Below are 71,927 nucleotides of genomic sequence, written 5' to 3'. Positions count from 1 at the left end.
CAACCAGGGGGAAGAGCTGGACCAGGAATTCTCAGGTCAGCTTGCGGAGGCAGTTAAGTCAAGGCACATGGTCATCATGGGTGACCTAAACTATCCAGACATCTGCTGGGAAGAGCAGTCAGCCAGGTCTGACCACTCACGTAGGTTCCTAGCTGAGTTACAGGACCTCCATCTAACCCAGGAGGTGCACAGTCCCACCAGGGGAAATGGCTTGTTGGACCTGGTCCTGGCCACGGGCGATGACCTGTGAGTGGACTGCGGGTTTTCAACCACCTGGGCAATAGCGATCATCGCCTACTGGAATTCATCATCCAGCACAGGGTGTCAAAGGCCTGCAGCAAGGAAACTGCCCTAGACTTCAGGAGGGCAGATTTCAATGATGTGAAGAGACTAGTCGGGGTGGCACTGATGTCCCGGAGGGGAGGGGAGTTGGGAGGCCAGGAAGAGTAGTCTTTCCTTAAGGAGACAATCCTCCAAGCCCAAAGGATATCAATCCCCACATGGATGAAAGGGGGCAAGAGTGCTCAAAAGCCCCCATGGCTCACGAAAAGCATTCATGAACATCTCAAAGCTAAAAAGGAGGTGTACACCCAATGGAAGGGAGGGGCCATCACCAAGGAGGATTATACCTCCATTGCCCAAGATTGTAGGGGGTCTGTTAGGATGGCTAAGGTGGAGCTGGAACTGGGACTAGCGATCCGGATCAAGGACAATAAGAAGTCCTTTTTTTAAATACATAGGGGCTAAAAAGAAGGTACTGGGTAACGTGGGGCATCTGCAAGATACACTAGGAAATCTTGTGGTCACACCAGATGACAAAGCTAACCTCTTTAACAATTTCTTTGTCTCCATCTTCTTGAGCAGGGACCGGGGCATCTGCCACACTGGGATCCCCAACGGACCAAGGGGAGGCACTGTTAGGCCCAGGGTCAGTGAAGACCTAGCCAGGGAACTTCTGGAGGGGCTGGACGTGTTCAAATCAGGAGGTCCTGACAATCTCCACCCCAGAGTGCTGAGGGAATTAGCAGAGGTCATTGTGGGACCCCTGGCACAGCTTTATGAGCACTCATGGTGCTCTGGCAAGGTGCCGGAGGACTGGAAAAGCGCCAATGTGGTCCACATTTTCAAAAAAGGGAGAAAGGAGGACCCAGGAAACTACAGACCTGTTAGTCTTACCTCAGACCTCGGGAAACTCTTTGAGAAAATTATCCAGGAGCACATCTACGACGGACCAGCAGGGGAGATCATGCTTAGGGGCAATCAACATGGGTTCATTTGAGGCAGGTCCTGTCAGACCAACCTGGTTCCCTTCTATGACCAGGTCACAAGAGCCCTGGATGCAGGTGTTGCTGTGGATGTAGTCTTTCTGGACTTTAGGAAGACCTTTGGCACTATCTCTCACTCCATCCTCTTTAAAAAATTAGGCGACTGTGGTGTTGACGCCTACACAGTTAGATGGGTCGCAAATTGGCTGGAGGGCCGCACCCAGAGAGTGGTGGTGGACAGGTCATTTTCCACCTGGAAGGATGTGGGCAGTGGGGTTCCCCAGGGCTCCGTCCTCAGGCCCCCACTGTTCAATATCTTCATCGGTGACTTGGATGAGGGGGTGAAAAGCACCTTGTTCAAATTCGCGGATGAAACTAAGATGTGAGGAGAAGTAGGCATGCTGGAGGAAAGGGACAGGCTGCAACTAGATCTGGACAGGTTACAGGGGTGGGCAGATGAGAATAGGATGGATTTCAACACTGACAAGTGCAGGGTACTGCACCTGGGGGGGAAGAACCAACAGCATACCTACAGGCTGAGGAACTCCCTTTTCATCAGTGCAGAGACAGAAAAGGATCTTGGTGTCACTATTGATTCCAAAATGAACATGGGCCGACAGTGTGGGGACGTGGTCAGGAAGGCCAACCGCACCTTGTCATCCATCCACAGATGCATCATGAGCAGGTCCAAGGAGGTGATCCTCCCCCTCTATGCGACACTGGTCAGGCCGCAGTTGGAGTACTGTGTCCAGTTCTAGGCGCTGCACTTCAGGAGGGATGTGGACAGCATCGAGAGGGTCCAGAGGAGGGCCACTCGCATGGTCAGGGGACAGCAAGGTAGGCCCTATGAGCAGAGGCTATGGGACCTGAACCTGTTCAGCCTCCACAAGAGAAGGCTGAGAGGGGATCTGGTGGCCATCTACAAACTGGCCAAGGGGGACCTGCAGGCTATGGGAGAGTCCCTGTTCCCCTGAGCACTACCAGCAGTAATAAGGAATAATGGCCATAAATTGACCGAGAGTAGATTCAGACTAGATATCAGGAGGGGCTACTTCACAGTCAGGGCAGCTAGGATCTGGAATCAACTTCCAAGGGAAGCGGTGCTCGCTCCTACCCTGGGGGTCTTCAGAAGCAGGCTAGACAATCACCTAGCCGGGGTCGTTTGACCCCAGCATCCTTTCCTGCCCATGGCAGGGCATTGGACTTGATGACCTGCTTAGGTCCCTTCTGACCCTACCAGCTATGAAACTATGAAACTATGAAGCATATAGGAAATAGATAGTTGAGAAGGTGTTACAGGAAAGAATCAGAAAGAATGATGTGTTGTGCACATTTTTCAGAGACTGCTAGCGGCATATCTAAAAGCTGTGCCCAGAAACTCAGCCTTGAATTTACATCCTACATGTCATTGCCTGGTTGTTCCTTGATCCCATAGATATTCCTGCAGGGTTTAGCATGGCCCACAGTTGCCACTGAGGTAACTGGCACAACTGCCAGCCCCCAGAGCCCTCTAATCCTCCATAGCCTAAAAAGCCCCTGGGTCCAGAGAGGCCCCTGGACTCAAAGGCACCCCCAAAACCAGCTCCACGGTCAGCACCAGAGGATCCCAGGATGCTAAGGGAAGGAGCTGAGGATGGATCCGGGGAAGGTCACAACAGATGATGGTGTCTGGATCACCACTCTGGAGTCAGGACACTTCCTGATGCAGGGCTCATTGGAGCTGTTACCAACTGGCTGTGGGACAGCCACCCCACAGGGGCTGGAGCAGATGCCAGAGCTCAGAGCTGGAGAGACATCTTTGTGTGATGGAGGCAAACCTGAAACACACAGCAAGGTCTAAGTTAAGCATAAGACACGCATGCTAGTAGACGAAGAGTTTCAATGTCAGATGCTATAGCAGTAGGCAGAAAGGAGAGGGAGAGACGAATGACATTTGCACTTGACATTACAAATATCATATCTGTTAAAGTGAAAGCAACCATTTGGAGTGTTCAAAAGGAAAAAGGTTTTTTTGTATTCTCCATTTCTCTGAGCAGCTGGAGAGACTTGGAAAGGCATTTCACTGCAAAATGAATTGTAATACAGCTTCCAAATCCCACTGAAAATCCCAGCTACAACTCCTCAACCACAGCCTGCAACTGAAAAAATACAAAGGCTTCTTTTATAGTAAGAAAACCATTGGATAAGAATTACAGATATTTATGCAAACACAGCTACATCACTCTTACGCTACAAAATATTCATGCACACACCAACTGCAGATGCTTCCTCAGCTTGATGAAGGGTTATACCCTAAAGCTTGCAAAGAAGAATATTTCCAACTATTTGAGTTGGTCTAATAAAAGATATCAGATTTACCCAAAGAATCTTGTCTGCCTATGTCCTTAGATCAACACAGCCACAGCCTATATCTCTGCAAGATATTCATCCAGAATTCAGCCCTAAATTTAAGGTTTTAATAAAATCCATTTGGATAGATATAAAGAGATACAGACAAATCAGACTTACACTGTTCACAGATGAAAACAGGTCAAGAGAAGCTGTTGGAAAAGCTACAAGTTGAGGGAGCTTTTATACCTGCTCCTAGATTGCCTGAGACAAGTGCTGCATGTGACACATGAATGAGTTAATGAATAAAATTTATTAGCTGGGTAACTCATCTAATTGATGTTATAGCTTTACTCATTGCTTGTGATCAATAGTCCATACTCAGCCTTCTGTAGCATTGGATGCATTTCACAATCTGCATCTTCATAGATTTAATAGATTTCATAGACTTCATAGACATTAGGGCTGGAAGGGACTTGGAAAATCATCGAGTCCAGCCCGCTGCCCAAAGGGCAGGAAGTCAGCAAGGGTCACAGGATCCCAGCAAGATAAACATCCAAATGTCTCCTGAAGGCGTTCAAAGTAGGTGCTTGAACCACCTCCGGCGGCAGTCTATTCCAGACCTTGGGGGCTCAGACAGTTAAGAAGTTCTTCCTTATGTCCAGCCTGAAATGGTCACAGAGGAGTTTGTGACCATTTGATCTTGTCATCCCTTGGGGTGCTCTGGTGAACAGATCCTGGTAAGCACCCCAATAAACTTATAGGTGGCTACCAGATCACCACTGAGTCTACGCTTTTCCAGGCTGAAGAATCCCATGGCTCTCAGCCTCTCATCATAAGATCTGTTTTCCTGACCTCTTATCATGCATATAACTCTCCTCTGCACCCTCTCAAGCTTCTCCACATCCTTTTTGAATTGTGGAGCCCAAAACTAAATGCAGCACTCAAGCTGCGGCCTCACCAAGGCCGAGTACAAGGGGAGAATGTCATCCTGGGATTTGCTTGAGAAGCATCTATGGATGCAAGCCAGTGTTTTGCTCGCTTTACTAGCTGCAGCATCACATTGAAGGCTCATGTTCATCTTGTGGTCAATCATGACCCCCAAGTCCCTTTCAACTGAAATGCTAGCCAGCGTAGCACTGCTGAGTCTATAAGCATGCTGTGGGTTTTTCCTCCCAAGGTGGAGAACCTGGCATTTTTCAGTGTTAAACACCATCAGGTTCTCATCCGCTCATTTCCTGAGCCTGTCAAGGTCTGCCTGGATCGCCCTCCTGTCCTCAGGTGTGGACGCTTTACCCCAGAGTTTGGTGTCATCGGCGAACTTGGCCAGTCCGCTTCTGACACCAATGTCTACATCATTAATGAAGATGTTGAATAGTGTTGGCCCTAGGACAGAGCCTTGAGGGACCCCACTGGTCACAGCACACCAGGACAATTGACTTCCATCAACCACCACCCTCCGGGTCCTACCACGGAGCCAATTCCCCAACCAGCAGATCATGGTGAGGCCAGGCCACAGTTGGCCAGTTTTGCCAAGAGGTGATCATGGGATACCAGATCAAAGGCTTTTTTAAAGTCAAGATATATGACATCAATCTTTTCCTCCTTGTCCAGACAATAGGTCACCTGGTCATAAAAGGAAATAAGATTGGTCAAGCAAGACATACGTGCAACAAACCCATGCTGGCTATCCCTCAGGATTTTGCCATCAGCCAGTCTATTGAGAGTGTTCTCTTTGATAATCTTTTCTAGGACCTTCCCCGGGATAGAGGTCAGGCTGATGGGCCTGTAGCTCGCTGGATCCACTTTCCTCCCTTTCTTGAAGACAGGCACCACACTGGCCTTCTTCCAATCTTTGGGCACTTCACCAGAGCACCAGGAGCTCTCAAAGATCCATGCCGGGGGCTGGGCTATGATGCTCACCAGCTCCTTGAGTACCCTGGGGTGTAAGCTGTCAGGACCGGCTGACTTGGAGGCATCCCGCCTCTCAAGGTGTTCCTTCACAAGGTCAGCATTGATGGAGAATAAGGATTCTCCCTCACCCTGGCCTTCCTGTCCTGCAAAGGGCAGGGGTGTCCCTTGGGACTGGTGAAAAACCAATGCAAAGTACCCATTTAGCAAGTTTCATAGACATTAGGGGCTGGAAGGGACCACATGGGATCATCAAGTCCAGCCTCCCTGCCAGAGGCAGGAAGTCTGCAGGGATCAAATGATCCCAGCAAGATAAACATCCAAATGCCTTTTGAATGAGCCCAGAGTAGGTGCTTGCACCACCTCTGGGAGTGTCTGTCCCAGACCTTGGACACTTGGACTGTAAAGAAGTTTTTCCTTATAGAGAGTCTGAATCGTCCTTCTAGAAATGTGTGGCTATTAGACCTACTTATCCCTTGTGGAGCCCTGGTGAACAAGTGTTCTCCCAAATCCTGATGCACCCCCTCTTATAGACTTATAGGGATCCACCAAGTCCCCCCAAGGCTTCTCTCCACCAGGCTGAAGAGTCCCATGTCCCTCAGCCTCTCCTCGTAAGGCTTGCTCTCTTGCCCTTTGTTCATGCAGGTGGCTCTCCTCTGGACTCTCTCAAACTATCCACATCCCTCCTGCAGTTGGGGGCCCAAAACTGGATCCAGTACTCCAGCTTCCAATCACTTCAAACTTTCAAAGGCCACATTTGGGCCTTTTATCATGGTACTGACTTCAGTCAAACTACAACAGGAATGAAGGGTCTTTCTAAACTTGTAGCTTTTCCCTAACAGGTCAACTAAGGAAAGCTGACTCAGTTGTGTGCAGATAGAGACAACTTCTCTCATGCAGAATACTCCATCTTTGTCCTTTAAATCCATAATAGTATTAGGGGAAGGGCAGAGTGCACACAGAAGGAGAGCTAACCTTGTTCTGCTATGCTATAATCCTTTGTCCAATCTGCACTGAAATCAGTAAGTGTCATTTCCTTGGGAGAAAAAGGAACTGGTGAAGCCAAGGAGCAGGAATGAAAGGAGGGAGACAGCTCTGCAAAGAGAAGAGATTTGCTCAAAGCCTAACTAGCTTTGTACTACACTGCAGGACCCTACTCCTGACAAAGCAGGAATGATCTTTGAAGTGGACAATGCACAACAAATAAATCAATAGAGCCTTTGCAAATATGCCAGCTGAGGATCTGGGACATCATCATGCAAATGGATATCTTTTTTAAAATATTGGGAAAGAAAAAACTTTCTTTTCAGCACTTGTAAAATCCCCTTGTGTTCTGAGGCTAGAAATCATGATCTAATTAAGGCAAGAAGAAGATAAACCTTGATCTAGTCTCACTCTGTGTTTGCATACAGAGGTATCTAATTCTACAAATGAACTGTTATTATGTTCGTGGTTTTAAGATAATAAGCATGTCAGTGCTTGCAGTGCGTCACTGCGATGCCTGAATTTATTAATCTGTGAACAAGCTTCAGAGCACCTGGCTGGGGTGTTATTATCTTGCTTTTACATACCAGGAGGGAAAGGCACCTTGAGATAAAAGTTTTTTGGAATCATGATGAGAGCTTCACATACAACCCACTGGTAATGATTATGTGTTTCACCTAAAACCACTCTATTAATATATTGTGTTGAAAGGCAGCACTGGCCCTGTAAAAAACAAACAACCAAAAACCAGTTCCTAGTCTTGACTCCCAGCTGTGTCATTAACTGGAGAAAAATACAGAAAGTCCTTCTGGCGTTGGTCTTTTTAGATTAACTGCATGAATCATCTTTTGGTCTCAGCAAAAATAATGGCACTAGACAATATTGCAATCACTTTGCTTTCTTTGCACAGGAAAATGATCATTCCCAGAAGAATGGCTGGTGTGTAAAATGGCCCCATATGCTGAGGCTTCAAATCATAACCTGGTTAGAGAAATGACACTAGTAGGTATTTCTAAGATCTGTCTATTTTGCAGTATAGGAGTTTCTAATTCCAGCAGCAAACTATTAATATGATGCACAGTGCGGACCTATAAAGCAGTTATGAGCATTTTGCAAGATGCTTTGTTATCCTGAAGGTTGTCATTATTTTTGTGTTATGAGTAAATAAGTAAAGGCTCACACATTTTAATGAAGGGTGGCAGAAGGATGGATGGCGCCAGTGGCTAAGACATAGATGCAACCTAATAACAATTGTACTAATAATATAACAGCCATGTATAGTTCTTTTCATCAGTTGCCTTTAAGCAATACTACTGCCTCTCCATACTACATGAGGACAACCATGCCTGTTCCCTATTACATTTTCTGTTTCCAAATAACTAACTACTAGTTACAAAGATTGGTACAAGCTTGAGAGAATTCGGTAAGCATCTAATTGAATTGTCTTCTGATTTATGTGTAAAAAAAAATGAGCAACTAGATCATGTTGTAACCCACGCTACAAGGCAATGATGAGTGAAGTAAACTTAAATTCACACACTCAGCACAAACTTCAAACACGTTCAAATTCCTGGCACTGATTGAAATGCTACACCCACAATTTAAGCTTTCCTAAGATCAGGCACATTGAAGCGTTTCCACTTAAAGAGTTACCTACCCATTGTACTTGGCACATTCATCACTGTGGTGATAATACATGTTGTTTTAGCACATGTGACTCATGTAGAAGAGTTTGGAGCTGCAGGAAGAGATAAGAAAATATTCAGAGGGAAATGCAGTCTCAATTAGTGGTTGTGTAAAGGAAAAAAGACGTGGGATTAAAGGGGAAAGAAACTGAGGATGCCAAAAAAGTGGATTCTTCACAGGATGAGAATCCAAGAGGGGTATACAAGGAAAGTAGGCATTGGGAAAGGAGCTCAACACAGCAGAGGAGGTCTGGGTAGCCTGGGGAGAAAGATGTGAGCCATGTCTCTGTTGAGGGAAAGTTCAGTTGCCAGGTGCCCCTAGGACAGGAGATGCCAAGGAGTACTGAGATGAGGAGGAGGGTTCATGCTGGAGACAAGACTTGAGCCAAGAAGATTGGTTCTGGACATCCCAGAATTGGGGGAGCTCTGGGTTTGTCAGGAGAAAGGAAGTTTGGGGAGCCATGGACTTGGACTCTAGAGATTGGGGGGGATTAGGGGCAGTGGAAGTGGTGGGTGGGGTGAACAGTGGAGATGGGAAGGAGAATAGGAGTAGGAGATTTGTGAGGAAGGGTGGGAGGATGTGGGCCAACAACCTGCCATCACATCTCCCAGGAAAAAATCATCATGCAGAGGCAGAATGGTAACATTTGTGGAAACTCAAAATATGTAAAGCCTATTTATTAGGCCTGTGCGAGTAGGCAGCTGTTCGATCCAGCTTTGGATCCATCTGCTTCAGATGCCAGGGATCCGATCGGGAGCTCCAGATCAGTTTCCCACTTCGATCCGGACGACGCGGCTCCAAAGCTTCAGAGCTGCCTCAGAGATCCGGCCATAGGGTAAAAGGGGGAATTAATGAAATATCTATAACTTTGTTGTTTTTTGTCTGATATGGATGAAGCTTGCAGGGATGGTAGCTTCTGCTAAGAGCATAAATCCTGCCAAGTTTCAAGAAGATCAGTGCAGGTGTTTGGGAGAAACTGCATCCCAAATTTCTGAAAGCAAAACTCATGTCACGTGTGTGTTACACCACAGGGGAGTGAAAACTGCAGGGGTGGTGGCCCCTGCTGAGGCCACAAAGCCTGCCAAGTCTCAGGGAGATAAGTGCAGGGGTCTGAGGGAAACTGCACCTCCAGCTGTGGACAAGCAAAACTCATGCCATGGGTGACACTGTGTGTTTTAAGGCGCAGCGGGGTGACAGCTGCAGGGATGGTGGCCCCTCTTGCATCCATGAAGTCTGCCAGCTGTTGAGGAGATCAGTGCAGGGCTTCTGGGTTCTGAGGCCCTGCACCTCTATCTGCTGACAGGCAAAACTCGTGACATGGGTGCTTGTGCAACTGTCTGTCTTGGGGCACGGGGGGGGGGGGGGAGGGGATGGGGGGACTACTGCAGGCCTGGCTGCCAAGCTACTGTGTTACCAGTTACCAATTAATCATGATTCACTCAGGGACCAGCTCAATGCACAGCACCTAGCTACTACATAATGAGTTAATGAGCGCGGATGAACACCTACAAAACCACAGAATAAGCAGAGGAAATAGTTAACACAGGCAATCAACTGCCCCAAGACACAGTCAGTTGCACAAGCACCCATGTCACAAGTTTTGCCTGTCAGCAGCTAGGGGTACAGGGCCCCAAAAACCCTGCACCAATCTCCTTGACAGCTGGCAGGCTTTGTGGCCTCAGCAGGGGCCACCATCCCTGCAGTTTTCAGCCTACTGCACCTTGACACACTCAGGGTCATCTATGTCACAAGTTTTGCCTGTCAGCAGCTTGAGGTGCAGTTCCCCCCAAACCCCTGCACCTATCACCTTGAAACTTGGCAGGCTTTGTGGCCTCAGCAGGGGCTACCACCCCTGCAGTTTTCACCCCACTATGGTGTAACACATACACGTGACATGAGTTTTGCTTTCAAGAGTTTGGGGTGCAGTTCAGTTCCCCCTGAACCCCTGTACTGATCTTCTTGAAACTTGGCAGACTTCATGCTCTCAGCAGAGGCTACCGCTCCTGCAAGTTTCAACTAGATCAGACAAAAAACAACAAAGTTATAGATATTTCATTGATATTTCAAAGTTATAGATATTTCATTGAGACAAAGGAATGGGCAAATCAGGATGTGTCAGAAATATCTTTATTACTGATGACATGCAATAGAAACAGGGATAAACTATAAGACTGTCAGTCATACTAGAACAGAATCACAGAACATAGGGATGGAAGAGGCCTCATCATGTCATCTGTCCAGCCTCCTGCTCCAAGGAAAGACCAAGTTTACCAAACTGATCCTGACAGATATTTCTCTTGACTGCTCTTACAAATCTCCAAAGAAAAGCATTTCATGACTTCTCCAGGGTATCTATTCCAAGGCATGACTATCCTCACACTTACATTTTCCTAACGTCTAACTTAAATCTCCTGTGTTGCAATTTAAGCCCATTATTTCATGTGCTGTTCCCAGTGGGCATGGAGAACAGTTCATACCCTCCTTTGCAGTAAGCTTTTTGTATTTGAAGGATATTATGTTTTCCCATAGTGTTCTTTTCCTCTAACAACAAGCCCCCACTTTTAATTATTCCTCACCGGTGATGTTTAACTAAACTTCTACACATCTGTGTTGCTCTCCTCTGGATTTTCTCCAAGAGGTCTATGTCTTTCTTGGAGCATGGTGTGCAAAACTGGATATGCTCCAGCTGAGACCCAGGGCTGGAGGGAAGGCCTACTTCTTAGGTCTTATATGAGACACTGTTGTTTATACATGCCAGTATCAGGATTGTGGGGGTTTTGGCAACAGTTTGACATTGTTGATGCCTATTCAGTTAGCAATCCACTAAAACCCCTAGATCCTTTTCTGAAAAATTGCTCTCTAGCCAGCTACTCCCAATTTTGTATTGAGGGACTTTTGTACTTGCACTTGTCCTTACTGCATTTTGTGCTATTTCTTTCAGACCATTTTTCTGTTTTGTCCACCTAATTGTGAGTGTGGCACTGTGGTGTAATGATAGGAAGACTGGGTCGGGGAATGTTTTAATTCATTCTTTAAATAATGGTATTGGCATGATGAAGGACATGAGAAGTGGGACAAGGAAAGAAAAACCAGAAAGCCCATATTATGATGCAACATTTTTTAATGAGAAAGAAAAATGGATTATACAATGACAGAATAAAATGATGCAGGGCTGCACTCTGTCGTCTGATCCAAGGTGACGGATTTCCCAGCTGATGTTCTTCTTTCTGTGGCAGCTGTCAGTTCTGATAGTCACATATCTTGTTTGCAGCCAGAAATAAGTGTTGAACGTGCATGAAAAGGCCCAATTCTTCTTGACCCTAAGGTTCCTCTACAGCTCTTGGACAAGAGAAAGAAGCCTAATTTGAGTCCTGTTTTTCCTTTTTCATGAAGAATTAGGCCCACCATGCTAGTCAGAGAAGAAGCAGATAGCTGACAGAATTAGAGGGGAAAAAACAAAGATAGGAAAGACATACATTAGGCTTATTTTTCAAAGTGCTGAGCATTTACAACCATCAGTGAGCCTGGTGGGAGCCATCTCAGCACTTCCAAATGCCAGGCCCCTAAGCTCAGCCATGAATCCATATCCTCTTTTCTGTTTCCTGGTTACTCTATAGCTATTCCTGCTGGGTTTAACATGGCCCACAGCTTCCATTGCTGTACCTACTTCCACATCGGGAACCTCCATAAGGGTAACCAGCACCATAGGAGCCCCCCAAGCTGCTTCCAAGGACAGGTGACGCTGAGGAGCCCACAACACTTTCCTGAGGGAAGCAGCTGAGAATGGGTCCTGGGAACGTCAAAACCACAGGTGGAGGGTAAATCACCACTGTGGAATCAGGGCACTGCCTAACACAGGGCTCATTGCAGCTATCAGCAATCGGCTGTGGGGCTGCAACCCCGCAGGAAACGGAGGAATTGTTGCACACATTTGTAGAGCAAGCCATCTTTCGGTGATGGAGTTAAATCTGGAATAGAAAACACAGGGTAGAACACATCGATGGCACAAGTGCCGGTTGTATTAGACATTCAAGGTTCTGATACGGCAGAAACAGGGGCAATGCAACAACAAGATCAAGCTTGCTCTGTTTTCAGAAAACAGTGCCCATACATCAAAAAAATCAGCAATGTCTCATTTCACTTGTTATAAATAAAAGCCAATATCAACCATAGATATCTATGATATCTACCATGTCAGGGAGTTACACCCTATCCCTCAGCTCAAATGAAGTATTCAAACTGGCTGGGGGTTTGGCATAGGAATGTTTTAAAACAACTCTAGTTCAAAGATGTCCTATACCAAAATGTTTTTAGAATGCCATTTCCAAAGCTCCAGAAAAAAGCTCACTTCTAGAAAAAAAAAGGAATGGGAAAACATCCACAAAAATTCCAATGAAAATCTTAACCCTAACCAGTGAAGCCTGCATTTAGCAAGGCTTGCAACTGAACAGCAAACATGGAGGATTCTTATATGGAGGGCACCCTTCGATTGTTAAGGATTTATGTTTTTGAAGGATCAGAAGTATCAGCAGTTCACATTTCATTAGTCCTAAAGAGAGGAACCAAAATCAGACTTACCCAGTTCACGGAGAAGTCAAGAGAAGTGGTTAGAAAAGTCTCTGGTTGCAAGAGCCTTTATATACACTCTTAGCCTTTGAGACACCCCTGGTGTTAGAAGTGTTAATTAGTTTCTAAACAAAATTTGCTGGAGATGTAACTCCTCTAATTATCGTAACTCTTGTAAATCATGGGTTGCGATTGTTAGTCTGTTCCCTGCCCCATAAAATGCAACATGCCCATTACATTCTGCAGCTCCCTTCATTTCAAGACATTATAGTTGTTATTCATTATTTGTATCATGCCTATGACCTCAGTGGGGTTACAAGAAGAATACATTTGTCTCACTATGTTTAGCTCTGTTTTCATAGGGAGGTTGCTCTGAAGTGTGTAGATAGAACAGTCTGCTTTTGGGATTAGGATGTCGAGCTTTGTCCTTTAAATCCATGCCCCTGCCAGGTGGGGTGATGGCAGTGCTTATCTTTGCAAAAACTAGGAAGGGGGGATGCCTTTTCATTTTTACATCATCCTCCAACAGTAGCTGGATCCGATGCATGTTGGAGCCAATGGGACTCATTTTCATGTGAGAAATGCGGCTAACAAAGCCCTGAGGATGCAGAAATTTAACAATTATTGTGATCTTGTCCATAAGGGAGATGGCTGAGGGATGACTTTAGCCTATTTCAAATGAATATCAGGACAAGCTACAAGGACGTCTTCGAAACATAGGACTGAAAAGGGCTCCCAAGCCATTAACTCCCGTCCCTTGCATGTGTAGGCAACCATTTATCCTTTGTATTCAAAACACTGCTTCCTATTTAGAAGCACATCAGCTTCCTGCAGTCCCTTCATAGCATTTGATAATGTAAGCTGTTGCTTACAAAAGCTTATGCATTTCTGATTTAGCTTGTCTGTAAGGTGCAAATCTACCCTGCCTTCTGCCTAATCATTTATCCAAACAGTCCTAGGCACTGCTATCTGATCCCTGTCACAAACCACAGCTGGTAGGCACCTTATGACATTAAACCCAAAGACCCACTAACATCCTGCCATAGTACAAGGAGATGGATAATAGGCCTGTGCAAAGCAGCTAGTGTTTGCTTTAGATTCGGCTGATTCGGGCAACAGTGATTCAAATCACTGTCCCGAATTAATTTGGCTGAATCTGATTCAGAGATTCAGCTGCTGCCGAATCAGCCAAATCTCCAAATCACACAGGCCCCATCCCCTGCCTGCTCTCCCAGCCCCACCCAGCCCCAGCTCCCAGCTCTTTGGGGAAAAAAAGCCCACACTCACCAGCTGCTGCTGGGCTGGGGGGCGATCCCCACTGCCCCACACTGCATGGTGGGGCTTTTTCAAGAGCCCCCTGACCCCTCCCCATTCTTCCAGCCCCACCACACCTCCATAGCTGCTCTGCCTGCCCCAGCTCCTGGCCCTTTAAAAAAAAAAAGCCCCAAACTCATTGGCTTCTGCCAGGTGGGGGGAGATCCCCACTGTCCTGCACTGTGTGGGGGGCTCTGTCATGAGCCCCCAGAAGCCTCAAAGCCAGTGCAGCAGCTGGTGAGTTCAGGGTTGGGGGTGGGGTTTGGGAGGGGGTTTTTAAAGGGCCAGAGCTGGGGCAGGTAGGGCAGCCATGGAGGGGGCTGGGAGAGTAAGTGGGGTTGGGGGGCTTGTGGCAGAGCCCTTCTTGCAGCTTGGGGCAATGGGGGGCAGGAGGGACCCCCCCCCCGCATGGCAGCAGCAGGTGAGTGGGGGCTTTTTTTTTAGAGTCAGGAGCTGGGACCGGGCTGGGCAGCCATGGGGAGGGTGGGCTGGGGGAGTGGGCAGGGGTCAGGGGTGCTCGGGGTGGCTGGGGGAACAAGCAGGGGATGGGGCCTGGTGGGGGTCCCCCCCATGGTCCCCTCCCCCCTCCTCCAGCCCCCTATTTATCAGCTCAGAGTCTGGGTTTAGCTCCTTGCTGCAGTGAGCAGGGACTGCCCGAATTACTAAAGCTCTCCGATTCGGAGAGCTTCGAATCAATCCGGACCTTTTAATTGGTTTCTTAATTCAATTTGGATTCAGAGATTTGGCCACCGAATCGGGACAAATCTCCTCCAAATCAAATCCATACCCGAAGCTTCACACAGCCCTAAAGGATAACCATCCTACAGCATCCAGATATTTTTATAGTACCAGCTATATGCCCCCAAAGTCAATTAGCCATTCCCTGAATGTCAAATGTTTAGCTCATGGGCCTTTAAAAAAAATGGGAAAAGCTACAAAGCTATTTTTTAAGCAAAAGAAAAGACTGTGAGGCCCAAATAATGTCTTCTTTTGTATGACAAAAGCAGTGTCCATATCTTTATGCACTTTGGCATTTTTGTCAGTTCGGGAGCTCTTGGCCATCAGAGACATTCCCAAGGATCACTATGTGGAAATGGCTCTCGTCGATCCCCCCAAATAACTTAATTAGGAGAACAACATGGGAGACACTTTCTGGAATCACATACCTCTATATTAAATGAGTTGTTTATAAATACATGACAATCTATTAACATGATCGTGATAAAGTATTTGACCTGTAAAAGCATTAATAAATGTTTGAAATGTACTTGGATATCCTAGTTACTGAGGAAGCCTCACAACCTTCAGCATGACTGCTATTATTATTATTTTACAAGCCAACAGATACAGGCATGTGGAAGTAAAGGTCACCCTGGAAGCTTATGGCAGAGTCAGAAATAGGGTCCAAGAGTCCTGACAGCTTGTACATATGAAAGACCTTGGCCTCATCCTGTTCTGGGTTTCATTACAAGACAGCAGCATTGCATCTTAACTTCCTTGCCTTTCAAACATGTCATTTACACAAGAGTAGCTTTGAAAGAGTTTTATGATGTGTTAGGAGAGACATCTCAAGGCTTTTAACAATGCTTGTTGTCATATAGAAAAGAAAGAGCTTTCAAATTGGCAAAGGTTAATACAAAAGTTTCCATAACTGATCTAGTGCGATACAAGGGGAGTAGATGGATGGATATTCTTGTTTATGAAAAACTGAACCCTGATTTAAACCCTGATTTGTTACTTTGGTGAGGAATACGCTAACTGCATCCTTAAGGGTAAGCATGTGAAAAAGCAACTTGCAAGAACAAAATCATTCAGATTAGGGATGTGTAATGGACAATAAATAAAACTGAATGTCATAAACCATGACTTAGAAGCTGGGTATTTGGGCGGGGGGGGGGGGTAACTGTGAAATTAGAAAGATTCAGATCCATGACCCAGTTGGAAATGTACACACTTACTACTCTTTTGGAGAATTCTTCTCATGTGTAAGAGTGACATGTGGAATATGAAACGGGGATAACAATACTCATGCCAAGCATTCAGAGGTAACCTCACAACTAAGGTTTCCAAAGCACTTCAGAAGCACTCATAATGTTTTATATATCTGGGACACTGAGTTAGCACAACATTATTAGTTTTCCCAGGAGACTCCCAATTTAGCCAATACTTTAGAAGGCAGAAAATTACCAGAAGTGAGTCAATTTGCAGACCTCAGCAAGAACATGTAAGCTAATGGAGATATTCAGAAGGAAATCATATCACAAGCAGCAAAGCAATCGCTTCCTTGACCAGTGGACCCAAGATCTGTTACTCAAAAAACCCAGCAACTTAAAAGCCAAACTACAACTTGTAAATGTAACTGGTACCTTAAACGATAGATGCAAGTGCTGGAAATCCACCCAAGGTACAGAGAGAAGTTCAAGTGCCTTATGAAATTACCAAGTATTAAATGGAATTAATTTTAAACAAATACTGAGATGTTCAGAGGTCAGCCTATCATGTGAAAGACTATAAATTGCTGCCCTATTTCCCTTCGCCCATGCCATCCAACACTGTAGGTCTCTGCCAAGAGGTTTTGTCTGGCTCACCCTTAACCCAAAAAGCTTTTCTTTCTCACCACAGGATGAAATTAATTCCCAGCCAAAGATCTCTGCACCATTTATAGCCATGGATAAACTGTATTTTGAAAGTTTAAGTCAGATTATTTTTATAGAAAAATCCAGTGAAGTCAATGAAGCTTCCATTGATTTCAAAGTACTTGCATACAACCTGTTTGGGATGCTGGGCCTAAGCACACAAAAATGTCTTTCTCCTTCCTAAGAGGTGCAAAGAGAAGCCGAGGAGGTCCCCAATTACATATTACTTGGTCATTATTTGTTTGCCTGAGGCTCTGAATCACCTTAAAAGAACTAATCATAGAGTCAGCTTCTTCTCTGGCATAATCCACTGACATCAAATTCATTTCTGGGACCATCCCACTAGTCTATAAAGTTTAAGAATTAAACAATGCAATCTACACGCCACACTGCGTGAGGCTGAAAATATACTAACAACAACATGAGCTACATATCTAATAAATGTGATTTAGCAACTAATTAGGACCTGGCACATACATGGCTTCTCAGATCCTCCAGGCAGTCTAAAAACTGTATAAAAGCACTCACAACTCACAACTCTTCCAACTGCTGCTCTTCACTTCATCTCTTTGCTGCCTCTGGTAAATCCACTTCAGCTCCATCCCTTTGTAAGTATTGAATTCATTTCATTTGAACTTGCAGGGGAAGACAAAGCAAATATTTTCTCATTCTTGATACTATCTATTCCATTCCATAAAGACTCTTCTTATAATTAACCATAGGATGGGATTTTCAAAGCTATTTGGACACCACAGTTTGGTTAATTCTGGGGGAGAATTGATTTCTTATACTCAGAGTATACAAGAGATGGAGAGAAGGGGGTAAAAGGCTGGGTAGGAGTGGGTTTAAGGGTGATGGGTGCCAGAGGAATGAAAGGCTGATGCGATACAAGAAGGAGAAGCAAAAATTAAGGGTCTGATACACAATGTCGAGTATTCTAGCACTTCATTTGCAAGCTACTGGAGTAGCCAGCCAAGAGGCAGGCCCCAGGTCTCCCTCTCTCAAGCAAACCTAGCTTTTAAACCTCTTATTCAACCAATAGTTTTGCCTGATCTTTATCATTTTCTCTGGCATTTATTTCAGATTTCTTTCCCCAAAACAAAGAAAATGACTTGCTCTCCAGCTCTGAGCTCTGGCATCTGCGCCAGCCCCTGCGGGGTGGCTGTCCCACAGCCCATCACTGACAGCTGGAATGAGCCGTGCGTCCGGCAGTGCCCCGACTCCACAGTGGTGATCCAGCCGCCCCCGTCTGTTGTGACCATCCCTGGAGCCATCCTCAGCTCCTTCCCTCAGGAAGGCATTGTGGGATCCACTGGAGCGCCTCACGTTGCAGCTGGTTTTGGGGGCGGCTTTGGGTCCCAGGGCTTCTATGGCTCCCGGGCCTACATGGGTGCTGGGGGTCCCTATGGCTATGGTGGAATCTGGGGTTATGGGGGCCTTTGTGGTTCTGGGGGCTGGCGATCGGGCCACAGGTACCTCAATGGCAACTGTGCGCCATGCTAAACCTTGAAGGAAGGGCCTTTGAACAAGGAATAACCAGGCAATGACATGCAAGATACAGATTCATGGCTGATCTCTGGGACATAGCCTTCAGAAATGCTTAGCTCCTACAACTCTCACTGAAGTCAATGAGAGCTGTCAGTGCTCAGCATCTTAGATAAAAATAACCCTTCCTCTTTCATGTCTTTCCCATTTCTACTTTATCTTAGAATTTATTTCCTGTAATAGTGTCTAGCTAAGTATTTCTTCAAGTAACGACACTGTGAGCTGTGGCACGAAGGATATTCACATCACTCTACTGATGTGGATTGCATTAGGACACCAACATCTTTTACATTCTTTTACCTGCCTTCACCTCAATGCCATTTTCTATCATGTGAAGCAAGTGCAGGGATTTTGGTGGCTATGCAAATTAGTCTCTGTGTGTTACATCTATTGTTTCTGGCTTTGTAGAATGTATAATAGAAAAACTGTTTAGCCCTCTGCTTTGGCCTTAAATCAGGGTAAAGCAACTTACAGGGGTTCAACGGGGTCTTGATGGTCAACCTCCACATCAACAAAAATGAGTGAACGGGTGAACAAATGATCTCATGTAAAATGCATCTCTTTGAAGCAAGTAATTAATGGAAATACATAATACATCATTCTGTTTACTCTGCATTGGTTCAGACTGCAATTGTCTATTCAGTTTTCTTCACAATAAAAATTATGTTGCATCTTATTATTGGCCATCTGGATTTTTTTTCTTTTTCTTTTTCCCCCTCTCCAGTATTTTTTTCAGCTTTACATATTGCCAAGGCTTATCTGCTACATGCTTACAAATTTTGGGTTCCTCTAGTGTTCAGTGTCTAAGGTAATGCATGCTGGAAGCCAATTTCCAAACCAATTTATAGTGTTCGTGGGCCTCACTGAGTGTGCTTTAATGCTCATTCGAATATTTTTATACACATTAAAGCATCACCGAAAAACATGCTCCTTAGTTAATGCGCATTAAGACAAGCTAATGTGCATTTTCCTAGTACCTCACAATGGAGGACTCCTACACACATGCAGCAGCCTGCTCTAATGCACTGGAAATCCAGCATGTTGAAGCTGCCTCAATGAATCGGGTCTGCTGGAGCACAGAAATTGACTCACTCCAGAAGCTTCACGCATCGCGTGTATCAGCATTACCATGCGTCTCTGCACTGACAAAATGGCAATGGTATGCTATGAAATAAAACATGTCTGATGACCTTTGGTTCAAAGCACCCCGCCACCATTTTTTCAGCACGGGGATACACAGCACCACTGATACACTTGACACACAGGCGCTTTAAATTAGTGCAGCTTGCTAGTTAAAGTGCCTAGCGCTGCATCAGAAACGCATGTATACATGGCCAGAGTGACTAGATTTAATGTGCATTAACTAAAGCACATTAATACATGTGTAGACATGCCCACTAGATCCAGAGGGATGCCTGTGCAGTTCTAAACCTTAGCTCGGGCACATCTTGCTGGGAACATAAAATCAGTGGCAACTTTTCAAAATACTGCTCTGTCTACTTACAGAACTGAGAAAATAGTTCACTGACTTAACCTAAAGCAACACAGTCCACATCTTCCCTCTGCCATTTCACCATGAGCTAGCCATAATCCTATTGTTCATCCCAGTGTCAATAGCCCTGTTTCCATACTAGTAGAGACATCCCCAATGCTGTTTAGGATGGTCATTGCTTTAGTTCCCCTTTGCAAAGTATTCTGATGTCTTGAGGTAGGAGATTATAGTTCAGCCAGTAGAAGGTTCCCTCCAGGGATCCTGAATGCTTCACTTCCTAACCACAGAGTCAATACTGCAGACAGCAATGTCAAAGCCTCAAGGTATCAGTTTTTAAAGAGCGCAGTAATCTCAAGAGGAAATACTTATTACTAGATTACAGCAGGTTTTACTCATCAGCACTGGAGGCATTTAGTGCTACTTGTTTACGTTCCTCATTAATTGGATGGTGTGTCTCACTGCGAAGTAATCAGGTGATACAGTAATTTGGCAATCCAGACTGTGGTGTGTACAATAATCTATAGCAGCTGTCAACTGAGATGGACTCAGATTTGCTAAACATGCAACCCCCTTGCCTCAGGGCATCTCCATTGCAAAATAATCTCATAACTGTCTATGGCTGGATTTGTAATACCTGCACCAGAAGCAGTTGTACTTTTGGCTATTGTTGGAGTCAAGATATAGGGCTAGATAGAGCACAGTTTGTCACCCCAAATTATACTTGTCTCCTGACTTTTAATCTCCCCTAATTATTTAAGGTAATTTCCAGACAGAACGCAAATAATCCACTCTAAAAGGCTTGAATTAGGATTACAAAAAGTGTTAGATTTGCAGATCCTATAAGCAGGTCATGCAAGGATGAAGGGCAGGGGAAAAAACATTCTTAGGCAGCAATTTATGTTCCTTAAATATAATAATTCTTTGGGAGAAAGATGATAATAAACAAAATGGGAAAAGTTAAAGCAACTCTCAGTAATATCTAGGGCCACTGGTAGACATTGCTCACTGCTTTCTAAACTAAACACAGTTCAGATCAAATTTCATTTTGAATGAAGGGTTAATAGATAATCATTGACCCTCACAGCAGGGAGCCCTAGCTATACACTTGACAGTCCCTTAACAGATGGAGTTTGCAGCCTGTGTGTGTGGTCCTAGTAATTAGGAGGCGATAATAAACCTGTTTAACCACTGCTACATTGTTGCAATTCAAGGTTTAGACAGTTATCTAAAGTGTTGTTTCAGAAGCCCTAATAGATACAATGACCTGCAATAGATAATTAGTAATAGTCACCCTGAGGTGTTATTGGCACATCTGACTTTGTAAAGGCATTGCTTTGTGCCCAATAGCCTCTCTTGTGTTGCAAAAACCCAATTGAATTTCCCTTGCCAGGGAATTGATATTTGCGATGATTATCTTCTGAGTTCCAAATACAAGTTAATTAATACAAATTAATTAATAGTGTAAATTGCCTAATTCAAACTGCCTTCGTCTGCATTCACTTTAATTGTCACTCAATGAGGATTATTTCTTTGGGATTGAAGCCAAATTTTAATTTGGACTACAGACGTCAACTTGAAAATAGTGACAGCTGGAGTCTGGATTAAACCTGGAAAACCTTAACATCTATAAATGGCTTTTTATGTCAATATATAGGTGAAATGTTTGATCAGCAAAGTTGGATCATTCAGAATCAACAATAATTCATTCACCTATTTCTCTAACAATGATTATTGTAGCAATACTAACTGGATAAAAATGTGATTGATGGAGTCTGGCCACACAGGGCAGTGCTAATGGTCAGAACATGGCATGAGAAGCCAAGACTCCTGGGTTCAGGCCCATTCACAGATTACCTGTGTGACCTTCACCTGAAAATAAAACCAGGATAATAATACTCATCAAGGATGTTACGAGGCTTCCCCAGAACGAAGGACTTCAAAGCTCTTCACAAGCACTCATTAATGCTTTACATGTGCAAAGTGGTGTAGTATTAGTTTGCTACTGAAGTCAGACACCTACATATTGAACATGAGTGTCACTTAAAAAAAAATTCACAAATTCCTTGAGGTCATTCCCTCCAAAAGTCATCATTTCTAGCAGGGGGATGATGATCTAATTTCTGTTAAAGAGTTGCTTTGTCTCTCTTTTTAATAAAAATCAGATTTAAAGTTTACAGGACAAATCCAGCACTAGGCTAAAACAGCACAGCTCTACAGGCTTCAATAACTGAATGCCAATTCCTACCATTTGGGGATCTTGCATATACGTCACATCATAATTTCCTAGGATCCTCCAGATCTGTCAGTGGCCTGCATGGGAATGCTAAGCATGAAGAATGAAGCTGCCCACTTTGTAAGGAACTGGAAGGGTTAAATGTGAAGGAATTGACCCAAAATAAATTCTGGGCATGATGGAAAATCATACCATGCACATGCCTCTGAGCCACCTTTTTTATTAATTTGTTAAAAGAAGATCAAAACATGTGGAGCAAGCTTCTTTCCTGGTGTAACTCCAGTGAGGTCAGCAGAATAAAACTAGGTATTATTTTGGCCAATAAAACATTAAAGCCAGGTATTATTTTGGCCAATAAAACGTTAAAATGAAAGGAACTTGCTGGGTGTGCTAAGCGTGTTTTTTTCAGACAGATCCAAAAATAGATTAATAATCACAAATTAGAAGTAAAATAATCCCATCAAATGGAGATTTTGTGTATAGCATAAATGTTACATGGTAAGTAATTAGGATCTGATGCATAAAGGATGTCTCAATGCCTCCAAGTAGTCTAGGAAATGATATAAAAGCTCATAACTTTGAGCTCTTGAACTAGTTCTCTTGATTTATTCTCTGCAGTGGACTGGGTAAGTCTGACTCGTCTCAAATCTCCCGATAAGTAGTAAAATGTGATTTTGTTGATAGTTTTAATTTAAGACTGAATCCTAAAGAAAGACTCTGATAGCTAGAATTATTTGGCGGTTCCTTTCTATGCAAAAGCTTGTGCGTGGCTGTTCAGTTACCGGCATTAGAAATTCAGGCTGGGATTTACAGAGCAACACTGGAGTTAAGGAAATATTTTTCCATTACAATTAATTGGGGAACTGAGCATCCAAATCTCTGAAGTAGATGCAAAAATCTCAGCCTCAAACTTCACTAAGGCTGGAGCATATTAGCGCAGCAAATATTTGAAGAGTTATTTGCTGAGCTGAAGCAAATGGCCTTATGCCAATTTGAAACCACCTGGGAATCTGTACCTATTTCCATGGGATTAGGAAGATCAGTTTGCTTATATGCAACACCAGAAGTGTGGTTTTACATCTGTTTTAAGGGGGAGATACTCCTTTGCTAGTCTCCAGCATTGAACAACAGAAGATAGTGAATAAGACGGACCATGCTGATCCAATCTGGCTGTTCTCTTGTTCACGTGTGCGTAGTTAGCAGTTTTAAAGCCATAGTTATAGCTGATGAAAGCTGACCTGCCTCCTTTGAACTCAGGTGAAAAGTGTTGATTGATAACAGCTGAGGATCTGGCCTGGGAGGGCTTATTTGCACCAAAGAACATTTTCTTTTAAATGTGTTAGCAACTTAATAACTGACCTGTAAGATTTGGAAACCAGAGAGCTAGACTGTGATCCTGAACTGAACCGGTTTGCTTAGAGCTCAGAGCTGTAGAGATGCAGACTCAAGAAGGAGAATGGCAAGGCATGAGGGGAGAAGGGCTGGGGCCAGGGATCTCCCGCAAGAGTCATCAGTGTAGGCTTTCCAGATGAGGCATGCTATGGGACCCAACCCATCACTGCCTTTCACCTCCCTGCCCTCTCTCATCGCATCCCTCCTTGCCATTAGTTATTATCTGCTCATACCCACCCAGGTTCAATCTTGACCCTCAGGACTGTGCTGAGAACATCCTACACTGTCACTTCTTCTGCATTTTCTATGTTTACCCTCTGCCTGCCCTGTTCCAGGTGATCCTCCCTCTCGTGAAGATGTCTTACTATGGATACCAGCTCAAACAGCAGTGCTATGTACCACCTGGAGTGAAATATTCCTCGTGTGTCACACGGTGCCCCAAGCCCCCTGCCACGAAGTGGACAACACCCTGTGCAACCAAACGCACCGAGCCCTGCATTACTAAGAAGCTCCCAGAGCCATGTGCCACCACATGCGTCAAGACCCGGGTTGTGAGATGCCCACTGCCATGCACTCCCACGTGCCCTGAGCCATGTGCTGCAGAGTGCATAACACCGTGTGCTACTGGGTACCTTGAGCCATGCGGCCTGCAGCAGCCTCAGCCCTTCAGCAAGGGATGGGAGCACCAGTGGGCTCCCCAGTACATACAGCCATGTCCCATGATATGCCCTCCAGTATGTGGTCCTGCCTACATACAGCCCCCTGCTCAGAAGTGCACTGCCCCTTATTATTTCCAGTGGTCCAACAGATGTGGCTATGGGAACTGCGGGCCATGTTAACCCCAAAAGAAGCATCCTGCTTTTTCACTGGGCAATGAAAAGCAAGATGCAGATTCACAGCTGAGCTTAGGGGCATGGCTCTATAGGTACCAGTCACCCACAACCCCAGCTGATGTCAATAGCAGCTTTTTGATAAAAAGGCCCATGTAGTTTTTTCCCATATTTCACTTTACCTTGAATACAGGACTATGATTTCTAATGGCTTTCTAGTGAAGCATCTCTGTTAGTATCACAGCAGGCTTCAGTCTCAGTTGTCTTCAAGCCCCTGCATAACCATGTTGTCATTGTAAAAGAGGTTAGGGCCTTATAATGGGCAGCAATTACATTTACACTCACTTCAAGGCTCTGTGACATTGCTGGAGTGGTGGGAAGTAGCTTTAGCATCAGTGAGAATTACACCCTGTATGTTCCAGCCGCTACGAACATGCGGCACCTCTGAACAGAAGAGGTTTAATGGAGAAACAGTGTTTAATTCAGGATGTATTGTGCTTAGTCCTACCTGAAGTCAACCAAGGGTAAAAAAAGTTCATTGAACATGATGGAAAGCAGGACTCAACTGCCAAACTCTAAAGCTTCAATAAAGATTGTCTTTGTGTGAAATGACTCACCTCAGAGGAATGGTCAGTGGACTGTGCATCTAACTGGAGCCTGGAAATATATGCTCTGTAGTTCGCATTACTTTATTCTGTACCATGTATGCTCCTCTTCTCTTGCACATTAAAACTTACGTTGCATCACAGCACCTGCCTTCTGGTTTTGCTTTCCCACCCACCCCTTATTTACAGTTTGCTATGGAGGAAATGTCCAGCTGAACGTGGGCAAGAAAGAAAGACACAAGATGAATGAACAAGATTTAACTTCTATATAGCATTGAAGTGTTGTTGTAGTCACGTTGGTCCAGAAAATATACCAGAGGCAAGGATTTTTGTGGGTGATATCTTTTATTGGACCAACTTCATGGTTGGGATAGACTTAAACAAGCTTTCAAATACACTGCTTTCTTCTTCAAGACTCCTTAACTTTTATAGAGCTGTAGAGCTTGATAAGCTTTAGAAAGGAGAGAAGCTGAGGAATAGAGAAGTGAAGTGGCTCACCTATCAGGCAGGGACATAGCCCAGAAGAGGTGGCAGATCCGAGTCCTAGTCTGATGCTCTGTTCACTAGGCCCCTGTCCTGGGGATAAAGTTTCTCTGAAGGATGCTCCAGACAACACTGTGCCTGGGTTACTACACATTCATTAAATAGGGGTATTAGGACACAGAGCTCCTGGGGAACCTATCTGCCAGAAAATGAAGCTATAGTCCCCCCTGAATCACTCATTCTTTGGGAGTTCCTAAACCAAACTGCTGCAACGTCAAGCCTCAACTTCTGGCCAAGGCTTGGGGTCTCCTTAAAATCCCACCCCATTTCCAAATCCTCCCATTCCTGTGAATATCTATGAGGGTGGATCCAGTTGTGCCTGAGGGTGGATCCGGCTGCACCTAGGTCCCTGAGCCTTGCAGAGTGTCACACTAAAGAATGACACCAATGTTCAGAAATGTGTGAAACGTGAGCTCCAGAGAGGACAGGATGGGGAGGAGCAGCTAAGCCAGTGCCAAAAAGGGATTTTTACAGAACAAAATAGTGAGTCAAACCAGTGGTTGGAGGGAGAGGAGGAGGGTAAGTGCTGGTGGTGATAAATCATACCCCAAAAATAGCTTATTTCCTCAAGGTGGGGCCTGCAAGCTGTATAAAAATTCTGCCTTCCAAGTGCTCCCCAGACCATTGCACTGCTTCGAACTCCCACTGCTGACAACCTGGGTAAGTCCAGCTGCACTACATATACATGCACTGATTAAGAGCTAACTCTGGGGCAGGTGATCAGACAAGACAGTGATGTGGGGGCCAGCACTCTCAAGAAAGAGCATGGAGAGACTGAAACAAAAGAGCTAGGTTGGATTCCTTGTACTGAGACAGGTGGATGCAAGTCTTTGGCTGGTCTTCAGTGAGGACTTGCTCCTGAAGAAATATCTATTATAGCATAGCTAATTAGCCATCATTTGCATTTGCGGTGACTGGTAAATCTGTACCCCACTTATTTTCCAAGGGTTTTTGAGGCTGTGGGAAGCGGAGGACCCGGGAGCAGTGGGTGGAAAAGCTGGGAGCTTGGGAGGCAGATGCCGTCTCGGAGAAGATCCAAACCAGAAGCTTTTGGGGAGCTCTGCTGACACAGAGCCCACTGCAGTCAGATTCCTGGCCACTGCCAGAGGTAGCAGCTCCTGCCCCTTATGCCCCATTGCCACTCACAAAGTGCTGCAACAAGCATGATGTACTCTTCATCCTCTCATATCTTCCTAGGTACAGAAACAATGTCTCATGACCAGCAGCAGATCAAGCAGCCATTCCAGCCACCACCAGAGAGCTCCCAGCTGTGTCCTCCTCTGAAATTCCTGGAAAGCTGCCCTTCTGCTCCACCAAAATGCCCAGAGCCGGCCCCACCTCCTCCCAAGGGCCCAGAGCCATCTCCTCAGCCCCCCATGATGCCCACCTGCTGAGAAGGGCCACATGGCCAAGCCGTTCTAGCCGGCACTGTGAACCAAACGGCAGAATCTGCAACAGCACAATCTTGCTTCTCTTATTCCTGAATCAGGACCTCTCATTGCATCAGGCTCACCCCCCTTCCCTGTGTCTGTTTCTACAGCTTTTATCCCCTCTCAGGCAGTAAGCTGGACTTGAACATTGGGTGTCACCATACCATTTGTTTCGGGCAAATGTACAGCACAAGTTATCCCCTGTTTCTCAATGCGCTCCTTAAATGCCTAATTACCCGTTTCATAAACATCTTGAGATAGACCCAGCTAAAACCAGGAACCGATCAAGGCTGAAAACTAGGGTTGCCAACTCTATTTAAATCTATTCTGGGAGGTTTCCAGAGTGCCAGTGTGCCTGCCACACAACACGGATGTGCCCACGTGCTTGCATATATTGGTGACAGATTACAAAGAGTAGACTTTACATCCAGAAGGCAAATGTGCATGACTCTTGTACCATCATCTTGCACATGCATCATCAAAGAGCTACTCAACACAGCTCACAAAGACACTCTCATGGACCCAGAGGGACAGACTTCCATCTTCAGCTCCCTCTGTGCAGAAATGAAGTTTATTTCCTACTTATGGGGACTTTTTACCATCTTGTACCATCTACACTTTTCCTGGAGCCTGATGAAGGGACTTTGATCCCAAAAACTTGCAGAAAGGGACAGTTTTCTTGCCATTTTCCAGTTGGTCTAATAAAAGGTATCATTTTGGAACTAAGGGTTCTAGTTTTTTGCATGTCTTTTTGTCTCAGACCAACACGGCTACCAAGTACACCCCTGCACATGACTCTTACATTTTAAAAACCTACTGGACCACTGTATAAATTGGATTCAACATTTAATATTTATCTTAATGAATGCCCTATCATTTATCTTCTGGGTGACTCTCAATAGTCTCCTGGAGATTTATATGCAATTCCTGGAGAGTTGACAACCCTACTGAAAAACAGGGGTCTTGTAACTGCCTGGGAACAAAAGCAGAAGAACATTTTGTGTGTTCCCTAATAATGTGGGGCTTTGTGCCCGTTGTCCTGGTTTTTCCACCTGAAGGCACCTTGTTCAGGGCTGCAGTCCTGTGTCCTTCACTTCTTTTTGCCATTAAAATGAATGTTGTATGGTAGAATCTGCCTCCAGGTGTTTCTCCCGATTTCCCTTTCTTGCTATGCATCTCCTACTGGGAGATAAACAGCATGAACAAAAGGAAACCATTCATGCTGAGGGGATCTGCACAGCAGGAGACAGGTGCCTCCTAGCCATCAGATTACCAGAGACCAGGGAGAGAAAAATAGAGCAATTTTCACTTTGAAATATTATACTATCCACAGCCAACCAAGCAAGCCAGGTTTTTGATGATTTCTGGCTGATGCACCCATACGTTAACCTGTATCAGATGCAAAATGAGCATGATTCACACAGCAAGAAAGCAGCCTTTAAAAAAAATTGGGTATATAAGAAACTGGTAAGTGGTTTCAACCCAATGCAAGCTTCATTGAGGGGTAAGAGGGCAGGAAGCTGGTTTGATCTGGGCCAGCTCTGCTTAAAACTATGCAGCTATATAGGGCTACTTTACTTTAAGCCAGTTGATGATCTGGCTGCCAAGGAAACCTAATTAGGTAAAATAATGAATCAAACACCGAGTGCCCATTGCATGACAGTATTGGCAGGCAACAAGAATCTACTGATGTGGTCAGAGCTTCTCACTCTGAACTTTTTTATGTGATACCAATAAAACTGAACGTTCTTCCCCACCTTCATTTTCACAATTGTGGTGGTTTTAATGACCCGAGCAAAGGATCCCTGGAGCAATATCACAAACAAGCCTGCATGCACCAGGTCAACCCTATGCAAGTTACGTAGATTTAAGACAACTGAACTGTTGGCAGTGAACAATTTTGATACCAGGTGGTCTTTCAAAGGGTTTCCTTGGCTATGTCCCACTCTCAAGCAACACATGAGCTATTAAATATGACAATTCAGGACAATGCCTTGGTCAGTGTGTGTTCTTTCCTTATATTTATCCTTGTCTGTTATACTGTGGCCTTGCACCCATAGATCTTGGCATTGGTTACCAGCAAGATCAGCACCAGTTTGCTACATGGCAAAGCTGAGGTTCGCAATAGTTTCCACAGCAGACCTGAGACTGGAACCCAGCTGTCCCGAGTCCCAGTTCTGTAGGAGATAGGAACCCACAAAATCAGCCGTAACCCTCTCTGACCATATCTTTACAATAAAATCTGTCTAGAAATACTATTCAGCACCATTCATTTACTGCCATTCATCGACTGCCATAAATGATTCATGCAGTGTTTGGAATACCCAACTAATTCATATTCCTCAAACAGCTTATTTAAACACATTTTGCCATTACATCATTTGGGAAATGCTGATTTGGGGTTATTCAGCTGGCACTAGGAGGTGCCTTTGTGCAATCAATTATTCTACAATAAGTTTATACATATCCTCAAGTGATTCACTGTTCCCCCTTTAAAAAAAAAAAAAATGTTATGGTTTAAACAAGAGCAATAGGGCTCAGCAGGCTAAACTGATGAGCTAGGCAGATGAATCAGAGCAACTTAATCACCAATTTTGGACACCTGCCATTTTAGCAAGAAACTCAAAAATTGTGACTGAGCAGGGAGCCCTGAGGGAACACATGGCCACAAATATGCCTGCAATTTGGAGTTGCATTCTCTCTCAGAGGAGTAATGTGGCCTTTGAGAGCTCAGAGGTGCCCCCCTGTGGGTATGAACGTTTCAGACAGGTTTCCAGGTCCAAATACTTTGTGGATATAAAATGATGTCAGGCCTCTCCTGTCAAGTAGCTATGTGGTTTATTGTTTTTTTAACATCTAATCAGTGGTTTAAGTCACTGATGCAACGGCACCAGAGAAAGGCACCGTGCTCGATATTACACCATGTAATAGTGACAATCCAGGGGCTTAGAGAGCCCTCAGCACTGATTTTTCCATTCACATTCATTTTCCATTGCTCTGCTGCCCATTCAGAATGGGCCGGGCAGTTCCTCTGAACAGCGAGGACTGTCTAGCTTGCTCTGATAGCAAAACGGGGCCTTCAAAGGAGTAGGAACAGCCATGGTGTAGATTAGACATGAGGACGCTGAACAGCCCTGGTCCCACTTTCTGATGAATAGGGCAGACCAAGAGTATGCACAGAGTGAACTGAGTAACAAGGATAGGACCCTGTAGCAAAAAGCCTTGCAAATCAGTGCAGTCCTGAGACTGCTTGTATTGATACCAAGGGCCAAGTAGGGCTCTTTATCACCCCAGAGGGGCAAACTGGTAGTGTGAAGTCATTTTCCCCCCTGTTTCCATCCTGGCCCCACAGACAGGAAAGGAGCACCTGAGAGCCTACTGTGGTGGGTGCACTGTACGTAATGCCACGTGCCACAGAGCAAAGCTGCATGTAAACAGCAAATGCCCAGCAATTTCTTCTCGGACCAGCAAGTGCCCAGTGCAAGGTACTTGGGATAGCCTTGACGAGACCCCCTGGGCCCGTCAAAGAATTATTCTGACTCCTCCAGGCAGCACAGACAGTCCATTAAAAAGAGGGAACAGACCGACAAAGCGGTGTTGTTCTCTACAAATTAATATAGGGATCCTCTGACTATTTGGGGTTTCTTGGTGCCCTCTAGCGTAACACCTCAGCCTTGCAGTACCCGATCAAAAAAAGTCCTTTCCAAACCAGCCTGCAGCACAGATTTTGAAGGGTTAAATCCCACACTAGGGTTCCCACCCCTTTCTAGCTACAGCTGGAGGGAGAGCTGAGGGAGAAGAGCTGCTGCATTTGCTTTTCCAGCACTTGCCCTGCAGTCCCTTGTTCCCCAAGCCCTCAGCAGACTGTCTGAGACAGGCAGATATAAAGCAGAGGTTACCGATGATTGCACTGCAGGATAGGAGCACAGCCAGGAGATGCTGCTGCTTGGCAGCATGAGCAAGACTCCAACAAGCAGACTTCACAGGGAGGTTTGCCTTTGCTGATTATAGGATTTCTCTACTCATCCACTTCTTTGCTCTAAGGAAGGAGTTTGGAAAGCAGCCACTCTTCATGTCCTGAAAGACCTCTCCAGATTTTCCCCGCTTTAAAACGGACCCCAGTGATACTTGTCGAAACAGGATTACTGCAGAAGGAGTCGGCAGAGGCAATCATGGGATGTTGTGGCATGCAATACTGGTTTAAAATTTTAAAAAAAGGATAGAACTGCAGAATACCCTCTAAGCCTTTCCATTTCTGGGGAGATTTTCATTCTGCCTGCCCTGCACTACATATGCCGACCCCACTGCTGAAATGCAGCCACCTCTGGGCTGGAGACGGACAGCTACCCAAGGAGGGTGCCACAACCTCGCACCAGACACTGGCTCAGGAGGGTAAAGCAGCAGCCCATGTTCACCTGACACTTCCAGGGGTAAGTTACGGAGTTTGAAATGCAACTATCCAGAATGAAACGCGACTCAAACATGGCAATTAGCAGCCAGTCCCTTGAAGAGATCTTGTGGGATCTTTACCAGCTACACCCCAAGATAGGTGTTGGTTTGACCTGAATTTCAGTAAGTCTAGCAGCACCCCGCAGTGGCTCTGGATGGGTACTGAATTGGCATAAACAGCACCTCCTGCTGTCTCACGAGTGCCACTTCTTTGCCCCACCAGGTATCCTTCCCATAGCCTTCATAATTATTTCTATCCATTTACAAAAGCAGTGCACAAATGCAATGAATAAAACAGACTCAGCCCAGCAAAACCCTGCATGGGTTCCAGCTAAGCTGGATGAGCAGTATTGCCAACTCTTAACATTTTTGGCATTGTTTTTAAAGGCTACACTTCGGAAATGACGGGGGGGGGGAAAGAGTAGCTCCTTCTTTGCACCTCTCCCCCCTTCAAGTTTTTCCACAGACTTAAGAACAACACCAAAAAAATCACGAGAGCTGGCAACACTGAAGGGGAAAAAAAAAACAAAAATCCCTCTTGAGAAATTCCTACAAAAGAATTGTGGAGGGTTTTTCCTATGCAAAGAAAGTTACTTTTTTTTTTTTCTTCTTTTTTTTCTTAATTATTACTGAGCTCAGATCAGAAGTTTTAGGCTGTTTGCAAACAACTGAGTCAAACAAATGAGCTCCCTCTTGCATTTCTAAAGGGATAACCTGAAATATTGCAAGGGGGCAGGTTCTTGGCTGGTAAAGAAGCGTGGGTGTGAGAAAGCAAAACAGAAGAGGGAGGTTCTCAAAGCAGGTTTGTTGTAATTGCACCGTGCGTCCACCTGCAAGCTCCTGCTAGCAGAGGCTAAGGTAGATTATTGCAATATTGCCAGGGTCCATTAGTGTAGAAGAGCAAGTACATAGTGTTATGGCCTCTGCACGGGTACATTATTAATACAGCTCCTGTGAAATGCAGAGGGGTAGGAAAAGAGGTCACATTTCCATTGAAAGCAATAGCAAACCTGTTTCAGTTCATAACAACTTACCTGGTGATTAGTCAGGCTTAGTGCAAGTGAGCTCTGGCAATCAATGGCTCAACCTGAGCCACCTGGAACCTGATTTACAAAGGGTCTTAGCACACTGTATTTATATTTCCTTGCAGTCCTGCCCAGACTTGAGGTTTTATGATGAGGCCATAGAGGATGGAAGAAAGCAAACACCGTCCCTCCCTTTTGGAGGTACAGAACTGAGACTCAGAGTGCAGAGGGCAAGATTTTTAGTTATAGAAGTGGCCAGATTAGAGGCAGCTGGGGCTACTTTAAGTATCTGTCTGCACCTCTGGCTGCCTAGTTACCTTTCCAAACTCTGATCCTGACCCCAAGAGCACTCACTAGCTTCACCCACCCCAAAACCATTTCACCTTTCTGTGGAGCCCTGCAGGTAGTTTCTTAGGATCAGCTCTACATTGGGACTAGAGTAACTCTAGGACCTGCTCATAAATACATTCCCCTCCTTGCCACCTGGGTACAACACTCACAGCTGTGGAGTATTAGACCAAGCCTATGTAAGGGACTAAATGAGCTCTCTTAAGAAAGTTATCCTAGTACAGGTCTAAACCCCCAGCAAACTGACCTGAAAGCTTGTGGGGGCTAAACACTGCCTCCTGGAGACTAGGGTGCGCTTTGCTCTTGGAGTCATGCATCACGTAACACAGGTGCAACTGCGTACTAGTTGAGTCAGTGTTTTTAGCAGAGCCCACGCAGCATGAGTCCTCCAGCAAGAGCAGCAGATCCTGTCAGCATGTGGTGTTTTTGGTGGTCTGTAAATCACCTACACTAGCTTGGGTGGGTCATTGATACCTTCTGGCATCCAGGGTATTCATTAAATCTGAGACCTTATTGCAACTCCTTTAAGGGCCAGCCTCCAGATCTCAGCTTTCTAGCTCTGGTGTCTGTTCAGAAGCCAGGTGCCTCTGTGATCTATACTATTTTCTGCCTAGATAACTACATGGCTTAGGGATGGAAGTTTTTCAAAAATGAGGGCAGGTCTTGGGACCACCGGTGCCACTGGCTGTTAGTGGGACTTGTACTCCGAATCCCTCAGCTGCTTTAGACAATCCCATCCCTGCTGCTTTCCAGAGGGACCGGCCTAAAAGTAAATTTTCATGGAAACTCTTGAGACCTGCCTGTGCTCTGCCCCTTTGAAAAGCCTACACCTTACTAAGGTGTCTGATCATTTGCCTAGATGTTGGCACCTACTTTGGGGTCGTAGTTGTGTTATCTTTTTTTTTGTGCCATTCTTCCTCAGAGGCTGTCACCTCTCCTTTAAAACCCATTTCCTCAAGGTTTTTAGAACCCCAGGCTCAAATTCAGGATACCTTAATGCTGTCCTGAACCCTGAGTCAGGGCCCACAAGATGGTTCTTGGCCAGTCCTTATCAGATCAGAATCACGTTCCCAGTCCCTCCAGATTGATACCCGGCAGTCAAACTGGATAGTCTTGATTATGGAGTAAGAGCTCCCTGTTGAGAGGACTGAGGAGTTCCCTCAAAAATAAACCAGCAGCAGGATATGACTACCTATGCAACTAAAGCAATTTAGGAGTACAATGACTGCATGGGACATACAGATGGGGTTAATCACAGCAGTAGGACGAGGGACAAAGATTATGAATAAAGAGGAGCCAGGGATGCGCTATATATTCCACCTGTGTCATATGATGTTTAGCTCAGATATTGTTCCCTTCATCTGCTGCCACCTCTGCCTTGTCTTATATATGGGCATCCTTCTCCTCGGCCCATTTCTAATGCATGTTAAGTCACAATTGCAACATTGCATTCCCTCCGATTGCTTAAAGCAGGGTGAGGAGTGACATTTCCACCCTGAGAACCTATTCGAGGCTTCAGAGGTGTGCCTGTATCATAGTAGAGTAAAACCAAAGCTTCGAGGTCTTCCATGGAAAAATGAGAAACGCAGGGCAGCCCCCTGCTCAGGATACGCACCCGGGTTGTGGCTGGATATTGGCTGTGCTGAGATCTCTTATTTTGGTACAAAAATGTCAAAGGTCCTGTCTTTCCTTCCAATGCAGAATGGGAAATATTTTGAAATCTCAGAAGTTTTGCAAGATGGGAAAATAGTTTTCTAATTTGATTTGCTTGTTAATTAGGAGCAATTACAAGAATAATGCATTGCTGTTGCCCTTGTTTTTCCAATTTTTTATATATCATGAGCATTCACATATGACTCAGGAGGCTTTCTAAGTTAATTGAGATGTAAACTAATAACAGATACTCTTTTATTACTGTGATTCATACAGGCAAATTCAGGATAGAGACTGGAATGACCTCTCTCTACATATATCTCCTAAATCAGGGGTGACCAAACTGGTGTGAGTGCCACAAGTGTCACAGGCAGCGTCGGTGTATGGCATGCAGTGGATCAAGCAGGGGACAGGAAGAAGAAAGCAGAGCAGGGCACCAGGCAGGGAGCACAGAGAAGGGAGCAGAAAGCAGAGCAGCAGATCATGCAGAGGAAGGGGATCAGAGAAACTCTCAGGTAGCATTCAGGGTCAATTTGCTGCACAACTGCCAAAAAAGTTGGGCCCCTGTCCCAGATCATGACAGTCGTTTGTAACACCACATCTGGATTTCTTTCCGTTCATATTTCTGCCCCAAGGAAGGGGGGAAAAATCATGTTGACACTGGATTATTCAGCACAGGAGACTCAGGTACCAGGGGCACAGAAGCAGTGAAGGAGCTGAGCAAAGTAAAATGGAATAAAAATAAGGAATGTCAGCAGCACACAGTGGACTGCTGCAAACTCCACACCACAGCCATGTGGGTCCCTAACTCCCAGCCAGCTCTGAAATAGGGTTAGCCCCTGTTCCTGGAGAAGTGTGCAGCTCCAAGCAGTGTTGCCACCCATTTCATCCAGGTCTAAGGGCTTGATTCTCCCTTCACGCTACTGCAAACCAGACCTCCAACGCCGTCTTTGGAAGGGCACCAAAGTGAACCAGATATGAGAGCAGAGTCTGGCATAGGGCACTGCATGCAGCTGTATGCAGGGAGGGCAACAAAGCTGCTCTTTTTCCAGATTAATGTTGTGACAGGAAAAGCTAAGGGTTTCTCTTCTGTGCCCTGCCAGAGCTATTCTGACTTCTGGCAAGAGTGAGACACTCAGATGACTCACTTTTCCCTTATCTACACCAAAAGCGACTAAACCGGTATGATGAATTACTGGAAAACTGTGGCTTTTTTCCAGTTTACAGGAAAGGCCCAACTCTCCTCCCACACTGGGATAAACATAGAGAATCTCATTAAAACCAAAGGGCCTGATTATCCACAGCTCTGTGTTATCAACCGCATCTTCACAAAATGGGGGGAAACTGAGGCACGGGAAGGAAAATTGATCAAGGCCACCCAGCAAAAGCAGCAATAGAGTTGGGAACATGAGCTATGTTTATGCCACCTTGTCCCATGTGGCTGGGAAGCACTAGGCAAGCCTGCCAGAAAGCCTCTGGACACAATTCTGTATATCAGGCCTCTCAGTGGACTCAAGCACCTAAGTGTGACCCCATTTCACCCTGCTCAAGCCTGGGAAAATCCAAGCCTTGGATATATTTCCACACTGTCCCCAGAATAAGGGGGCACAGGATATGGATCTGGGTCTGTAGGTACCACTGACCCCTAAAAGATGAATACGTTTGTGAATCTGAAGGGAAAATGATTGTTTTGCATACAAGACCTGCAGCAGGTATGACTTCACAGTAGCTACATCACATGTGGATCCAGCCTATGGTATATCTAAACAATGAGGCTAGGTACAGACAGTCATAAAGCCCAAGGCAGATTCGATCTAAGTCACACGGTTTTCTGGAAGCAGAATAGTTTAAATAAGCAGCAAACAGGACACACATTTGCCTTGTAGTGGTAGTGGGGGGCAAATCTTAGGTCAGATCCTGCCCTGTTTAAACCAGTTTATGCATGCCGAACGGCTGTTCTGTTACAGGGATAGACCGGTTTCCAATCATTTATACTGGTAAAAGTGTAGTACCTGTACCTGGCCTGAGAAATGGTGCCTGCTTAATGGCACTCTTTGACAGAATGACTGTCCTTCCCTTACCAAAGAGCCATGTGCGGGGCAGGGCCCCGTGATCTCTCCTCTTTCATAACCTGTGTGTGGGGTGCCATCAAGAGAGTATTAAGCAAACATGTCGTGAGAACATTTGAATGAGTCTCCTTGCCTAATCCTCCCTCTTGCTAATTACACTCCACCCTCCCAATGCAGCTTTGCCAGCCCAAAATCCCAGGCTGCTGTGCGGCGTCATTGCTATGAGGCCATTCAAACCTGCTCGCTGCAGCTGGGAGATGCCACATGAAATCAATGAGAAGGTTTAAGAGGGCAGGGCCCTGCACAAGAGGGACTGGGTAAAATGAGGCTTCTTGTTGCCTGGCAAGGACTCAGCTGCTCCTTTTAATGGGAAAGTGTTTCTCCTGAGCTAGGAAAGAGTCGCTTGTGCTTAAGGCCCCGGCCAAGGCCTGGCTTGACAAAGCCCTGCCTGGGGTGATCTCATGGGGGCTGGTGCTCCTTTGGGCAGGGGGTTGGACTAGATGCGTCCTCCTGAGGTCCCCCTAACCCTCATTATCTATGATCCTATGATTTTATGAAGGTTTTGGAGCTCAGAGTGAAAGCCCTGGCTCAGCCACAAACTCTTTTTGTGGCTCCGGACAAGCCATTCTGTTCTCTCTGCACTTCGCTTCTCCATCCGTGACCTGGGGTTGATCACTCTGTCTTGTTTCTTTATACAGGGAGCTCCTTGGGGCCCACATACTGTGTCCTCATCATGCTGACAGGATCCTGATCTCCCACTGCAGGAGCCACCTCTATAATAAGGAACTACAAATAAGAAACAACATCATCAGCAGCCTTCTGCCACCCTGCATATAGGGAGGAGCAGCAGCAGCATCTACCAGAGGTCAGGCAACCTGGGGTATCTTCTCAGGATAGCACTTGAGCTCAGAAAAACAGGCAGGTGCAATCAACAGAGGGAAATGAGATCTTCCCTCACCCACCTTGAGAAGGGGAAACTGCAAGACAGATTTTATCCCCCACTTTGCTGTTTTCGCATGGTTACCTGAATCTCAGGAAGGCATGGTCCCAGCAGGAAAGTGGCTGCCATGGTGGCCCACAGCCATCCAGGAGATGTTCCAGCAGTGGTAGTGGTGGAGACTGCCACAGGAAAGGTGGAGGCTCATCAAGCCATCAGAGTGAGGGCTCATCAAACCAAAGCAGGGGCAATGGCTCATCTGGCCATGACGGGGACGACCTAGACCTGGAGGTCAAGGTTCCTTGCAGCCTGGACAGCAGATCAGAGACCCCGGTGGATACCACAGCAAAAACAAGTGTTGCAGAAGCGACGTTACAGCTTGCAGTTCATGAGAGCACATCCTCTTGGTGATTTCTTTAAACTCTTTCCCAACCCCAAGCTATCAGCAGTAGCAGTAATGCTGTGGTAGGATGTAGGAGCCCCAAGCATGGACCTCCATTTGTGCTTGGTGCTGTACAAACACAGAGTGTGATGCAGCGCCTGTCCCAAGGAGTTTATAGTCTAAGCAAGCTTCTGTAAAAAATGTATATCTCCACTCCTCAAATAAACACTGCAACTGTCTGCTCCCCAAACACAGACAGCCTCAACCGGTACCTGCTAGCATCCAGCAGAAGAGCCCCAAGGTGCACTGCAGCACACCCGGCAGAAGTCGGTGGTACCGTTTCAGTACAGGGGACGTTACAGAACTTGCCGCAGGTTCATTCCCTTACAGGTGGCAAACGAGCACTGCCCGAAGCACAGGCCAATAAGAGAGTCGGCCTGAAGGTTCAGGAGTATAGTTTAGGCACTGTAAGTGATATTTTTAGTCCTTCATTTTGTGGTTTAAGGGTGTGAAGAACAACCGCAACCTGTGCACCCAAACTGGAGTTGCTGCTGCTCTTCTTATTATTCATAAGGCTTTGGCAGCATACAAGCTGCTGGGTCTACAGTGCAAAACAGGACAAAGCAATTCATTACACCCCCATCTAAGGGTCTGAAGCCAATTACTGGTCACCGTACCACTCCCTAGTGACCCTGAGCTCTGTTTGCACACAAAAGTCATAAGACATCACAACACAAATGTACAACATGTGCAATACAAATCTTTTCAGTCTAGTGAACAAACTTATACCAGTGTCAATGGGCTGACTGGGTTGTGTTGACACTGCTCCCCTCCAAAATCCAGGCCTGCCTCTGACAAAAGAAGTCGTGCCCACATGCTCCTCTCTCAGTATGCCAGGACTGGCAATTAGGCAAACAGACAACTCAGAAGTGGCTCTACGTGGCTCACAGCAGACTTGTATATCCCCTCTGCAATGCTCTCAGGTCTCCCAAGACTGAAGCCTTGAGCCCAGCCCTATGCAACACACTCAAAGCTGCTCCTACCTGCATGCTTAACATACCTACTGTTCACTGCTAGGCACCAGCAGCAGCAAGTCTGCGGGGTTATTTTTGTCAGATGTCTCTAAAGATGGCCCATTCCTGCGCAAAAAGAGGAGCCAGCTGTACTGGGGTGAACAGTGGGGGATCCCTGTCCCGTCCCTAAGTCATCACCATGGGTGGAGGGTGCATTGGACAGCATAATTGCACACGGGCTAGAAGCTGTAATGATATGACTAGATTGGTAAAAAACATCACACCCATAATAAAACAGTTACTCTTGCACCACAGCCTGTGGACAACTGGGATCCTAGTCATCTGTAGTTTGTTTTCCTCCTATGCCCATCTTCCTATAAGCCACATGCTCCTTGGCTACATATCAGCTGCAGTAAGGGAAACAACCCAGACTTACAACAGCAGAGCATTTGGAGCAATGTGTTTTGTCTTTTTTATAGGCTCCTGATGGTAAAAACTCATTGCTTTTCCAGTCCTTTTTTTTATACAGCCCTCGACACATTGTGGGTGTCACCAGATACACATAATGGACTAGCAGCAATGATCACCATGAACCAATGATCACCATGAATTATGTCAGACCATCCTCACAACCATAGAACAATATGAACAGCACCGTGCTGACATTATTCTTTTTTACTCAAGATAAATGATTTATCAAAAGCTTCCCCAAGCCCTTTCCTTGTTGGTAGTTCCTATGGACTGGGCACAGATCCAAAGGCTTAGTTTCTGTTTCAGCCACCAATTTAAGAGCACCTCTGCTTCTGCCCGGTTCCCCCAAGCAGGCGGGCCTTCCACTGGTCTTTTTATATGGTTTAAAACAACAAGGGTTGTGGAAGGGAGATATTCATCAAAAATGACAAGTCAAGAGATGTTGCCAAGCAAGTGGGCAGCTGAGGCTGGGTTTGGCTGGTAAATAAACCAGTCATTGCCCCAGCGTATGTCTTACTTCCAGCAGGAGGCCTTAGATACTGTATAAAAGTCTCATCTTCCAAGCATCCTCACTCCTCTCAACTTTTTTTTGCTTTCTTGTGCTGCGGGACAAAGTAAGTTGCTTTATAATATAGCTTGTTCTGGTTGCTAAAAATTAATCTTCTTCATTGCTTCTGGTTTCTTCACTGCAAGAGACCCAGCAGCCCCCCAGCAGCCCCTGCAGCAGCAGCAGAAGTAGTCGCTGCTTAGCGATGCCCAAATCAAGCAACCGTGATGGCAAGCACATCTCATGACCTCCCACCACCTGAAATGAACCATGCTTTGCATGTACCACTGCCGAGTCCTTCATTCCTGATGCAACTGGCTGTGCATCTCCGATGCACTTTTAATGAGAAATTTGGTGTGCAGGCTGGTGTAAGGGTGGTTTCACATACTAATCTCAAGCTTCAGTGTCCAGCTGTAGGCATGAGACAATAAAACTGGTCATTCTGGAGAGTTTAGGTGTCTAGGTGGTTCTTCTCAAACCCTGAATGCATTCCCCTTACCATAGTTTTCTTCTGAGTAAAGACCCTGGTGTGTTAGAAATACAGAGGGGTAAGGGGTCTTCTGGGCTGAGTCTGGTCTACAGGATGAGTCTACAGGGTTCACTCTGAAAGCAACATGCAGTAGAGATAGTCAGATACGAGACCTGGAGAACTCAAGAGACCCACGTGTAGGAATCGTTCCTTGGTTCTGTTTCTATGGTCATTGCATATGCTGGTTTTGGAAGAGTCTGGACTGCACACATGGGTATCCCACAACATGAGTGAGCAGCAGACTGTAGTTACTAATGCAGATTATAATGATGCAGATGATACCAGGATAGATAAATCAAATAATTATTGGAAAGGACCTCAGGAGGTCTTCTAATCCACACCCCATGTGGTAGCCTTCTAGATGATGCAAGGCTAGCACATATCATTCATAAAGGTTCATGTATCTTCCATCTCTCTAACCATTTCATGCTGCCATACATCTTTCAGGTATCTGAGAGTCTGCTCACTGACATGGAAATGCTTCTAGATACAGCTCAATTTCCACACCACAGCCATGCCAAGCAGAAAAATATTGAACAAGGTGGAAGCTGTATGGGCAAATTTGGAAAGCAAATGATCTGGGGTGGAAATCCACCTGGCATCAGCAGTCCCATGTTTAAGGCAGCGGGAGTCCTTCAGATCTAGACTTTATGTCTCAATCAAAACCCACTGCAAGGCTCAACTCTTGCTCTCTATCTTAGGGATAACCTCTTATCCCCAAATGCCCAAATATGTGTTCTATATAGCAGGAGCCTAAGAGGGAAAAGATGTCAACCAAACTAGGATTAAAACCTTCACCAAAAGGTAAGGACATGGAACTGTTCAGCCTGGAGAAGAAAAGACTTCAGGGGGACTTGGTAGCAGCCTATAAGTATATAAAGGGTGCACATCAGGGTCTGAGGAAGCATCTGTTCATGAAGGCACCCCAGGGGAAGAGAAGGAATAACCATCATAAATTGCTAGAAGATCACTTTAGATTGGACATAAGGAAAAATGTCCTTATGGTTCGAGTGCCCAAGGTCTGGAACAGACTCCCCCAGAGGTGGTACAATCGCCTACTCTGAAAATCTTCAAAAAACATCTGGACGCTCACCTTGCTGGGGTCACCTGACCCCAGCAGTCTTTCCTGCCCAAGCGCAGGGGGGCTGGACCTGATAATCTCAAGAGGTCCCTTCCAGCCCCTAACATTTATGAATCTATGAATAAGGACTTACATTTAGGGAGCATGGATATAAGACCACCCCCAGTACATAGCAATGACTTCATTGGCTTGTCCTCTGTGACAACTGCGTACAGGCGAAGACCAGAAGGTTGCATGTCCATTCTCTGCCCAAACAGGAGGCTAGGAAAGGGGCTGAGAGGAACAAGGGAACAGGCAGGGACTTTGCTCTGCCCTGTGCACTGCCCACTCGCTGCCCATGCACCAGGCAGCAGAGCAGACCCTGCACCAGTCTAGGGCTCCATTAGCAGAGAGCTGCGGGGTCCTTTCTGGAGGAAAATAACTGCACCACTCGGGGATGACCCTCCAGGCTCTGTGCAGCCTTTAGTGATCCAGACACAAGGCACAAAGGATCTAAGATGCACTCAGGACTCAGGGTTAGTAGTAACCTAGTTCAAATTCACTACACATCCATTCATTCCCATCCCTCCGTGCATAGGATGGTAAAAGGAATTTCCCTGGAAGGGAAGCTTTGTATTCAGTATGGCACTTTCTGGCAATGTTTTGGAAAGTAAAATAAACCTTTCCTTTTCTAAACTCTACAGCAAGGTAGCACAGATGAGAGGGGTGCTCTGAGCTGCGCAAGCCAACATGATCCAGGCACACAGCATAACCCACAGGAGCCACCTCCCCATTTGGTTAAACCTGCTCATCTGATGTGAATTAAATGTCTTTCTGAGGATGAAACCATGGGTCAAAATATTAGGAAGAAACATTGCATTCATGTTTTCTTTAATGTTGGCTTTGATTTATTTTTTAATTAAAATAAACCATTTTCAGTCATAATGATACAGCGTGGTCTGATACAGACCTGGTTCCCATGATATTGTTGTAAATGTTTAACGCAAAAATGGTCATATCCCAAATTTTGTTTCACTTACTCATAGCTTTTTTGTAAGATTGTAATTAAAAATGGCACCAATTTCTTGTGACACGAAAAGTTGAAAATCTTTCAGGAAAACTACTCCTTTTGAGGGAAAAGGTCTTTTTCCTAACCGAAAACCCTGAGCTTTTTCAGCCACCTCTACTGCCTCTGCTGCCTACAAGATATATTAGTTCTCATCCAACTGCTGAGATAAATCGACCCAGTACAACGGCACGTTCCAAAACAAAGTATCCAGCCACAATATCCTAAAGCCTATGCAAACAGGTGTTTTGTTTTCACAGTCACAAATGAGGAACAAGACAATCTTTGGTGCATCTATGGATTATGCACCCAAACGTACCATACTGGAATACTGCAGCCACGTAGTTTCATCATAAGCTGGTTTTGTTCTTGGCTACAGACTGAAGACCAAATCCTAGACTCCAGCCTCAGGCATTCTGCAAAATTGTAGTGATCAAACCCTCCCAGCCCTCCATGTGAGCAGATCATTATTGCTGCTTTAGAGATTAGGAAGATTAGGAGCAGAGAAGGGAAGTGACCTACGCACGATCACACAGGAATGACATGACCAACCCAGGAAAAATACCTATATTTCAGGTTGTGGGCTGACTCCATAAACACCACATAACACTCCCTTCTATGCATTAAGGTCCCATTCCTACACTAAGCTTCCCACCGTGCCTCTGGTTCCCCATCCGTCAATTTGGGATAGCAACACTGACTTCCTCTGAAGAGCTCTTGGGGAGCTAGCAATGGAAAGTGTTGCATAAAGGTTAAATCTTGGTATCATTCAATGTGTGGTTCACACACAAAAACACTCTGGGGTGAGCTGTTCTGACTGTGCGCACTTTAAAAGGTGACGGCATGGGCAAACGGGCCTCTTCTTATCTGTGAATGTTCCTGTAGTCAGAGCTTTTCTGCCCAACAACCACTCATCACAGGACAGGGGGAGTAACCAACATCAGCATGCTTTTCCTCGGACAGATGCAGATGCAAATATGGACACGTGTTATCGTCCTGCTCTCATACACCTTGCAATGCACAACTGAGCCCTGATTCTAGGCTGAATGTATTTTCACATATCACAGGCACACAGGGGTCCAAATTCTCTCTGAAACCCCCACCCCCTTATATGCTGTTCCACTATATGCTCTGTACCACGCGGAGAGGTACAAAATCAGAATTACTCCAATAGCTTCTCAGCATCAAGCCAGGACAATGAATGCCAACTTGGTGCAGGAAGCAAATAGGGACGAAGCGTGCTCTGCTATGCTAGGCTGGCAGAAAAATCCCTAGAAAGCTGTCAGACCCCAGAGGAAAAGAAACCAGCATGTTCTGGGAGCCTGGGAACTTACCACTACTGAGCACAAAGTCAAGGTTGGCCTCCTCCTTAGTCTGGCACAGGAAGAGGATCTGTTGGGGTTTTACAAGCCGATGTGAGCCCTGGGGTAGTGTGTGCTACAGATACCCTTGGAGCCAAATCTGGAAATGATATGAGTGTCTTACAACCCTTACCAGGGGTGTAAGTTGTAGCCGTGTTGGTCTAAGGACATAGGCAGACCAGGTTCTTTGGGTGAATCTGATATCTTTTATTAGACCAACTTAAATATTATTTATTAATATTATTAAATATTATTTAAGTTGGTCTAATAAAAGATATCAGATTCACCCGAAGAACCTTGTCTGTCTTACAACCCTTAACTACACTTATTCATCTGAAATTGCAGTACCTGGTCCCCATCTTGAATCTTCTGCCAGCTGAGGTGGTGGCTGTGGCACCATCCACCAATTTTATTTCTTGAATGCCAGCAGAGCACATCGAAGCACCTGTTTGAAAGCAAAATCACACCTGATTAGTTATGTGAAGATTCTTCCATCTAAACTTTTCTTTATATATAAAGAGAGAAATGGTTTTTCACCCAGAGAAAAAAGCCTTTCACTGACAGTGTCGGTTTTGCTGCAATATTTTCAGTTATTCATTAAAGACAGCACCATTTTTAGAAATTTTGGAAAAGAACATGCTGGATTTTTGTTGCTGAAAAATGTTTGGTTTTCAGATTTATGTTTGTCCCAGTGGAAAAAAAGCTCAACATTTTCTGCTGAAATGTTGATCAAAATGAAAAAATGTTTTCATCCAGTGTTTCCAACAAGAACACTATTTTGAAAATTACTCTAGTTTGGACATATTGTGCATTGATCTTTCCCAGGTAGCTTAAATGGTGCCTAAATTCTATGGCCTGCTGAAACCCCCCAGGTCTGTGGCCAGGGAAGCAGAAGGCTGGATTAGAGGCATTGGCATAGACGCCTGCACGAAGCCTAAGGAACCCTGCAGTCCTAAATCAAGAATCCCCACAAGCCCCCTGGTGAGCAAGGACAATGCTGTTCATCAGCTGGATGGCGGATCACTGCCATCAGGGCAATTAGAAGTCAGGTGCATCACAGGCAGAAGAAAATTCCAGACATGCTAATAGATGTCAATCACTGCACAGCATCACAGGATCCATAACCTCATCTGTTAGCCACCTACATGGAAATCAGCCTGGAAAACAACCCAGACTCCTCCCTTCAGCCTGAAGGAGATGCATGTAGATGGTGGGGAGTGAAGACTAATTCATGGTCTTCCAGGCTACATCCAAAAGGGCCCTGATCCCAATCCCAAGCAGCCTCCTCCAGACTCCTCTTTAGTACTCTTTTCCTTTTGTCCACATTTATTTTAGAGCCTGTGTCTGAATGCTGCTGGTTTTACCATTTATCTTGGCAAAATTCCTGCTGGCTCCATCTCCTCTGCCAATATTATCTCCTTCCAAATGATCTCTGAGGGTGGCAGGGTGATGGAGCAATGGAGAGGGAAGAGTTGTCAAGACAGGGGGTGGTTAGAGTACGTGTCTAAGGCTTGGGAGACCTTGGGCAAGATCTGCAACGCAGCGTAGGAGTCAGAACATGGTGCATCACAATGCCTCGGTGGGTCCAGATCTACAAAAAGACCTAAATCAGGGGCGGGCAATTATTTTAGGTGGAGGGCCACTTACTGAGTTTTGGCAAGCCATCAAGGGCCACATGACAGGCAGCCAGGGACAAATAAATATAAATTTTCTAAAATGTTTAGGGGTCACACAGACTGGATAAAATGGCCTGGTGGGCTGCATCTGGCCCGCGGGCCGCATTTTGCCCACCCCTGACCTAAATGCCTAATGTGGGACTTGGGTGGGATGTATGTCCAAGGGTGCAATGCTCAAAGCCGCCTGCTGAATCCCCCTAGACACCTACAATCTGCATGTGCCAAAGTTTCTATCAATAAATCTAACCATGATCCTCAAACAAGATGTGCCTCTGTGTGTGTCCTCTGGAAGCAGGCTCAGAGCATGCCTAGCACAACCCCATAGGGCTCAGCTGCACCGTGCTCATGAGCTGACCTTCTACAGTACCCAGCAAAAATGAGCTTCACTGGGAAAGCCCAGACTGACTGTAGTGCCCAGATACTAATGTGATGAGTATAACACTGTATAAAGCCTAAGATACATGCAGGTATGCACAGTACTGAAGAAAAAAGCTCTGGACCCTACTTAGAGACCAAGACCATGTGCAGAGCAAACATCATTGGAAGCAGAAATAGCCCCAGATCTGAACATTAACAGCTTCTCAAGGGAACACAGATTCCTGCTGCTAAATGCAGAGCCTGTGTTGCCAGGTTCCCTGCCATGAATGCCCTTCCCCAAGCAACACCCCTCTCCTAGTCTCATCCCCCAGGATCCAAAGCATCTGCTGAGGCCTCAGCTTCATCTGCCTCTGGCTCTCTGCAATGCTGCCTGCTTCCCCAGGTGGCATCTTGAAACACCCTAGTCCTACCATCACCGTGCTACCAGCTCCACCAAACACCCCTAGCACCTACCCTAGTCCCATTGAATGAGGAGTCCTACCCCACTGCCCTTAGAGCAGGGGACTGTAATGGTTGCAGAGACATGGGTGGGTGACATTGGCTGCATTGGAGGAGAGCATTAAGAAGCTGCACTCATGGCCTACCGTTGCATGCATAGTGCACGCTCATGGCCTACCATTGCATGCATAATGCACACTCGTGGCTACCATTGCACGCATAGTGTTGGCAGAGCAGGTTTCAGGGCCAGGTGGCCATGGATGGAAGGAAGCAAACAAAAATGCACAGTTTAGCTGAGCACAGAGCTGTACAGCTGGTTCTTAAGGCTCATGACTGTCTTCTGCAAAGCTTGGGGAGAGGATTAGTGCACCTCCATTAGCAAAGGAGCCCCCAGTTCAACCCAAGAGCACAGGAATATAGTCATTAGGAAGGATTAGCAATGACGTCTGTAAACAACATAACAAATGATACAGGTGACAGATATTGATCTGAAACGACAAGTCAACATACGTGCATAGTAAAAGCAGGGTTAGCTTGGTAAATAAACTGATCTCCATTCTCCTAGGGGTGTCTCACTTCCCGTAGGAGAGCCCAAGCCACCGTATAAAAGGTCTTCTGTCCCAAGGATCCTCATTCACTTGCCTTTGCTTCCCCTGCACGTGTTGCCAGTTCCTGAGGAGGGTAAGTCATTTTATCTTTTCTTCTTTTTATTATTAGATATACATTGAGTTCATTCATAGACTTCAAGGAATAATTTGCAAAAGCAAGCCCAGTGATGTGAGTCTGGACACTCATCCTCTAAACCTGATTTCCCAGGATGTGGGACATTCATTGCTCTGATGCAATGCAGGATTTATTTGGTGGTTGGAGTACATCCCTGATGCTCCAGATAGGCTGAAAAAATGAGACAGCTACTCAGAGCCCTGCCTGGGATGATGTAGCTGGGGCTGGTGTTAAACAGGAGACAAGTGTAAAATATGTGCCTGTTACTCTGATGAGGTTTCTACAAGGGCTGGTTGGAAGCATTTTTACAAGTGGGAAAATTTTCACTTTTGAGCAAAAAATCCAAGATTTTTTGCCTAAATAAATAATCGCAGAATTATAGGAAGTGAAGGCTGCAAGGGACCTCAGGAGGTCACATCTAGTCCAGCCCCCTGCTCAAAGCAGGACCAGCCCCAACTACATCATCCCAGCCAAGGCTTTGGCGAGCCAGGTCTTAAACACCTCCAAGGATGGAGATGCCACCACCTCTCTGGGTAACCTGTCCCAGTGCTTCACCACCCTCCTAGTGAGAGTTTTTCCTAATATCTAACCTCAGCTTCCTTTGCTGCAAATGGGAACCATTGCTTCTCATTCTGTCATCAGTTTGGGGTGACACTTTTTCACTGAAATTTGTATTTCATTTGAAAAACATTCTTCTTTAATCTGCTTACCTTTATACTCAGACAGGCACTTTGATGCTTCTTTTATCAACCTACAGTGTTGGAATAGAAGGAAGGGGCTATTGGCAACCCTGATATCTACTGAGATATTAGCCTCAAAACCCGAAGAGTTTAAGGATAGCTGAAACATTTGTGAGTCCATCATGGAACAATGAGACTTATAAGCTTTCAGCAGCTTCCCTCTTAATTTCATTGTTTATCTGCCAAAGGGCCTGAGTACCATCAGACAAGTCCGTGCATTCATATAGGCCCTCCAAATTATAATATTTATGGAACAGATGCTGAACCAACTGCAGACAATCCCAGTCAGATGAAAGTTAGATAACTCCTCAGTCCCAGAGCTCCTGGCAGGGCAGTGATTCATAGACTGAGCCTTGTTTGCACTGGGCAATTTTTTTAGCTATAGTATATAAAAGAAGAAGAAGCTGTGTCCTGTTTGGGCCCCACACTTAAGAAAGATGTGGACAATTTGGAAAGAGTCTAAGGGAAAGCAACAAAAATAATTACAGGCCTGGGAAGCATGACTTATGAGGAAAGGCTGAAAGAGCCAGTGTTATTTAAATTGGAAAAGAGAAGACTGAGGCAGAATTTGATTAACAGTCTTCAAATGCCTGAAGGACGATGTTAGAGAGGATGGAGATAGGTTCTTCTCTGTGGCTGGATGGGATAGCACTAGAAGCATTGGCCTCAAGCTGGAGGAAATTTTGGTTGGAGAACTTCATGACCCTGTGGGTGGTCAAGCATTGAAACAGTCTGCCTAAGGAGGTTGGGGAATCTCCATCCCTGGAAATTTTCAAGAGCAGGTTGACCAGACACTTGACTGGGATGGTTTAGTCAGGGATAATCCTGCTTTTAGTAGAGGTCTGGACTGGATCTTGTGAGGTCTATTCCAGCCTGACCTTCCTATGATCCTATAAGAAAATATCTCCTCTGTTTGCCAGCCCTGAGCACCATTTTTTCTTTTAGATTTACTTGCTTCACCGAAGAATGTCTTCCACCCAGCAGAAAACTGCCTGCCAAGAGATCCCACAGCAGTCCAGAGGTCTTCAGGGCTCATCCTGCCATGGGGGCGGAAGTTCTGTGTCCTCCGGCAATGGCATTGGTGGGGCATCCAGCTGTTGTGGTGGCAGCTCAGGCCAAAACATCTGTGTGAGCGGCAGTAGTGGATCCAGCTGCTGCACTGGGGGATCCGGCTACGGCATTGGTGGAGGATTCAACTATGGTGGTGGCAGCTCAGGCCAAAAGATTGGTGTGACCGGGGGGAGCAGCAGTGGATCCAGCTATGGCGGTGGACTGTCAAGTGGCATCAGCGGAGGCTCAGCCCAAAAGGTTGTCATCGCAGGTGGTGGCAGCGGTGGATCCAGCAGTTGCAGCGGCGGGGGATCCAGCTATGGCATTGGGGGAGGATCCAGCTCTGGCGGTGTGAGCTCAGGCCAAAAGATTGGTGTGACCGGGGGGAGCAGCAGTGGATCCAGCTATGGCGGTGGACTGTCAAGTGGCATCAGCAGAGGCTCAGCCCAAAAGGTTGTCATCGCAGGTGGTGGCAGCGGTGGATCCAGCAGTTGCAGTGGCGGGGGATCCAGCTATGGCATCGTGGGAGGATCCAGCTCTGGCAGTGTGAGCTCAGGCCAAACAATTGTTGTGGGCAGTGGCAGTGGAGGATCCAGCTGTGGTGTCAGCGGAGGATCCAGCTATGGCACTGGGGGAGGATCCAGCTGTGGCGGTGTGAGCTCAGGCCAAACAATTGTGGGCAGTGGCAGTGGGGGATCTGGCTATGGCATCGGTGGAGGATCCAGCTATGGCTCTGGGGGAGGATCCAGCTGTGGGAGTGTGAGCTCAGGCCAAACAATTGTGGGCAGTGGCAGTGGGGGATCTGGCTATGGCATCGGTGGAGGATCCAGCGATGGCATCGGTGGAGGATCCAGCTCTGGGGGTGTGAGCTCAGGCCAAACAAGTGTGGACAGTGGCAGTGGGGGATCTGGCTATGGCATCGGTGGAGGATCCAGCTATGGCTCTGGGGGAGGATCCAGCTGTGGGAGTGTGAGCTCAGGCCAAACAATTGTGGGCAGTGGCAGTGGGGGATCTGGCTATGGCATCAGTGGAGGATCCAGCGATGGCATCGGTGGAGGATCCAGCTCTGGGGGTGTGAGCTCAGGCCAAACAAGTGTGGACAGTGGCAGTGGGGGATCTGACTATGGCATCGGTGGAGGATCCAGCTATGGCTCTGGGGGAGGATCCAGCTGTGGGGGTGTGAGCTCAGGCCAAACAATTGTGGACAGTTGCAGTGGGGGATCTGGCTATGGCATCAGCGGAGGATCCAGCTATGGCTCTGGGGGAGGATCCAGCTGTGGGGGTGTGAGCTCAGGCCAAACAATTGTGGACAGTTGCAGTGGGGGATCTGGCTATGGCATCAGCGGAGGATCCAGCTCTGATGGTGTGAGCTCAGGCCAAACAATTGTGGGCAGTGGTAGTGGGGGATCCGGCTATGGCATCAGTGGAGGATCCAGCTATGGCCCTGGGGGAGGATCCAGCTCTGGGGGTGTGAGCTCAGGTCAAACAACTGTTGTGGGCAGTGGCAGTGGGGGATCTGGCTATGGCATCGAGGGAGGATCCAGGTCTGGGGGTGTGAGCTCAGGCCAAACAATTGTGGGCAGTGGCAGTGGGGGATCCGACTATGGCATCGGGGGAGGATCCAGCTGTGGGGGTGTGAGCTCAGGCCATAAAACTATTGTGGGCAGTGGCAGTGGGGGATCCGGCTATGGCATCAGCGGAGGATCCAGCTATGGCACTGGGGGAGGATCGAGCTCTGGGGGTGTGAGCTCAGGTCATAAAACTATTGTGGGCAGTGGTAGTGGGGGATCCAGCTATGGCATCGGGGGAGGATCCAGCTCTGGAGGTGTGAGCTCAGGTCATAAAACTATTGTGGGCAGTGGTAGTGGGGGATCCGGCTATGGCACTGGGGGAGGATCCAGCTATGGCACTGGGGGAGGATCCAGCTCTGCGGGTGTGAGCTCAGGCCATAAAACTATTGTGGGCAGTGGTAGTGGGGGATCTGGCTATGGCATTGGTGGAGGATCCAGCTATGGCATTGGAGGAGGATCTAGCTGTGCTGGTGGTAGCTCAGGCCAAACAATCAGCATAGGCAGTTGCAGTGGCAGTGGGGGATCCTCTGGGATCAGCATTGGTGGGCCTGGCATTGGAGGAGGGTTGTCATCTGGTGGCAGTGGGAGATCTTCGAGTAAGTTGATCATTAACTCCAGGGGTAGTGGTGGCAGCTGCAGCATCAGTGGCTCCTCCAGCTCTGGCAGCGGAGGGTCCTTGCAGTCCGTGCCACAGCATCAGACCAAGCAGCCCTGCCAGTGGCCCCCACAGCAGAAGTAAGAGCAGGGCCAGCTGCATTTCATTCCAGGAAAGCAACCCCAGATGTGCCAGTTCACAGCTGCTTCTCTGCAAGCTGCCTTCCATTTGCAAACCTTTACACCGGTTTCTGTCATAAGGGAGAGGCTCTTCCTCCTCTTCTCCAGCTGAAACGTGAATCACCAAGAAATGTGATTTATGTTTTGATACTGTAATGAAAAGTCCTTTCATCTCTCTCTTACTGCTTGATTCTCCACTTGTACGTGGAAGAAGAACAAATAAAATAAGTTCAAGAGTGTAACAGGGTGTGTGTGTTTTCTTTTCCCTTTTCATTTCCTTGCCAGCTCCTTCTTTTGCCTTCTAAATAAAATCTTATGTGATGCAGCAAAGAACCAGCTTGGAAACCTCCCATGGGAGGAGAGAGAGGATTAAACCCTCTGATGTAAAAAAAAACTGTGTCTTCATAAACTCCAATTTATGTCAGCTGAGGATTTTGGCCATACCTTCTAACATCAGTCACTGCAGGCCAGGGCCACAAAGGATCAGAAAGCAGAACAGCGAACAGTCCACACTTTAAATCTCCCTGTAACAGCTTAAAAGGAGCAGTGAAACATTTCATAGTAGTGATACCTAGATCTTAATACAGTGCTTTTCATGAGCTAATTTCAAAACAGGTTATAATGGAGATCAGCATCATTATCTTTCTGTTGGAGGAAACTGCATTAATTGGATCTCCAGGAACAAGATCTTCCTACATATTTGTATAACACCTACAGCAAAAGTCTTTTAGCACCCAGATGTAATGAGAAGATAAAACATAAGGAAGTAGCTCTAATTTACCTGGGAGAAAATGATGGCATGCCAGCTGTTTAGTTGCCTTGGGGTTTAGAGTGAAATACTTAGAATTACCTAAGTGACTTAGGAGCACATGCCTAATTGAAAAACACAAAGCTTAGCCAACTTAGACACATTGGAAAATTTGCAGTAAGAGTCCTCTTAGAATTATCAAATCCTAGAAAATGAGGGTGGGAAGGGGCCTCAGGAGGTCACATCTAGTCCAACCCCCTGCTTAAAGCAGGACCAGCCCCAACATTATGCAGCCAAGGCTTTTTCTACCCGGGTCTTAAAAGCCTCCAAGGATGGAGATGCCACCAAATCTCTAGGTAACCCGCCTAGTAAGAAAGTTTTTCCTAATAGCCAACCTCAACCGCCCTTGCTGCAACCTGAGAGCCTGTCCTTCAAACAGTAGCAATAACCCAATGCCCACAAGGAACATGCTGGGGAAATAACTGGAAAACCTGCTGTTTTCATCACACAAAACAAGTGAAAATATCACAAGGCAAAACAAATGCCCAGGGCCTGCAAAGGCATATAATAATGGCTTAGCTATATCACACTGAGCAGTACCATTGACTTTGGTGAGGCTAAGCATATGCAGGAGTCTTTGAAAGACCAGGGTCAAAATTACACCACTCGTTCCTTCAAGAAGTGCATGTCTTGTCATTAGAGGAAAAACAAACATTTCTTTCCCCTCCTCTTTATTCAAGTGTTGCTATTTATTCAAGTCAGGCCTACACATCATACAGAAATCAGACTAATAAGGCAGTCTTCCCACATACATTCAACCCCTGTAACAAGCTGGGAGTGCTAGCTGTCTTTCTGACACATGGACCTGGCTCAGTATTTATTACATGCTTTAAAAAAACCTCAGGGGGCGAATCCTTGACTGAGGCTGCACCTCTGAAGATGAAGGAGTCACACTAACTTAGGCTAGTTGACCATCTAGTTGGCCAACTAACTTATGCTAGCTGGCCATTGACCATCCCCATTTATTCCCATCCCTTTCTTTATTTCTGAGACCCTGAAAGAGGCTTTTAATGAGTGGGCAGGAAATATCATCAAAGGGTGTGAGAAAAACCACAGCCAAACTCCTCTGCAAATGCCAAGCAAGGTTTTACAAATATTCAAAGCTGACAAATGAGGCTGATGATAATCCCTGAATGACAATTAATTATTCTTTACAGAGAGCAATTGGGGGGGGGTAATTAATAGTTACAAGGCAATGCACCTGCCACACAGAAATTAAGGATCCCAGTAGAGATCAGACTTTGTAAACCTTTGCTCATGTGGTTATATGAAGAGTCCAAATGTCTTCATTGGAATGACCTGCATCATGAGCTTCTTAAAGGATTAGGCCCTATTATATGATCAGGCCTTATGCCAGACAGGCAGCATAGCAGGAAATGCCAGCCAGCTACAGGGCATGGCAGGGAGAGGAGACAAGCTCCAATAAGAAGGTGAAAATATTCTTTGGCATGGAGAGACTCGCATGGCAACCAGACGATTATCTGCATCCCATTTGCATGTTTGTCTGATTTTAATTCCATCAAGGGGTGCAAAGAGACACCAGAGCACAATTGATAAGAATAACCTCCTCTCACCTGACTTAGAATCATAGAAAATGAGTGTGAAGGGACCTCAGGAGGTCACATCTAGTCCAACTGCCTGCTCAAAGCTGGACCACCTCCAACTAGATCATCCCAGCCAAAGCTTTGTCCAGATGGACCTTAAAAATCTTCAAGGATGGAGAGTCCACAACCTCTCTGGGGAGCCTGTTCCAGTGCTTTATTACCCTCCTAGTGAGAAAGTTCTTCCTAATATCCAACCTCAACTTCCCTTGCTGCAACTGGAGCCCATTGCTGCTTGTTCTGTCATCTGCCACCACTGAGAACAGTCCAGCAGACTTCATGCACATCCTTTCAGAGTGATGAAGTTCAGCTAGAAGACATTTTCTCATAGCTTGTGATTTCCTTGCACAAATCTAGTTACTCATGTCTTCTTTGAGGACTTTGCCTTAAGGCAATATTTCAAGCCACTACAGAATTTAAAAACATCCCCAGCCTTTCAGGACAAGACTTCTGAGAGCAATGTCTGACTCTCTGCTTCAGGGAAAGGACAAGAAGACTATAAAACCAGGTCCAGGATTTGTGTAACTGGATGTGATTGGAAGGATACAGAGACAAATCTCTTCCGTGGTCCCTCTCTGTGGATTTTGCAGCCCACTGATAAGACAATGAGTGAACTTCCTTTATTACAAAGGAAGAGTATTTTCCCTGAAATAATGCCAGATAAGATGATGGATAATCCAGGTCCAGCTTAACCCTGTGACAGGTAAAGAAACCCCTTCTCAACCCATCTCAAACTGCCCAACTATCATTTTGTGATAGAACCACAGAGCAAAATCCATCCAGCTCCTAAATGGGAATGACCAAAAGATGAGTGCCATGTAGGGGCCAAGTTGTGAAGGCTTTACTCACACTTATTAACACTCAACTTCCCCTGTGCCCCCTATTTCAGTATGATATTCTTTCATCCCTGTTAAGGGTAAAGGCTCCTGAGGTCCCTCCTAACCCTAATTTTCTGTGATTTTATGATTCTATGGCAAACCCCTGGTTACCCAGCTCATGTCAACCTTGGACTTTTCTCCATTGAGGAAGATTAAAATTTTAAGACCGTGGCATGGTTGCTAACATGAATATCTGAATGAAAACAGCGCCCTGCTAAGCAATACTGGGCTTTGAAAGCCACAGAGAGTATGCATGTAGGCCATCTGAAATGACCTTGTCAGTACCATAGTATGACTCATAGCAGGAAGGCTGGGAAAGGGAGAGGAAATGCCATATTACTTTCTATCCCTTCCACAAATCTCTACAACTAAAGTTAACTCAGGCCAGTGACACAATAAAATTAATATTCTCAGAGGTGTAGATCGTGATGGACCTTACCTCTGTGCAAGACAGTCAGAACCATTGTCACTCCTGGCGTGGGCTACCTGGACCATGCATCTGAGACTGCAGAAGGAAGGAGAACCGTCTACCTGCATGTGGCCTCTCCAGAGCAGTGCGGAGGTGGGGGATGAGCAGATCTCTCTCTTCGCTCCCCCTGCCCTTCAGTGAGAACAGGGCAAGGTACCCAGATTGTGTCCACAATTGAAAGGGCTCCTCCCCTGTTCCTCCTCTGCCTGAGATGGGGACTCTGTAAGTGGGTAGAACCGTGGTTTTACAAACACACTCTGTCCATGCACAAACACACACACATATACCCCCCTTAGTCCTTGACCAGTACACATGAACCAACATTATGGGATACTAACTTCTCGATGGTACAGGCTCATGGAGAATTACCACCCTCCTCCAGGAGCAGGAGCTGAAAAAGATAGATAGATCCATGGGATCCTTCAGGGAGGAACATGGCAAAGATAGATGGTAAATCAGTGAATGGTTACTTGCAACCTCAAGGGACTTGTCTTGATGACCATGAGGCCCCTTCCAACCTGAAAAGGGAAGGAGAACCAGAAAGAGAAGTTCTCTCTCCGGTCTGCTCTCAGTATGCCCACATATGTGCAGGCCATTTCATCTGGAGACAGAGATTTGCGTCCTTGCAGAAAACAAATACCAGTGCTGTCCAAGCCTCTACTTTCTCTCTGGTGCCCTCCCACCAGGGGTGCCACACACCCTGCTTTTACAGGTATTTCTTGAAAGCATTCTTTTCTCCTCAAAAGCCCTTATCTCATGTGGCCTAGTGCAAAAGGTTAGACTGGGACGTGTTTCTCATCAAAATCTTTCCACCATATCATTAGATCTGCCAAAACAGCATCAAGAAGGTGCTGAGTAGGAGGAGAAGGCTAGACTGCTGTGACTAAGCCCTTCAACAAAGGCTGTTCAGTATGCATTCAAACCACGCATCAATTAAAAAAAAAATGTTTCTATTGATAGACAGTCAAGGTAAAGCACTAATAACACGAATGCATGCAGCTAACTCTGAGTGACATACCCCTGCAGGCAAAAGCTTTTGAGGGAGCTCTCTCAGAGGTGGGGAAGTTAATCTGAGGAGCTCATTTCAGTGTTTGGTGTGTCAGTTCCTGCCTGCTAGATAAAGGGAAAAAACTTTGCTGCATGAATGACGTTATCTGTATTGCAGCTTTGGCTAAACGCAGAATTGTTGTCTTCCCGGCCACAACTGTGCAAGACTTCTTCGCCTGGTGAGAACTTACTCATAACAGAAGGTATCAGTGACTTCATCACTACCTAGTGAGTCTTCATCATAACCTAATGAGTAAAGGTTCATTAATGGAACCAAGGCTTGCATAATAGGGTACCAATGACAGAGCATCTCCTGTTGTTGCCAGTGCCTGGTTTAGTAATAGTCATTTAGAAATAAGCATCCATATTTCAGGGGGAGAGGCTGAAAGCAAGCAGATTAAAAACTAATGTTTCCATGAAGGGGAGGAGGAAATTGAAACCAAATTCAATGACAATGTTGATTTCAAAATGAAAAAGAAATGGTTTCTGAAAGCTGAAAATATTAATTTCGGTTCATCTCACCTTTTCGCTCTCCTGTTTTTAGTTTTTCCTCCTAGTTTCCTGTGAAAAAAGTGAGGGGGAGACAGTGGGAAAACAGATCTAAGTTTTGATCAGACAGCTGAAGATCCCATTCCCAGAACTTCCCCAGCTGAAGTTTGTTTTCTGCTCTGTTTTTTCTTAAGTATGAGGCTCTTTAATAGCACTGCTTCTTCTCCAGGGTAGAAAACAGCAATCTAGAAATCCTGATGGCTTGGAGGCTGAGCCCTTTACCAATGTAAAGGAAAAGACAATCAGACCCTCTTTGTTTAAATCCTATAGGCAACTCTGAACAGCCTCAATACAGATTGTAAAAATTTTGAGATTATTCTAGTCAAGGTTTGGCAACACTTTTCATCAGCAGAACACAAAGCAGCTTACACCAGTGAGTTGGTATCTCTATCCCCCTTAGGTACACAAGGAAACTGAAACACTTAGGATGGAAGTGATGAGTCCACGGACACTCGGGGTGCGTACGCACATGCTATTTTCTGCCAGTGAAACCAGCTTAACTTTTTTAAGTTGACTTAACTGTCAGAGCGTACACACACATGTGGAACAGTCAACTTAAATGTGGCTCAAGATAATACACCTCTAAGGTGTATCATTTTGTGCCACATTAGTCAAGTTGATTTCGTTCATAAGATGTCTGCCACCATGTCAAGGAGCTGTACATGTGTACACTCCGACATGGCTCAAGTCAACTTGGTTAAGTCAACTTGGTTAAGTTGACTTAGTATGTGTGTATGCACCCAAGTGCTTTAGGTACAGAGTGATGAAACAGAATCCAAGTCTCCAGAGCTCCGGTCCTGGATGTCATGTAATTAGGCTCTGCTGCTGTTAGCAACTATGGTTGTTTTAACTGGACTGGAGATACTTCTCAGGACCCTGACTCTCCAAAAGCAGGGGTTTGGAGCCAACTGAACATTAGGCTTTAAAGTACTTCAGAGTGGGCACCCAGCATACCTGTTCCCTTTAGAGAAGTGTGACCAGTACATAAAATACACATCCACTTAGGGAAACCACAAGCCTCCATTGGACTCTTTCCCAAATTTTATCAAGGACTAGAAAATGGCTTCATACCACGTAGCAATCACCTGCACTGCCAGTTTTGCAATGCAGCACCTGGCCAGGGATGATGGAGCCGAATTGTACAACGAAATCCTCCCCCACTATTTTACCCATTTCCACTTTGCAACACACAGCGGGTGGAGTTAGCAATTAAACCTCTGTGTAATAGAAGGAAGATCACATAAAAGACAAGATGTTGATAAAGCAAGATGAGTCAAACAAGACGGTGGATAATCGAGGTGTGGCTATTTTGAAACAGGTTGGTCATTGCTCCTTGAGGGGCATATTGCATTTCCAGGAGGACGGCTTAGAAACCATATAAAAGTTCTCCCAACCAAGGGTACCTCATCCATTCAGCTTCACTCCTACCACACGTGGTCCTGTTGGCATTCAGGGTAAGTCAATATTATCACTAATGAATTAAATGAATAAATGAATCCATGTAAAGTAGTTTAATGGACTTGGACTATCTTGTCAAAGATGTATTAACGGTTCAGGATACTGAAATACAGACTTGAGTTCTGCTTTGGTGGTAAGTTTTTGCTTTGTGCCAAAGTCGATGCCAGATCTTTGGTGCTAAGTAGCATACTTTATTAGCAGTTTTTTTACCTGTTTGTTTGTTTGTATGGCTAGTACTAGTACCTAGTTCCCAGGTATTTACTGAGGATAAAATGGAAAGAACTGAAGTAAAATACAGGACAGCAGAAAGGAAAAAAGAATGGAGGAACAGGTGAAAGAGAACTGAGACCAGCGCTATGTTTGGCCTCACTAGTAAATCTGGGAATTCATTTTGGTGAATTCAAAGTAAAAGAAAACGAAATCATTCCATGTCAAATGAAATTGGTCTAAACAAAACAGTTTGATTTGGATTCAAACACACTTAAGGTGTTATTCTTCCTAACAGAACTGAAGGAGATATTTAAACAAATGATCCTTTTAAATAATGATTTCTTTCCAAGTGCCAAAATGAGACATTACTGCTCCTCTGAAACGCTGCCTTTTCCCTGGTGTCTTTTGTCTGATACTGTGAACTTGCCAAACTTTTCAACCTTCCCTGGTTTGCAATTTTCACCACCACCAATAAAAAAAAAGAGCTTGGCATGCTCTCATTAAGTCAATGACCTGAGAACTAATCATCTCTCTCTCCCAGCTCTCGAAGCGTTTGAGGGCAAGGCTCCGTGATAATAATCTCCCTGTCTCATCATTCCCTCTTGATTGCTGACTCAATCCATTTTAGGCAATTCATCCAGTATTTTCAGAGGATTAGCCTGAAGCCTGGCTCAGCAAGTGGGAGTTTTCTGGACGGTCTTGCAGACAAATGCTATGGAGCCCCTAATGAAAAGCGGTGGGCAGCTGGGACCTGTTGGTTTCTGCCTGTAGAAGGATCCTGAACATTGCACAGGGATACAAGGAAAATCTAAGATTAAACTTTTGCTTTTGCATTGAACTAAAGTTGCTTTCTTTCTCTCTCCCTCTCTCTCTTTCAGGTTCCCTGCACTACAGAAAAGATGTGTTCCCGTGAGAACAGAGACTGCCACGACAGGGAGAGCTCCTCCTGCCACGACAGTGGAAGGTCATCTTGCCACGGCTCTGGGGATGTCATCTGCCATGAGGTGACACCACTGCCTGACATCCAGCCCATGCCACCTATGCCGATGCCGACGCCGATGCCAGCTCCGGCCCCCATCCCCTGCCAGCAGCAGCAGACCAAGCAGCCTATCCACTGGCCACCACAGCAGCAGCACCAAAAGTGAAGGGGTACCGGCCAGCAAACAGCAGCGCATCCCAGAATGCAATGGGGCTGATCCGGCATTGCAATCCCTGGATGGTGCCTGGAGCTCGGAAAGCTTTGCATGCCTCGTTATCTTCCCAAACTGCCTGCTCCAATCAGTGCTGCAGCAAACTGCTATGTTAGCAACACCTGTAGGAAATGTGATTTGTTCTTTCATGCTCACCTCATTGAATCTACTGATTAAATGATCCACTGATGCTTCTGTATCTGATGCTAAAATTGAGGCATTAAAACTTACCATACACACAAGCGCTGGTGTCCTAGTGTTTGTTCTCCTGAATATTTTCCATTCCTTCACTACTGCTGTTTCCCTTCCTCTTTTGGGGGAGTCTGAAGAGCCCAGCTGGCATGGAACTGGGGAAGTAAACACAGTCAGTATAAAACTGGGCAGAGACATAAAGTAGGAGAGATCATTGAGTGACACATATTTACACCCTCCAGGAAAAAAACCCAAGGAGTAGAAATCAGCTGGGCAACCTCCCAAAAGCTCTTGAGCCCCAGCTGCTCAGTGATCACAAGTTGTGAACTGCTCGTTCCTGAATTAAACAGCTGCTTAAACCCTTTCCTATTAATTAGACTATAATATTCAAAGCAGCTGGATGGCTTTCAGTGCCCACTGGGTTTCAGTAGGAGTGGGTTAGCTCAGGCCTCCCCAGTTTCTTAGGGTAGCTAGGCCTGCTGCTGTTAAGCATTGCAGATCCAAAGGCCAGATTTTTACCAGTGTTTAAGTGGCTGGAGAAGCAAGGAGGCACCTAGTGGGATTTTCCAAAACACCTAAGAAGGAGCCCATCTACACTGTTAAGTCTCTTTTGGAAATGATCATCTGTATCACAAGGACCCAGGTCCTTGTAAGCACATAACTCCTGTTGAAAACAATCACCTCGCAGCCCCAGGTAAAATACCAGTTCAATACCCTTCCAAGAAGGGCCTAACTCAGACAGGGGGGACAAGAGGGGGGAAGCTCTTCAATGAGTTTTTTGCCTCAGTGTTTCTGAACAAGGGTCAAGATAAGTCTCCTAATGGGTTCTTAGATGGGCATCAGAGGGACACCAGCCCAACAACTGTTGACGCTGACTTGCTGCAGATTCCCTTGGATGGACTGGACATGTTCAAGTCAGCAGGCCCAGATGAGCTGCATCCGAGGGTGCTGAAGGAATTAGCTGGTGTCATAGCAGAACCACTGGCACAGCTGTTTGAGCATTTGTGGCACTTGGGTCAGGTCCTGGAGGACTGGAAAAGGGCCAACGTGGTCCCTATTTTCAAGAAAGGGAGGAAGGAGGATCCGAGTATTTATAGGCCAATTAGTCTCACCTCTATCCTTGGAAAAGGCTTTGAAAAGATTATTAAAGATCATATTTGTGTGAGTCCAGTGGGGAAAATAATGCAGCAGGGCAACCAGCATGGATTCGTAGCAGGTAGATAATGCCTGACCAATCTGGTTTCGTTTTATGACCAGGTCACAAAATGCTTAGATGCAAGAGTAGAAGAAGATGTTGTTTACTTGGATTTTAGGAAGGCCTTCGATACGGCATCTCTTCCCATTCTCATAAATAAATTAAGAGACTGTGACTTAGATGATCACATAGTCCAGTGGATGGCAAATTGACTTGGGGGGGGTCGCACCCAGAGAGTGGTGGTGGACGGGTCGGTATTGACCTGGAAATATATGGGTAGTGGGGTCCCACAGGGCTCTGTCCATGGACCCGTACTCTTCAGTGTCTTCATCAGTGACTTGGTTGTGGGCGTGAAGAGTAATTTGTCCAAGTTTGTGGATGATACTAAATTGTGGGGTGGAGCGAACACACCGGAGGGTACGGAATGATTGCAGGCAAACCTGGACCAGTTGGCGAATTGGACAGAATACAATAGGATGCAGTTCAACAAGGACAAATGCAGAGTGAGGCACCTAGGGCGTAAAAATATCCGGCACACCTACTGGCTGGGGAATGACCCTCAGCAGCACAGAAACGGAAAGAGATCTCGGAGTCATAGTGGACTACAAGATGAACATGAGTCATCAGTGTGACAAAATCATCATCAAAGCTAACTGCACTTTATCGTGCATTAGCAGATGCATGACAAATAGATCCAAAGAGGTGATACTTCCCCTCTATACGGCATCGGTCAGACTGCAGTTGGAGTACTGAGTCCAGTTTTGGGCACCATACTTTAAGAAGGATGTGGATAACCTCTTGTGGGTCCAGAGGAGGGCCACTCATATGGTTAAGGGTTTGCAGGCAAAGCCCTATGAGGAGAGACCAAGGGACCTGGATCTCTTCAGCCTCTGCAAGAGAAAGCTGAGAAGTTACCTTGTGGCTGCCTACAAATTCATTAGGGGGGCACAGCAAGGAATCAGAGATCAGGGCACCTCTTGGGGTAACAAGAAACAATGGTCACACACTGACAGAGAGCAGATTTAGGCTACATATCAGGAAACCCTTCTTCACAGTAAGGGTGGCCAGAATTTGAAATGGGCTCCCAAGGGAAGTGGTGCTCTTCCCTACCTTGGGGGTCTTTAAGAGAAGGCTAGACAGGCATCTGGCTGGGGTCATCTGAACCCAGCACTCTTTCCTGCCCGGGGCAGGGGGTCGGGCTCGATGATCTGTTGAGGTCTCTTCCGACCCTAACAGCTATGAATCTATGAACCTCCCTACTTGAGACTGCCAGGAAAATCTCAGGCAAAGGCTGTAAATGTGGTGCCCTTTGCTTGAGCTGAGCCAGGCAAGACCCAGGTTTGCATGCCAGCTAGGCGCCTGCAGCCCCAGTTAGAAAACCATGAGCTCTTAAATGTTGCAGTTGGTTGAAAACAGGAAGAACATTTTTTCAGACATTTTCCTTTGTAGTTTGGTTATCCGGAATAAATAGACAAATGGACAACAGACAGATTCAGAAATCAACAGTCTTTTTTTTTCCACCCTTCTATTATAGTCTCACGGTCTCACCCTAAGCTTCATTTCCAGCTTCAGCCAAGCCCAAGATGAATCTGAAGGGCTTCAGTGATACTTTAGCTAGGGAGTTGTTGTTCATTTGTATATGACTGATGCACTATGAATAAAAAGTGCTTATAAAAGGAGGGATTTTGGAAAAGCTTTGAAACATGAATATCTGTCCTTACCCAAAGAAAAGCAGAATTTTCTACAAAGGTTTTTTTGCCTTGGGTTATGCTCTAAGAAAGGTTTAGGCTTCTAGCCTGGTCTACAAAAACACTTAAGTATTAAAATCAGAAATAAATATCTCCTTTATGAGTTAGTTATGCCATGATTTAAAGGACTTTGAGGACACAATTCAAATTCTTCTTATAAGAAGCATTTATGTAATTTATAAAAGGGAGGTTGACATTTTTTAAACAAAAATTCCTTACATTTAAAAGAAAAACATTCTGAACATTTTCACAAAAACTATGAACTTTTTCCTACTTCTAGGTCCCAAATGCTAGATATGCTGCTCCATTTACTGATGAAATAAGCACAGTACAGGGCAATAAAACAACCTGGATTAGATGATACACTGAGCCCATGGCAAAGGTGGAAACAGAAACCAGAAGTCCTGGCCTACCATGAACTGAATTTCATTTTCTGTTAATAGAGGTTATAATTAATGGACTAAATCACAGTTAATCACAGGTTTAGGTGTGGTCACATGCTATTCTGTAAGGGCCAAGCTATGTTTCCCATTGACTTCAACAAGATCTGAATTTCTTCCCTTACTGCTCAGTCACACTGATTTCATTGTGATAACACATCCAGCTCTCATGGGATGGCAGAGGGAACAGGCTAAGATATTAGCTAACAAAAAGTTGGCTTAGCTCAGTCTACAAAGAAGAGCATGAGCTTTTCTTAGACCGCAGGGGCAGGCAATTATTTCGGATGGAGGGCCATTTATTGAGTTTTGGCAAGCTATTGAGGGGCATGCCAAAGGGGCAAGCCATTGAGGGGCATGACAGGCAGGTGGGGGCAGATAAATATACATTTTCTAAAATTTTTAGGGGCCCCATGGGCCAGATAGAATGGCCTGGAGGACCGCATCCAGCTCGCAGGCCTCATTTTGCCCACCCCTGTAGGAGCATTACCTAGCACACGCAACCATCCGTGTTATTTTCCTGGGGGAATTCCCAGGCAGCCAAACACGTAATCATTATGCAAACCTTGCTGCTATGGCTACACCTTAGAGCCTTCTCGGAAACAGGTGGCTGAGCAAAAATTGCAAGATTAGGGCCATAATACTGCATCCCAGCAAGATCCATAAGCACGGAGACAGATCTGTCAGATGAATAACTCTTTTGCAGCAAAAATAGAAAAACAGAACTGTTCATCAGAGACCCAGTTCAATTGTCTGGCTCAACCACCAAAATATAAAATTATAGTTCTTGTTCTACATCAGCCATACAAAAAAAGAAAATCAGATTGTATATATCCTGTTATGTACCTTCCTTATCTGTATCTTTCAGCATAGTATAAGTTTGTAAAATTTTCAAAGGGGTTGGTACTGCGATTAAGCATGAGGTAAAAACCAGGTGAGCATTGTTCCCTCCTGCTAAGCAGCAGTCCGTTCTATTTAAAATTTCCCGGGCCAGATAAATCCAGACATTTTCCTGAGGGTCAAATTTTTGTTGTAAAAGGTTTTCCCCTCTTATGAGAAGGAGCGGACAGATCAGGACGCCCCACAATAAAACCTTGACCAATTTCATGATAAGGGCTGTAAAACTTGATCAAAAATTGACAAATTATTTAAAGTTCCTTTCTTCTGAATAGGAATTTTAAGTCTCTTATTGGCTCCACCTTTCACTGTTCTCTGCCTCCAGTCACGGAGTCTGCGGGGGTTCCTTCTTGTTCTGGTCCAGCCACTGGCTTTAGGTGACTGGAATGTATCCAAGTCTTGATTCCCTCGAGCTTTGCTGCCGTCGCGGTCATCAAAAGTACCCTATACGGTTTTCCGGGGCAGGAGACTGATCCTGTGACTGCAGCATGTCCCGTACCTGCTGGTGGATGGAAGACAAAACAGAAACCAAGGACCATACATATTTTCTAATCATTCCCTCGCCTAAAACATGTAACTGTTGTTCAGTATTCATGGGCAGACTCAGAGGGTAAGGCTTACCATACATTATCTCAAACGGGCTTAATCCCAATTTAGAATGTGGTGCGACCCTTACTCGTAACAGGGCCAAGGGTAGGGTCTCTGGCCATTTGAGTCGAGCTTCTTGACAAATCTTTGCAAGGTGTCTTTTTAAGGTCTGATTCATACGTTCCACCTTTCCACTGGACTGGGGTCAGCAAGGGGTGTGTAAATGCCAGCTGATTCCCAGGAACTCAGAAACCTTCTGAGTAATTTGTGCAATGAAATGTTGGCCATTGTCTGACCCTATTCCTTTTGGAAGTCCGAAGCGAGGTATGATTTCTCGTAGGAGCGCCTTGACCACCATTCGGGCTTGGGCAGTCCGACATGGAAAGCACTCAACCCAATTGGAGAAAGTCTGCAAAGAGAAGGAGATATCTCATCCCTTGTTGCCGGGGCAACTCGGTAAAATCCACCTGTCATTCTTCTCCTGGCCCATTGCCTATTCTCTGATGTCCTGGAGTTTCTTCTTTCCCTCCTTCTGGGTTATTTCTCTGGCAAATCTCACATGTTTCTGATAGCTTCTTGGCAGCCTCTTTTAATCCCACTCCAGTTACATAGTGACTGATCCATCTTACCAGGGCCCTGGGCCCGTAGTGGGTGCCTCAGATTCAGAGACCTGAACCTTTGGGTTAGGTGATGGGGCATTTGCACCAAGGTGGCAGAGAGTACAAAGAGCTGGTAAATGTGACTTTACCTAGGTTTCTAAAAGACTGCAGTGTTCAGGAATGCATTTGACCAGCCCCCGTTCTCTGGCGATACTACCTGCAGAATTCCTTCAGTTTGACTTAGACCTTGTCCATACGCACATCTGCACCAGCTGAGTTGAACAGATTCCATAAAGCTCTCTATGGACACTTTTGTATCAATTTAAGAGCGGTTCACTTCACTTTAGCCTAAACTAGTTCCTAACCAACACCGACTAAACAGAAACAAACCTGATTTAAGCCACAATAACAACATCCACATAACTTTCAGCACCAGTACAATGAATCAGCTTTAAATTCCACACTACGTTAAACGTCTGGACAACTCAGTCCTTCAGAAGCCATTTTGAACTGGTGTCGTTAACCTGGTACAAAACACGCTCTTATTACAGTTTAAACCAGGTTTATTTTGATTTCCCTCACATTGATGAAAAGTGGCTGTGTCTACACGAGATATTTTTACTGTGCAGTAGACTACTCTACTGCACAGTAAAGTGTCACTGTCCACACGTGCAGATGCTTACTGCATTGTAAATTAGTCCACTGCGCAATAAATTTACTGTGCAGTAAAGTCAACTAGCATTAATTGCACATGTTGCCACGCCCAATAGGATTAAATAAAATGGATATGAACCTATAAGACTAAAGAAGCAGCCACACAGGTTTATACCGGTTGAAAACATCCTGCACAGGTTTGTGTTGGCTAGTGAATGGAGACTCCAAGGAGCCTTTTCCCATGTTTGTTGCTCCCTGCCTGGTCCATGTAACTTGGGTAGGCACACAAGGACACTTATCCTAAATCAAGTGCTTATTGACCCCTTGATTAACAAAGTTTTACATTGTGATTCTGTTTAAGGTCTTATCCTGCATTTATGAATGGGAGCTACTCACTTATGCGAGCTTTCTGGGGCATCGAGCCAGCCAGCCACCTGCCTACCGTACCTCACCACCCTGTTATGTTAAATCTTGCCTTACTTCTCATCTCAATTCATTGCAGTATGGCATGCCTTTCTTGTGACATTATGTAGAACATGTGCTTAATATGGTGTGTGATGCATTAGACATTTAATTAACAAATGGCTTATTAATACTTTGAAAAGAGAGAGGAACTCTATTATTATTGATGTTAGAAGTAAGAATAAGGACAGGAATATGTTTCACTATGTGATGTATTGCAATCCAAAATGCAAGGCATGAACGTCAGAATGGGAGGTCTGTTTCCAATACACAAAGATGCATAAACTTGAGTGGTCTCTATAATTATGCCCCCTCCACTCTTTCTAACTGTTTCCATAGGCTTCAGGATGAAGCCCAGCTGACATAGTTATGATGACTTTTTTTTTTTCTCCTCTTTTTTCCATCTTCTTTAATTTTCACTATAAAGGGATGTTTCACCACAAAGAAAAAAATATTGTTACAGCCCTGCACTTTTCAAGATGAATTTTCCTTTTTCTTTTCTAGTTTTTGAAAGTCGGGAAATTTGCTGAGATCTGTGTTTCCTTCAAAACCATCTGCTTCAATGAAGCTATTGGCTTTGGTAATACAAATTTAGGGAATTAAAAAAAATCAGAATATAAATCCATCTTGGACAAAGAATAGGAAAACACCCCGAGAGTGGAACTCTCATGAATTGTAAAGGTTTATTGCCTCCATTGTAACGGTTTATTGCCTCCAAATTGTAAAGGCTTATTGCCTCAAGTGGGGGCCAAAGCAGGAAAGTAGATTAAATTATTCCATCATAAAAATATTTCATACGCTTTACCAAATACAAATAACACACCAGAAATAAAGCTCCATAAGAACAATTCACCTTATACAGTGCACATCTTGAAAGCACATTACAGACATTAGCTAGTTAAAGCTGATGGAAGAGAAGGGAGAGCTTCTGGGAGCTAGACCCGATGATCTTATGAGGTCCCCTCCAGCCCTAATGTCTATGACCCTGTAATTTGAGATTAGAAGCAAGATATGAAGACCATTATTAAGTTAAGTTAAGTTAATGTTGTTAGAGTGAGAACTGAACACGTTTGTGCTCAGTGGGTATGTCTACAAGTGCATTTACGCCAACCGAAATTTACTGCACAGTAAATTACTGCGCAGTAAATTGGGGGTGAGCCAGCATCTACACATGCAGGTATTAAAGCACATTAACGCTGTGTGTGGACTGAGCTGGGACTAAAGTTAGTCCAAAGTCAGCCCACACACACAACGTTACTGAGCAGCAAAGCATCTGCATGTGTGTTAAAGCACAGTAACTAATCGGGCATAAATGTAATACCTGCATGATGCCGTCAGCATAAGTCGCCATGTTTACAGTGCAGTACAGTTGTATATGTGTAGATGCACACTCGTACTGCACAATAATTTCAGCTACTGTGCAGTAAATGCACACGTGTAGATGCGCTCGCTCACTGTTTCCTTGAAATCACTGTTTTTTCGGTGGATGTCACTTCAGCTACTGTGCTGGCATTCGGCAGACTGGTTATGGGACTGCAGAGACTTGAAGAGAAGCGGGATTCACAGGATCACACCTGGTAACTACATTTCCTTGTGACATAATCAAGCAACCACCACGTCAGAGAAGCCCTGGTGTTCGGCTGTCACCTGGTCCCAAGGAAAACACCCTAAGTTTAGCAAATCTGGTTCTTCCACTGCCTCAGTACTGGTTGCCAACATGCAAACCATTTCAACTCTTCACTGGCAGTATTACCATGTATGAAATGATCATGAAAGAACTTTTCTTACCAAAGTGCTCTGCATCAACAATGGCTCAAAATAATCATTGTAATAAAAAATGAGTCAAAGAGTTCATAGGTGCTGGATATACTAGATAGGCAGGGTTTTGGATGAGCAAAGGGTTGGGACAACATTGCTATGGGCTGTCTCATTTCCTAGACTCTGGACTGGAACCATATAAAAAGAGCTCATATCCCAGTGCTCCTCATTCACTCATCTTCACTCCTTTGCATTTGTCCTAGCTGCTGAAGAGGGTAAGTCTGATTCCTATTCTTTCTATCTGCTCCTTGAATGGAAGCCTTAATATAATCCTTTGCAAATTCTAGTCTTAAATGTATTCCTGTCTCTGGACTGGGCTTTCCCTGTCCTCGCCCTCTGTGTATGTGGTTGCCTCTTTATGCTAGCACCAGAAAAACTTGTGGTGCACGGACAATACCAGAAAAGCAGGGGAAAAGGTGAAGGAAAGGAGCCTACAGAGGGACCAGGTCACAGAGCTGAATGAGAGATTGTTTGGTACCAGGTTAATGACACTGGTTCAAAATGGCTTCTGAAGGACCGAGTTGTCCAAACTTTTAACTTAGGCTGAAGTTTGACAGACAGGAAAGCATGCAGCATTTTAGAAGCAGCCTTCCTTTCTCATGAGCTAGTTGTATCTTGTTGTAGAAACCCACATCAGAGTGACACCATGGTTTGAAGTCACGTATTCTAGATTATTTACCAGAAATGTTGGCACCAGTGTTTTGGGGATTCATGTTTCCACTTAAAAGCTTAAAAGTGAAGAAGAAGAAAGAACTTCCCTTGAGTTCTGTAGAAATAGAAAAGGGAAGGGGAGAAGGTCCTTTCTGGTTCATTTAACACAGAGTGTCTCTGCCTTGTTTCTTGCAGCTTTGCCCACACGACAGAAGATGTGCTCCCGCAGACCTTGCCACGAGCGTGAAACCTCCTGCCACAGTTCTGGGTCTCGCTGCCATGAGTCCAGACCTTCCTGCAACATCACTGTGGTAGAGAGACCATACTGCTGGCAAGGGCAACAATACCGTCCACCCTACTATCCAGTGCAACCCATCTACCCAGGCTATCAGCAGTGCTGCAAGTACCCTAAGATCCCACAGTGCCCCCAGTACCCACAGTACCCCCAGTATCCCCAGTTCCCACAGTACCCCAAGTAACAGCCAGAAGAACAGCAAGGAGAGAAGCCAAGACCTGCATGTTCCCTTCCTCCTGTTATGAAGATGGCTCATGTGCCGAAGGTTGCTTTGTCTTGTTGCATAAATTGCAGCTTCTCTGTGTATGTCTGTGCCATGTTTTGAAGATTTGCCCACTGTATAAGTGTGAAGTGTTCTTAACGAGGGTCCTTTCCGGAGTCGGGTATGCTCCCAGACTATGGGAATTGTTCTAATCTTGCTTTCCTGCTTCCTACTGCAGCTTGATATGGCACACAATAAAACATAACATTCACAAAAGCATCGTGGTATTTGTCTTTTCGTTTGGTCATGAAATATCCTCGTTTCTGGTTATTCTTCAATTCTTTGTTTCTCAATATTCCAGAACCCCTCTTATCATCGAGAATAGGGTTGGACTGGGCCCTGAGAGGTCATCTAGACTATTCACAGGTCCAAGGCAGGATCCAATATACCCAACTTCTTCCTGTGCCCTTCTGCAAAATGTGGATGACTTGCTTTTACCAGCCACCACTGAAGCAAATTGCCTGGAAGGAACAATCTGCCTCCTTCATTTTCTGGGACAAGAAGGATACCGGGTGTCCAAAAGTAAGATGCAACCAATGTCCCAGAAGGTAACATATTTAGGATTTGAACTACAGCCTGGTCAGAGAGCCCTGTTGCCTGAAAGAAAAGAAGCTATATGCCGGCTAGCAACCCCAAAAATAAAGAAGCAAGTACGGGGCTTCATACGTACAGTAGGTTTTTGCAGGATTTGGATTCCAAATTTGGGGGTTATTGCAAAACCTCTGTATGGAGCTACACAAGGTGATGAAAAGGGGCTCGAATGGACTGAAGAGTGTGAGCAAGCATTCTGCCAGTTAAAGCAGGCTCTTATTGGAGCACCCGCCTTAGGACTACCGGACATGACTAAGCCTTTTTCCCTTTTTGTGCAAGACCAAAAGGGGGGTGGCCGTTGGAGTATTAACACAAAAATTAGGTAGCTGGCAATGACCAGTGGCATATTTTTCTAAGCAATTAGACCTTGTGTCATCCAGATGGCCTGCTTGTCTCCGAGCCGTTGCTGCCACCTGTCTGCTAATACAAGAAGCTGAAAAGTTAACCCTAGGCCATGAAATGACTGTATATGTGCCTGACGCAGTGCTTACAGTCCTGGAGCAGAAAGGAGGGAACTGGTTAACCCCGGGACGCATGGCTCGATATCAGGCAATCCTCCTCGATAAGCCTGAAATAAAATTGGCCATTTCTCGCACTGTAAATCCAGCAACACTGTTGCCACCTATGGCTGACACACCAGCTCTTGTACATGATTGCCTGCAAACATTGGAAGCTGTTTACTCCTCAAGACCAAACCTGAGAGACCAACCCCTTGACAATGCTGAACTGGAATTCTACACGGATGGCAGCTCAAGTATGGAGAATGGAATTTGAAAATCCAGATACGCTATCGTGACTACACAGAATGTGATAGAAGCAGGACCTTTAAACCCATCTGTTTCAGCTCAAAAGGCTGAACTCATTGCTATGACTCGGGCTTTGCAATTGGCGGCCAACAAAACTGTTAATATTTATACTGATTCTAAATATGTTTTCCTTGTTTTACATGCTCACGGAGCTCTGTGGAAAGAGCGGGGTCTACTTGATGCTAAAGGAGCAAGCATTAAACATAGCAAGCAAATAAAAGCTCTCCTCAAGGCAGTCTGGGAACCGAAGGAGGTAGCGGTAATGCATTATAAGGCACATCAGAAAGGGAACGACCCCTCCACAAAAGGTAATCGATTTGCTGACACTACGGCAAGGAGAGCAGCTAAAAGACCTCAGTCAGACTTGCTGCCCGAAGTAAGTAATCTGTTATCTCTCCTCCCAGACCTATACCAGCCTGTGACACCACAGTATGGGGAAAAAGACAAACAATTAATAAAAGAGTTTCAAGCAAAGAAGGGGGAGCACGGGTGGCTAGTAGCAAAGGATGGCCGCATTATCATCCCAGCTGCCTGGGTTCGTGCGGTAGTAAAGAGCGCTCATCATGGCACCCACTATGGACCCAAAGCCCTGGTAAGATGGATCAGTCACTATATAACTGGAGTGGGATTAAAAGAAGCTGCCGAGAAGGTATCAGAAACATGTGAGGTCTGCCAGAGAAATAACCCAGAAGGAGGGAAAAAAGAAACTCCAGGACATCAGAGAATAGGCAATGGGCCAGGAGAAGAATGGCAGGTGGATTTTACCGAGTTGCCCCGGCAACAAGGGATGAGATATCTCCTTCTCTTTGCAGACACTTTCTCCAATTGGGTTGAGTGCTTCCCATGTTGGACTGCCCAAGCCCGAGAGGTGGTCAAGGCGCTCCTACGAGAAATCATACCTCGCTTCGGACTTCCAAAAGGAATAGGGTCAGACAATGGCCCACATTTCATTGCACAAATTACTCAGAAGGTTTCTGAGTTCCTGGGAATCAGCTGGCATTTACACACCCCTTGGCGACCCCAGTCCAGTGGAAAGGTGGAACGTATGAAGCAGACCTTAAAAAGACACCTTGCAAAGATTTGCCAAGAAGCTCGACTCAAATGGCCAGAGGCCCTACCCTTGACCCTGTTACGAGTAAGGGTCACACCACATTCTAAATTGGGATTAAGCTCATTTGAGATAATGTATGGTAAGCCTTACCCTCTGAGTCTGCCCATGGGTACTGAACAACAGTTACAAGTTTTAGGACAGGGAATGATTAGAAAATATGTATGGTCCTTGGTTTCTGTTTTGTCTTCCATCCACCAGCAGGTACGGGACGTGCTGCAGTCACAGGATTAGTCTCCTGCCCCGGAAAACCGACTATTACCTGGGAGTTACGCCCTTGCGAAAGACTGGAACGAGGAACCACTTCGAGCCAGATGGAAGGGCCCATATAGGGTACTCTTGACGACCCCGACGGCAGCAAAGCTCGAGGGAATCAAGACTTGGATACATTCCA

General features: G+C 45.6%; 1 protein-coding gene and 4 long non-coding RNA genes across 5 annotated transcripts; all 5 read left to right on the top strand.

Annotated features, from left to right (window-relative positions):
- The first annotated feature begins 25,953 nt into the window (after positions 1-25,953).
- On the top strand, positions 25,954-27,486 carry LOC132245580 (uncharacterized). The gene is made up of 2 exons (XR_009457283.1): positions 25,954-25,990; positions 26,528-27,486. It is a non-coding gene; the product is annotated as an uncharacterized LOC132245580 (long non-coding RNA).
- Positions 27,487-30,513: 3,027 nt separating this feature from the next.
- On the top strand, positions 30,514-42,193 carry LOC109284976 (uncharacterized). Its single transcript, XR_002092637.2, has 2 exons — positions 30,514-31,190; positions 37,003-42,193. It is a non-coding gene; the product is annotated as an uncharacterized LOC109284976 (long non-coding RNA).
- Positions 42,194-46,648: 4,455 nt separating this feature from the next.
- Positions 46,649-51,262, top strand: LOC132245801 (loricrin-like). Its single transcript, XM_059718756.1, has 2 exons — positions 46,649-46,843; positions 48,571-51,262. The coding sequence occupies exon 2, from the start codon at positions 48,592-48,594 to the stop codon at positions 50,983-50,985; it is 2,394 nt and encodes a 797-aa protein (XP_059574739.1). The 5' UTR covers positions 46,649-46,843; positions 48,571-48,591; the 3' UTR covers positions 50,986-51,262.
- Positions 51,263-57,703: 6,441 nt separating this feature from the next.
- LOC132245659 (uncharacterized) lies at positions 57,704-59,472 on the top strand. The gene is made up of 2 exons (XR_009457360.1): positions 57,704-57,826; positions 58,919-59,472. It is a non-coding gene; the product is annotated as an uncharacterized LOC132245659 (long non-coding RNA).
- Positions 59,473-67,910: 8,438 nt separating this feature from the next.
- LOC132245697 (uncharacterized) lies at positions 67,911-69,244 on the top strand. Its single transcript, XR_009457396.1, has 2 exons — positions 67,911-68,035; positions 68,667-69,244. It is a non-coding gene; the product is annotated as an uncharacterized LOC132245697 (long non-coding RNA).
- The last annotated feature ends 2,683 nt before the right edge of the window (positions 69,245-71,927 follow it).

The sequence above is a fragment of the Alligator mississippiensis genome, chromosome 15, assembly GCF_030867095.1.
Source record: "Alligator mississippiensis isolate rAllMis1 chromosome 15, rAllMis1, whole genome shotgun sequence".
NCBI lineage: Eukaryota > Metazoa > Chordata > Crocodylia > Alligatoridae > Alligator > Alligator mississippiensis.
Note: the sequence above shows the minus strand (reverse complement) of the source record. Positions and strands in the feature narration are given on the sequence as shown.

Bases quoted from the DNA above. Each gene is read 5' to 3' on its own strand.
- LOC132245801 (XM_059718756.1), top strand. From the start codon at position 48,592: ATGTCTTCCACCCAGCAGAAAACTGCCTGCCAAGAGATCCCACAGCAG.